Source organism: Gavia stellata, chromosome Z (genome assembly GCF_030936135.1).
Source record: "Gavia stellata isolate bGavSte3 chromosome Z, bGavSte3.hap2, whole genome shotgun sequence".
Taxonomy (NCBI): domain Eukaryota; kingdom Metazoa; phylum Chordata; class Aves; order Gaviiformes; family Gaviidae; genus Gavia; species Gavia stellata.
Genome location: NC_082637.1, coordinates 20161830 through 20223031, shown reverse-complemented (window position 1 = coordinate 20223031; position 61202 = coordinate 20161830). Strand labels below are relative to the sequence as shown.

At 41.1% G+C, this 61202-nt stretch overlaps 3 protein-coding genes across 4 annotated transcripts; 2 read left to right on the top strand and 1 right to left on the bottom strand.

The window, feature by feature from the left end:
* Positions 1-4980: 4980 nt before the first annotated feature.
* Positions 4981-9629, bottom strand: LOC104258207 (granzyme A). Its single transcript, XM_009813206.2, has 5 exons — positions 9545-9629; positions 8675-8822; positions 6887-7025; positions 5922-6194; positions 4981-5139 (listed from the first exon to the last, which is right to left on the bottom strand). Exons 1-5 carry the CDS (start codon positions 9603-9605, stop codon positions 4981-4983), a joined length of 780 nt encoding a protein of 259 aa, XP_009811508.1. The 5' UTR covers positions 9606-9629.
* A 4372-nt stretch (positions 9630-14001) lies between these two features.
* Positions 14002-20339, top strand: LOC104258209 (granzyme A-like). The gene is given in 5 exon segments (XM_009813208.2): positions 14002-14062; positions 14148-14289; positions 16689-16836; positions 19189-19455; positions 20178-20339. Coding segments are annotated over 5 exon segments (780 nt in total).
* A 13935-nt stretch (positions 20340-34274) lies between these two features.
* Positions 34275-42724, top strand: ESM1 (endothelial cell specific molecule 1). Of its 2 annotated transcripts, XM_009808439.2 has the most exons (3): positions 34275-34698; positions 38682-38837; positions 40969-42724. In XM_009808439.2, exons 1-3 carry the CDS (start codon positions 34398-34400, stop codon positions 41067-41069), a joined length of 558 nt encoding a protein of 185 aa, XP_009806741.1. In that variant the 5' UTR covers positions 34275-34397; the 3' UTR covers positions 41070-42724. The 2 variants fall into 2 exon arrangements, with proteins under 2 accessions (XP_009806741.1, XP_009806742.1); XM_009808440.2 differs by lacking the exon at positions 38682-38837.
* Positions 42725-61202: the final 18478 nt, after the last annotated feature.

The following is a 61202-nucleotide window of genomic DNA, read 5'->3' as shown; positions in this document are numbered from 1 at the left end:
GAGACCACTCCAGGGGACTGTATTGTTCTATATATGACATAGGGTATGTGATCATGGTACAGAATCTGTCTAAATATTTCTAGAGATCTAGGTTAAATATATCAGTGTGACTAAATATAAGTGGTTTCTTGGAAATTCTTTATTGTTTTTGTAGTGATAATGATAACTAGCTTAATTAGAAAACTGTCTTTATTGGGTTTTGAATTGTTTCCTTTCCTTAAAACCACTTACTATGTTTGACAATGATTGAAAAGATAAATAATTGCATAATAATTCTATTATTATGCATAATTATGTAATCAACTCTTTAATAAGCCAGATGGACATAGTCAAAGAAGCGTGCTGTTTGGACCAAACACAACAGTTAGTTCATTCATTCCTTAAGGGTACTAGTTTAATTCTGGGTGTCAGCAAACCTGGCAGCTGTCATGTTCTTATGAATTTTATTCAGTGCTCACAAGGACCAAACCTCTTGGACTTTAACAGAATTTTGCCTGTGTGAGACTTGTATACTGTCAACAGCTAAGTAAGGATGTCAGCATTGGTCTTCAGATGCTATTCAGATGCAACTCAATAGTGCTACTCAAAACGTGTTCTATCCACAGACATCTTTGGGGCTTTGCTTTCATTATTAGGAACGAAGAGAGGCAGGGGGCAAGGATTCACTCTTGCATTTGTATATTAAAAGCCCCGTGAGCTCAGAAACTCGTTTGGATTTCTTTTTACTTCTGCTGGAAATTTATTTAGAATATTTCCTGTAGCTAGGGAAGAATGGGAAATGAGGGGAGTAGAGCAGTGTCAGCTGATGAAAAATTAAGCTGTGATCAAGTGCATGAAAAGAGATAGGCAAAGTTAATAGGGGCACAAGTATCTCTGGAAATGAATGTGAAACTGTCATGTCTTTAGTTCTCATAATTTTTAAAACCTCATCTTCTGCTGTTCATAAATCACATGGTTGCTAACTTTAGATCTGGAAGGTTTAGACCACTCATCTTTTTTACCTAATAAGATGTTAATTTACAATAAATCTGCTACTAAACTGCTGGTTTCTGATGTCATCTCGTGTGGTCTTCAAAACAGTTTAGCAGGTGGGAACGTTGATGATCAATTGAGAAATGACTACCAAGAAGCTTATGTGTAAGAATGGGGAATAACTTATACTGTGCCTGTATTCTCATATGAGCATGTTTGTTGTAGCAGATATTATCAAACATTTAGAATCTGATTTAAATAGTCAAATAGTATTTTAAATAATTTAAAAGTTTTTTTAAATGTTAAAAACTTTTTTTCTCTTTTGAATGGGAAAAAAGCAATGGAATTAGTCTCTTTACTCATATATTTTTTGATGCTCCCAGAAATTCTCTCTCTTTCCTTTGATGGTACCTAAATGCTATTGGTTTGCCAAATACAGGAAGAGATGTATAACACAGGATTGGGGGCTGTGGTGGGGAAGGAGCTGGTCAATATTGAAGCTAGGCATATTTTGTTGGATGCCTAACTGTCAAAATAAGAAAATACATTTCTTTCAGACTGAGAAGTGCTCATTTCTTAATTACTTATGCTTGTTCATTATTGAGTGGTCAAGCTGTATTGCCCCAGAAGTATTTTAACATACTATCTAAAAGTGGGAGAAGTCACAGATTTCAGTAGAAAACTAACCAACATCTTGTATATGTGACCTGTAGCTCTATTCTGTGACCATGTCCAAGAAGGCATTTAAGCATTCATTTAAATTCCAAACTGTGACTAATCTGGAGTGAAAGGAAACATATACTGGAGTGCCTTTTTCTGGATGTCCTTCTTTTCTAGATAGGCTCCGTTACTGTCAGTTTCTTTCACATGGCAAATATCTATCTTTCTGTAACAGGGATTTGAGGACCTGAGTAGGCAGCATGATTCTGCTTCGCTAATCTTTCGCAGGTAATGTTGCTGAATACTTGCAGATATAGAGTGTTCAGTTGCTGAAAGTAGATCATTGTTCTTGAATAGCTGTCTCATTCTGCCAGTGCAGAGGTCTTAACATACAAAGTCTTGGGCAAAATATGAAATCCTGACTTCCCCCCTGTAGAATATGGGATATTTTTAGCTCATTGCCTGTTATATGCCTGGTATATTGTTCAGGCCCAGACTGAGACAGACGTCAGAACCCATTTCTAAGAGGTCAGCTTGTTCTGCATCTGAGGTCTGTATGCACTAAAGGCTGAGTCTCCAGAGGTGGCACAGAGTATTAAGTAAAATTTAAGTTGCCTGAACTCAGGCCTTCATCCCCACAGTCCTGTCCAAGGTGGAGCACTGTACAACATATGGAATCAAAAACTTCAGGACAAAAATAATTTTTACAAGAGGGAAAACTTCATTGCCCATACAGGGCATGTTTCTTTCCAGGTATACCAATATGACAAAGTGATTGTCTGCAATGCAATGAAATGGGCTGCAGGGGCACAGCCTGCCTCACCATGGTCTTCACCACTGGCTGCAGGGGAACCTCTGCTCCAGCACCTGGAGCACCTCCTCCCCCTCCTTCTTCACTGACTTTGGTGTCTGCAGAGCTGTTTCTCTCACATACTCTCACTGCTCTCTTCTCCGGCTGCTGTTGTGCAGTTGTTTTTCCCCTTCTTAAATATGTTATCACAGAGGCTTTACCACCATCGCTGATGGGCTCGGCCTTGGCCAGCAGCAGGTCTGTCTTGGAGCCAGCTGACATCGGTTCTATTGGACATAGAGGAAGCTTCTAGCAGCTTCTCACAGAAGCCACCGCTGTAGCTCCCCCACTACCCAAACCTTGCCACACAAACCCAATACACACTTGCATAAAAAAATAAGTTTTTAAAGTATTTTGGGGTAGATCCTAAATTTCAAGCTAGAGGAGGAAGGCTGCACATTTTTTCTTGCACATTTCTTCATGCATCGTAAACTTCTCCTTGGTCAGAACCTCTCCTTCCTGGTCTCTAAGGTTCTGCAACCCTTGGGTCAGAACTACTGTCTGAAAAATGGAGAAATACTGAATGGTAGGCTTTGAGCAGTATTTTCCACTGACAAGGATGCTGCCTGTGACTTCCAGGGAGGAGGAAGGAGCAGACAAAAGAGGAAGCAGTAAGATGGAAAAATGCTATAGCAGGATGAAAGAAAGTGAAAAAAAATAGCTAAGAGGAAAGAAATGAAGTAAGACTAAAGTATGGGAAGAGTGAAATAGCCTTATGTGATCAATTGTCTTGAAGATCAGCTACAGATTTTTCACTAGATTGATAAGGATATTTTTGTTTTCTGAAGGTTTTTAGAATCAGTTCTTTCCTAAGCAAGGGTTTAGTAGTTTGCAAGAATAGAAGAAGTCTGGACTTGTTTTAATTATTTCCTGTGTGTTTAAAGACAGAATCAAAGTCACCACTTTGGGTGTCAGTACCAGTTAGTGGGGCAAATTCTCTCAGTTTCACTGATGCAGTTTTACTTGGCTGGGAATCCTTCTCTCTGCTCCTGCTTTGCTTCTGTGTTTCTGTGTGCCTCTGTGTCTGTGTTTGTGTGCTTGTTTGTGTGTTCAGCCCAAGAGTCAGAACAAACGTTTTAGGAATAAGAATAGGGAACGTGAAAAGTTCTGTCTGTGTAATGTTTGTAATGGACAGAAAACATAAAAGATGTTCAGCATCAAAACTTCCAGTAAAGATCCCTGTGGTTTAGGTCTTCTCCTTCCTTCACCCTTCATTATTCCTCTATGACAAAACTACCATTTCTTCTCAACAAGATCAGGTGAAGGCAGTTGTGTAAAAAAGTTTCAGTTTATTTTCTCATGTTGCATTTATAAGTGATGTTTAATTGCTCATGATGAACTGACCAATCTTTTTTTAATTAAAATAAATACAAGATTTCTCCAGCCTTTGAATGTCCTCTGCTTTCTCTTAGCTAATGCCTACTTCCAAGTAAAAAAAAACCCAAAGCAACACAAAATAAAACCAAGCCCTTTTTGAGGTGTTCATGGCATTGAAAGTGCCCAAGACTGTTAATACAGAGAAAGGCAGAAGCATTTTTCACAATAGGTCTGTTTGCTGTTTGGCAAGTGGTTGTAGAAGCACTTAAAAATTTCACTGCATATCTGAAACAGCAGTAGTGGCATCATAAAACAAAGATTGGTTTTATGTTATAAACAGCGCTTTATCATGTTGATACTCCAGCTGAGACATGTTCTGTCATTTCTCTGGAGGATGGGTTTTCAGCTGATTTTTTAACATAATGTTACTGATCTTGGTGCATTCTGCAAACATACTGCACATCCAAAACATGTACACAGACTATCTGTGCTGCAACAGACAGAGCTTTCCACAGAAATTCACAGCTGCAAGCAGTAGATTTTTATTGCCATTTCTTTATTAAATGCAAAGTACATAAAGGAATGAAATCTAGAGGTTTCAAATACAAGACAGCTAGGAAATGCACACTTATTATGTCCCACAATGCAGTTGCTGAAACTTAATCTTCTGAAGCTTAGCAGTCCCGTACACCTGTGAAATCAGGAGCTCTGCTGTGGAGAAACTACCAAGTTTTTCAGGTGTCTAGAATTGTTCCTAGCATCTCACTAATTTTCAGGGTTATTTGCAGAAGTCCAGTGTATACTCAGCATGCAGGGAGGACACAAACAGCTGGATTAGATTCTTGGTCAGGAATACTCATCCATGTAGAGCTCAGTCTGAATGTGCAACGCAAGAATGTTGGAAGCCTGAATCACAACTACCTGTTGAATGACTCCATGGCTGACAGTGTAAGCTACAAATGCTGTTGTAGCAGAGCACTATATTCTGGCCCTGTTAAGATTACATCTGACCTGAAAACACACATATGTATTTTCATCTATAACGACATCAGGCTGCTAAAATTCCATGTGGGAATACCTCTTTTACCAGTATAATGAAGCTATTTTTAAAAGCGTATTTCAAAACTAGATATGGTTACACAAGTACAAAGTAGGAAATCACTTGGTCAAAACCCAACCTGTTAGGCTCCTCCTATGGTTTTCCTTATCCACTGCAGGTATCTCTTTGTGAGTCGAGTGTAGACACCAGGGCCATCAACAGTACCACACTTGTTTGGCTTCCCAAAAGCAGTGATGCCTCTCATCACATTATTGCATCTTAAAGGTCCGCCAGAATCCCCCTGGAAAAAGGGAAAAAAATTGTCATTCAAATTTACAGAAGCTAAAGAATGCTTCCTTTAAATAAAATTTGCACCAGTTGCATGGAGGAAATACAAATGTAGACAGTGCTACTGTGGATTCCTTTTTTTTTCTTCCTTGGAAGGTAAGATTTTCACTAGCAAAAAAGAAAAAAAAGACTTCAATCTAATCTTTCAAGTGTAAGTAATGGAGAATGAATCTAGCTCAGTGCTAAGGAATAGTTAGTCTTTTTGAATATGAAAAGAGAAGCTAGAAACTTTCTTCTTGAAAAGCAGAAAGTCTCTAGAAATTTCAATCTTTTTTGTAACTTCGCTAATTCAATATTTAAATCTTTTAAAATGTGGTAGTTCTTATACAGTTGTTCATTTGACTTGGGGCGCAGTCAAAATCTTTTTATTAGCAAGACCTGTTTCAAAGCCCTCAGACATCAGAGAAGTTGTTCCACTGAGGTTGAGCTGCTTGAGAATGGGCTCATAAGATATTTTGTGGAGATTTTCCTATTAAAATAATTTTATTAAAGAAGATAATAGCTATCTGCCATGACTGGATAAAACCACAATATCCAAAGTCTGTGAAGGTGAATTTATCAATCAGAAGTTTTGATTTTAACGCTTAGAAGAACAAGCCTTGGTAAATTCACTCATTTTTAATAAAATTCTTCATTGAACTGAAGAGAGGCAGAAATTATAAATGTGTAAAAGTTAGTACTTTGTATTTTATTTTTAATATAACCTATGTGCATATAGACAGTAAATATACTTACAGAACATGAGTCCTTTCCTCCATTCTTAGCCCCTGCACATATCATGTTGTCTGTTATAACAGGGTTGTTTTTATAATGATTCTTGTCATTGCAGATTTGCCTACTGAAGACCGTGATATTGACCTCCCTCAGGGTATCAGAATGCTGTCTCACATGATTTTTAGTTTGTCCCCATCCTGCTACTGTGCAAGTTGTTCCTGGTTTGGGATCATCATCTGAGGTAGGCAGGGGAATGAGCTGCACAGCTTTATCAAGTCTTGCTCTTTTGTCAAGCTGTAGAGGATATGGAAAATAGTTACGATGTGGCAGAGTCTAACAGAGGTCCTTGCATGTTAACTGTTTCATCTTTTCCGTTATGGTAATGGGGGATTACTGCAACCCCTTTTTGAGATTCCTCTGTTCTTTGTGACAGGATTTATGTAATCAATGTAAGAATAAGGAAAATGTGTATTCTTTGTCTCATGAAAATCCATTTAGCTTCTGATGAAATATTAGCTCTAAACAATACCCTAATTTACCTCTCTGGCTCTCAGACCATTGGGAGGACAAAATAACAGTAATCACTGAAGCTGGCAAAATTGAGAATCAGAGAAGTCAGAAATTTTTAGTTAGAGCTGTTTTTCAGACAGAACATTAGGGTTTTTAACTGAATTGTTTCTATGTGTGAAATAAGCTTCTTTCTGTGAACAATCTTTATTCTTTCACTGAAAAGCCAGAAATTGAAATATCTTGGTCAAGTTCCAGAATTTTTCTACTTCTAGCATTGGCATGCATTACAGGAATTGCTGATTGCCTTAGTTCCCAGTGCATCTCCAGTTCCCCAGTCTGCTGGATTAGCAGACCAGACTATATCACCCCAGAAGAAAAGTCACCAGAAACTCCCTTGGCTCATCTCCCTCACAAGAAGGAAGAAACTGGTACAATGTAGGAGAAGCATATTCCATAGGTGACGTGTAAGTCTATACCTGCAGCAGCATAATGTCGTTTTCCTTAGAATTGGAACAATACCATGGGTAGCGAATTTGTTTTGCAATCTGAAAAAACTGTTTTTCGCTTTCTTCTGCTTTCTGTGAATGAGCTCCAAGAATAACTTTGCCTTCTTCCCTGAGAAGAGAGACAACATGGTTAGTGGGATTCACTTCCTGTAACTCCATAATTCTTTGCTGTTAAATGTGGTGCTACAGTCTCTTTTCTCATGCCTTAAAAGCAACAGTAATTTAGAAAAATATAAAAAATTGCCCTGTTTTTACAAGTAGTTAAAAAAAATTGACTTAGTGAATCAAAATTCATGCTATCCTATTTTCAGCTTGCAGGAGCATAGACAGCGTTCAGATACTTGACTCTGAACTCCCTTTGGGAACTGAATGAGGGGTGGTTGCATCAGCTTTGCTGTTGGTAGTGGTCTCAGCAACTGTGCTCTCTGCAGTTTGTGCTGAAAATTGAGGAGAACAGCTCACAGCACTGTTAGTTCAGAGATCATCACGACTGGACTGAATTGTACCATTGCATTGCTCTAACACCATTTCAACACCATTTTCTGAGTCCATGTGAGACATTGCTCATTCCCTTTCTCTAACTTGTTCTGCAACTTCATATACTTACTAGATACTGAAGTGGTGACAGAGTTGTTCCTGCTGGGGTTCTCTGGTACAGAAACCAGGAACCTAGCAATCCTTGGTCAAGCAGTCCAAGCAGGCCTTTATATCAGACCATGGGTATAGCTGTTTGTGGGAGAACAATGTACCTTACAGATGAATGGGAGAATATTCTTTAAGCAGATGTGTAGGCTTGCATCTTACTGCAGCAAACACAACCCTGAGCAGGTGATTGCTCCTTTGCTTCAGCTATTAAGAGTAGTATGACTGTTGACTGAGCATCATTAGGTTAATTATTGTATTTTCTCTTAAATGCAATCTCATTTGGAAACACTCTTTACCTTATGTTCATACAACAGCTTTTGGGCTCTATGGTCTCATTGTAGTAGGTCCCATATATCTCCCTGTTTGGACGGGGACAGGAGAGATCGATACATTTCTCTCATGTCTGCAGAGTCTAGTGATTTACTGGTCCTGGGCAGGCCGTTGACAGAGTCTGTGTGAGGTCTGGCTCAGCGGCAGCTCCAGTCCTCCCAACAAAGGCAAGGGGTGAGACGTGTCATTTAAACCTCACATCTTGCCTAGCTGAGTGACTCCGCGAGGCCAAGTAGCCATTTGGATCTTGAGTCAGACAGGAAGAAGAAAGGTTGGCTGACAAGCCAACATATCCAGTAGAGCAGAGATCTCTCAGAGTCTCCTGTCACCCATCTATCTGGAGGATTTTTGCTCCTGTATAACTGCATGCTGTCTCTTTCTGTGGTGGACTGCATATCTGCCATAAAATGGCAAGCATTTATTTCTGTTTTCTGAGCAGCTGTTTAGACTGGTCAGTCCTCTGGCCTTGTGCACTGATTAGCTGACAAAACAGGGATAAACCTTTCCCCCAAATTCAGTACTTCAGTGCTGCTATTCTGTGCTTGCATACACCTAGAAGCTTGTAAAATACCTCTTCAGAAACAGTGAAAATCAGTATACCTTGTTATTTTATTTTTTACTTACTGAAGCACATTTGTCAATACAAATTATAAAGCACAGTAATCAGAACATGATCATGGTCATGCCAAATGCACAAAACCACCAGGGATATTAACTTTCTTTCTTGAACAGAGACACCAGATACTCACTAAGGACAATCTCTGAATCACAGTAAGAACTTACACGTCACAGTGGGCAGCTGTTAACACCCAGTTTTCCTTGATCAAAGCTCCTCCACAAATAAATTTTCTATTTGCTCCATAGATTAGGGCCATAAATGGTCTCGAGTGTGGTGCTACTTCATTTCCTCCAATGATATCCACACACAAACCTAAAAATAAAAATAAGCCACAATACACACAGTTGGGCTAACAAATACTGTAAGAAACTCAAAGTCTCTTAGAAAAAATAGTTAATGTAATTACAAAGTATACAGACACACAAGTATGTACATATGTCACAATGCTCATCTTCAGGGTAGACTTTTAAAATTGCTTGGTGGTACTACTTCTGTGTGCTTCAGTGGAACCAAAATTAAATCAGTGGGGTGAGCTTTGACAAGAAAAACACCAAAGTATTCTTGCTTTTGCACAGATTTCTTTCCTTGAAGTTCGCTGCTATGGTTAATTTCTTAGCTTTCATTGTGAGTAACAACCTCACATCTGCCACCTGATAAATTATGACTTATGTGGACACCTGGAAACTGGGCTATATATAGTGTAAGTCACATTACAAGAACCTGTTTTTCAGAAAAACAGAAAATCAAGAGATTAATGTATGTGTATACCTCCAGAGAAAAAGGTCAGATAATCGTTATGTTAACTCCTCAGAACTCCTCCAAGTAGCCTGTCCTCTGTGCAGCTTTAATTAATACTACCCATTCAGAAACTATTTTTTTTGTACGAAAGATCAAACACATGCAGACAGTGGAAAAGAGCTAATAATAAGAGCTCAAATAATAATTGTGACTGCTTCCTTTACATTAATACATGTTGGCTTAATTGGAACTGTACGTCAGCATTTACCTTCAAAAGGATTGAATTGGGCACTTACCTCCATGAATTACCAGCAGAATGACAGCAGCAGAGGTGGACAAAGTGAGGAAAGCTCCCATTATTTCGATCTGGTGTTCCCCCCTATTCACTGTTTAATATATGTATCTCTAAACGAAAAGGATGTGGGTTTTGTTCTTCCTCTTAAGGATATTTGACATTTGTAACCGTGGTAAAGGCAAAAAACCTCCCCAACAATGTAGCTTACAGCAGAGGTGTTAGTGAGAAATTGCATCATCTGCTGTGGTGTGAAGACAGGATCTGCCCCCCCTTCATGTTCTTTCCGCAGCATTTGCAAACAGCTAATATATGAGTACTGGGGTGAAACTGTGCGAGCCACTACACGTCCAGCTACACAGTGGGACTCAGCCCACATAAATTTAGGCTTGATTCAGTTGCCCGCATGAAGACATATAATTTCATTCTAGACACCTCAGGTGGCCTCGAGGTCAGAGATAAATCCCAGCCCAGTCCCCGTTAGAGAGTTATCTATGCTGTTCAGGAGCCCCTCAGGGCCAAGGAATCTAATGTTTGCTCCTTTCTGTATCTGATCCTACCTCATTAGCTTTGCACTGGATGAGCATGCATATAGCACTGAGTGTGGTTTAGTGGTCTAGAGCTAAGGGTATAATGCCAAAGTATCTTAAGGTGTCTTAGGTCTGCCTCCTGGTGCAGAAGGCATGGGTAGATGCTATGTCATATTTGCCAGCCCTGTGCCCATGTCTGGGAAACCCAGGGTATCTCAAATGTCACTAAATGCCTAGTTTTAGGCAACTGAATTGAGTCCTGAAAACTGAATAAATCTTATTAGAGCCTTTTAAGGGCACAGTTCCTCACTTCCAAATATATACCCAAATAGTAGAAATAACTTCCATCAATATTAAATAATTGGGAATATCAAATATTCTATTAACTAACTAGGTACATTCAGTGAAATGTCACTACCACACAGCCTGGAAGGTTTCTTGAAGACTTGAGCCCCATTAGAGTCAGCCTCCAGAAAGCTTCTGTGTTCTGGATCTGTCACATCTTTGAGCTCAGCTGGCCCAGCCTGATGTGAGTTTTACCTGTAGAAGACCTTGGACAGACAGCTGGTTCAAATTTGCTGTTGCCCTTCCTCCTGGGACAGAGGCTAATTGTTGGTGATTTCTCTGAGGAAGGTAGATGCGGAGCTATTTTTAGAGATCACAGAGCTCTTTTCACTGATGTGGCTCATCAGAGACACTGTCACATATTTGACATGGTGACAACTCCATGCACTGCACAACCACACCAAGCTTTTAATTTTCTTTCATTTTTCTCCTCACTACATGTACATCCCCTGTAACTATCAGCAGTTTGTAGCACTGGCATTCTTTTTTTTTTTTGAAACGTTCTCCTGAACACCATATCACCAGGTATCATAGCTACCGGTCTTTCATTTATCACTTATAAGTAGTTGCCAAGGTCTGATTTAATGACATTTTAATTAGCAGTCTTACCATATTGAAGCTGTTTCCTCTCTGGACCAGGCACAAACATGATCAGGATGAGCACTTGTGAGCAAAAACCCTGTATGCTGAGACCTGCTTAAACTCATAGTACTACAATGATTCATCCTTGGATATTCCTATATGAAGTGCCATGTCTAGTGAAAAGAGGTTTGGTATGTATCATCCTATGCTTACCTGATCTATTTTCAAGAAAAACCTATTTGGGAGACACAGAATAAAACATTAGCAAATGTTCCTAGATGTTTTCCAGGCAACTAAGATAAATCTATGCCTACCATCTGAAAACAAATCTTCTATAGCCTGTTCATATTTTTTTCAATATTAAATACACTCCTATTTACTTCTAAATCCTACTTACTTATGAAGATATTTTTCTGTAACTCCATAGGTATTAGCATACCCATGCCTTTAAAAAAATCCCTTCTAATCCTGAAAGATCCCATTTACACTGATAATTAGAATTAGGAATATACAGTCTAAACTACTGTTTGATAACAACTTATTGCTTTCTGTGCAAGCTCCTTCTGAGCAACAGCTCTGACTATCACATAGTCCTAAGATTGATTGCACAAGTATTAAAGATCTGATTGATACATGCATAATTAGCCTCTAGTTTTGTACCCAAATACTTTTGTCAGAGTGTCTTCTTCAGTTTATAAATTATGTAGATGAGGCTGAAAAATTGTCATCAAATTTTAGGGTGTGCAACAAGTTGGCTGGGCTCTTTTGGTTATGGCAATAATTTAATTTATGGTCAGGTTTAGATGTTATTGGCCTTTTGCATGTAAAGGGAAACCTCAGAGCAAAACTTCCTTCTCTATTTGAGTGCATTGTCAAATTCTTTTTAGCTCCTCTGCTGCATAAGCAATTGGTCTTCAAGAGGACTGATGTATGTAAGCAAAATGCTCCATCCTTTCTGCCCGCAGTGCCCACGAGGCATAGCCGCTCTCCCAGCAGAAGCCACTGCCTGAGTAAAAGAATGAGTCCACCCAGCTTCTATTTCTAGCCTTCCTTTGCCTTAGAGGAAATTTCCCATGGGCATTAAGCCCATGGGTCACTGGATCACTTTCAGCTCTGTCCAGTACTGTGTCGAGCGCTTCTGTCCCTTCTCCCATACATGGTCCTTTTGACCATTTTTCTTCCCCAGTGACTATGCTCCTTTTTCCTTCATGCTGCTTTCTGTGGTGCTAAAGGTGAACATCAGAAGTGCTTTTAGGAGACCAATTCAGGAGACCAATTTAAACTGCAGCTCTAAACCTTCCAGAGCCACTGGGTGCCCGAGCTCAGGCAGCATAGCTCAGCTGCAGGTGCCTGGGGCCGGAGAAGAGAGGGCACAAGAGTGGTGCGGAGCAGGCAGCTGCCGGGAGCACAGTGAGGCAGTGCTGGGTGCCTTCTCCACCTCTTCGCTGGGCTGCCCCATCCCCAACCCCACTCCAGTGTGTTTGTCTGGACACATCCCTCAGTGGTTGGGGGACACACTCCCAGGGACTCGCTGGGGAAGGGACCGGACATATGCTGGGTGTATCTATTTTAATTTCTTCACTGGTACCAGTGTCTCATGATATTTACCTGTTGTCTTTTCCGCCTCAGACATTTGCCCAGCTTCCCTATTTTCATCCATTTACTGTGTGATATCACAGAAAAATGTAGTAGCACAGAAATACAAGTAGATGTAGTTAACTCAGAGAGTCCTCAAAGCCTTGTAGCTAATCAGTGTTACTTCTATGAAGTTGAATGTACTTGGCAGAAAGAATCCAGCATTAGATACTATGCTCTGGAAACACAAGCCTTCTCCTGTGTGGTCAGAACATGGGTTGTTGCCCATTTTGTCTCTTACGCAGCTTTCTAAGCTAGTCACTTAGTGGGAGGGCAAACCCATAAAGGACTCGAACATAATTATGCCTTTAGGACCTTCCTTGCAGAGTTAACCTCCAGTGGGTGAATAATACCAGGATTAGCTGGAGGGTGGAGAGTGATTTTGGGGTAACTAGTTCTTCACACAAGGGCGTGCTGTTTTTTTGTAGTGGTTTACCAGCAAGGCATGCAAAACAAGGGTGCAGACGCAGAGGTTTGCAATACAGAAATGTCTCTCCCACCCCTGTGTCTTTTTGTCTTTTTCTTGTGACCACCGGTTAGATATTTTGTTTGCATTTGATACTTGCATGCTCTAGGGTTTTCTGCATCTGAATCCTGCACCCTCAAAAATTATTGCTGAGAAAATACAAATTGCTCTGCCCTCCATGCATGTAGCTTGTCTTTTGTGTCAGGCATTCCTAAGCTTATCAGACAACAGATGCCTGCCAATTCTCAGTGGCTCTCATAAAATTAATGTATGAATCTTTTTCAGTCTTTCAACTGAAACTGTTACCTAGGCAGTATAATTCTGCAGAGGATTTGCTGGCTGCTGCTATATCTTGGTCCACAGTTTGGGAGTGACTTTTGTACTCTACAGGCCCTGAATTTTCCCTCTCACTGGTGTTCTGTGAAGCCTTTTCAAGTGTATTCATTCTCCCATTTCTTCCCCTGCTTGAAGATGGCCAGTTTCATTCTTCTCACGTATTTCTATTTTTTTTTTTCTTTAAAGTCAAAAGAGCGTTGAATTCTCTGAGACACTTAGCTTTTATTATACATTCATCCCATGTAATGCTCAGGAATTTTCCTACGTGCTTGTTTTCTAATATAATACCTGTGGTGAAGGGCTGCTGAAGTTCCTGTAAGACTTGGACCAATCAATATTGACACATGTTGGGGATTCAAGAAACAGGCAGATTTTAAAGAAACCTGAAGAAAGAACCTAAAGAAACCAAGCTGCAGTTAAATAATACAATATTAATGATGTAAAGGGAAACTTCAAGAGAGGGAGCTATTCATAAAACTTTTCAACTACCATTTCCAGTAGGGGACATTTAAATAGAAAAGACTGTATCGTTATTTACAATGCTCTTGTCAGTAAATAGCAGCAGCTATGACAAGCCACCTGTTAGCTCTCCTGCTCTCTCTAATTGCTGTTATCCTACCCAAGATGTAAGTACTCATTTAAGGATAAAAATATCCAAATTCCCAATTCCTGTGGATAACACGTAACATAATTGCACTTCTGTTGCACTTCAGATGGCTGCATGGACATTATTGGAGGACACGTTGTGCATCCTCATTCCTGGCCTGATATGGCTGCTATCCAGAGAAAGAATTTAACTGAGTGTGGAGGAGCTCTTATGGAAAAGCAATGGGTTTTGACAGCAGCACATTGCAAGTATCTTATACTGGGGCAATTTTAACTCTTCATTGAGGTGGGACATGGTGTGCAAGCCTGTAAGTAAAGAAAGGTGGATATTGATTTTTTAAGAATTGTTAAAAGCTGCAGTTCTCTCACTAAACTAATTTAAGAACTTGTCATTCTGTTGTTTTGTAAACTACTGATGTGCATTGTGTACAGTTACCTTGATTAGGCAGATCTTGCCCATGTTACAGGGTACAGACTGTGCTGATAAAAGACCCAATTCATTATTTATGCATCTGAAACAGCAAGGTCTTAGAGAAGGGGATATCATCCAAAGTGCTTTAAACTAATCTTACCTGTGTGCCTGGGACTGAGCCTCAGAACACTCTGAAAGGTGACGTTGAATTACATGGAAACACAATTCCTCCCATTTTAAGTGACTTGGGCTCACAAGAACTGAATGTCAGTCATGACTGTGACAAGGAACCTTGTCCTTTTGACAAGTCAAATGTGAGCACAAGCCCCCCTTCCCCAGGTGGGATACCCCAAGGCTGGCACAGCTGTTGAATAGCTGGCTCAGGGTAAGGAGGACATCTACTGTTCATATTAGGAAGCAAGATGCCCTGGTTCTGCTAAAATGTTCTCTAAATCATATTTTAGTTCTCCAATTTTCTTCTGTATTTTGAGTAACTAAAAGCAAACCAATTTCAGTAAGCCTGTGCAAACCTGACCTCCTCAAACACCGTGTGGGCAGCTCAGCCAGTCTTCTTCCATCAGTTAGTCTGAAATAGAGGAAGTAGCTTCTTCTTTCTAAGTGAATTTGACTTTCACACTCCTTCAGCTGAATCAGGTTTTGTTGCGTTTTTTCTAAGGGTAGAAATAGTCACACCTAGTATGTGCTGTTTCGGACTTTTACAAACAAAAGCCAAACTTTCCTCTTTGGAATTAAGGGATGTTTTATGGGAGCTGGAGTCTCTCACTCTTCCAGTCAATAGGTCAGAGATATCCAGTCAGTTATGGTTATAAAAAATCAGATTTGGGAGCTATTCAGTGGAAAGGGCACTGGTTGTCTCTGGTCCTGTGGAGACTGTGCTCTGGTCATTGGTTTGGTTTTCTAACAAGCGGATCAGTTTGGGCTGACTTTAAGTCTTTGTCACTGGGGCACACTGAAACAACATCTGTCGGGCCTCCTCCTGAGATCCAGCAACATGAATTTCTGTGTGGCCTGCGAACAACCTGTCAGAGACCTGGATGAGGTGGCAGTGGGGTTTTTTTAATTGTTTTTTTTTTCCCCAAGTGACCGACTGCCTGGGCTTTCTGCAAGTCCAGCAGTTGCACCTCTGTTGGGGATGATACATAAAAGAGTCCCAGGGATGGAATTTTGGATCCAGCACTGCCTTTGCAGCTATTTTCACAAGCAAACATTCACATACAAATAAATGAATTGTATCTTTTAGTGAGAAATGCAGCTGGAATAAAGAAAATAGCTTTTTTTTCTTTGCAATGATAAAGTCTTCATTCTGGCTTGAATAAGTTGTCCTGTGTGTAGCGAGATTGTGTTCTGAAAATGACGCACAGGAAACTAGCAGTATGTCTTCTGGCAATGTCATCTTGCTGGGCTGCATTGAGTTTAGCAGGGCAAAAGGAAGAGAGACAAGCTCTAATAAATACATTTCTGATGATACTCAGGGAGCTTGGGGGAGCGGGAGATTTATGAGTTGCTTAACTTACTGTTTATTAGCAGGAACTGGACATATAACTCTCTTTGAGTTTTGGCAGTCTCCCTTTTTAATATTCCCTATAGGGGTGTCCTGAATTCGGCAACACCCATCCTTCTTCCTTAATGGGCTGAACCCTGTATTTAGTGAATTTAAGGTCAAAACTCTTATTAATATTAAAGATGTCCACTTTAGCAGAGCACTTACCTGTATGCATAATGCTCAGAATGAGTATTGAGTATCGATGTGTATACTGACATCCCATTGAGGTCAGCAAGACAACCTGCATGTTATTAGTCAGGCGTGTTTCAGTCCTTAGGATCCTAATCCTTAGGATTAGGTCGTAAGTCCAAAGGAGACCATTAAAAGATTAATGAAAGGCATCAGTACCAGCAGTCCTTGTGCAAGGGACTCTCCTTAAAAAGCCAGTAGACTTTTTCATGAAATTAATTTCAAACTCTGGAAATCCCTGGAGGTCAGGTATCACATCATTATTTCACAAAACTAGATTTACAATAAAGAAATGCTAATTTGTAGAGGAAAATACAAGCTCATGTCAAAACATCAAAATGAACAATATACTTCCCTATGTTTTAATCATGTTGTTGTTAAATGAAATTGTGAGTATTATGTTTCATGTCTTTTGATTATCTTGAGAGATGTTGCTCAGTTCCAGTAGTGACCTTCTCTCCTTGTACTTTCTTTAAATTGCAGATTAAACAAATCAGAAGTTAGAGTTGTTCTTGGAGACCATCAAGCATCCATAGCTGAAAAAGAACAGCAGATATTTAAGGTTATGCACTACTTTCCTAATCCTCAGTTTGGCAGGTCTTCCAAGGAAAACGATATAATGCTCCTCAAGGTATTGTGTTAATTACTGTTGTATTATTATAAAAGGAATTCTGCTGATGATCATTTTGGCTATTCTTTGATATCGAAGAGTACATTGTTTAGACAGCTTAACGATATCACAGAACACCCTGCTTTTGGTTGTACTAATCCAGATAAGGTTACAGGATCACTGGCACTGTGAGCAGGGATGACATTTCAAGTCCATTCTGTGTTCTAAAACTCCCTTTAACCCACTCACTGCAGCAACCCCTCCAAAACCCCAAAACACATTCTTCAGTAATTTTTCAAAGGGAGTGCTGAAGTGATGTATGCAGTGGAGTCTGGGTCACAGCTGTATCCCAAAGGGATACCTTGTGCTGGACTAAGCAAAAACGGGGATGAAACTTACTGTTAATTATTTGGGGTAACCACATAAAGTAAAAGTACGGATAATACAGGACATAGATGAATTCAGCTCTAGGAGCACAGAGTGGTCACATAGTGAAGAAGGCTTAGGACACTGCAGAATGAAGTATGGAAAGATGTCCTCACCAACATCATCATCCTGGATGCCAAAGTGGGGCAGGGCTGTAAGAGTTTCCTGCGTACCAGCTCCTGCTCAGCCTGACTCATGCCTCACATCTCCTTGCACTGAGAACTCTGTTAATCCAGCACTGAGACTGACATGGAGGCAGCCATGGGTGTTTTGAATAGGAAGAGGGTAGTCTCTATGCAGGAAACCTGTAGAGAGTCAAATGGTTCTGGAGGACTGCCTTCCTGGTACCAGCAGTTTCAGTGCCAATCCAAAGTCTCTGAGAAAGATAAGACTTGTACATCATCTTGCCTGTACATTTAGAAACTTCATGACTTCAGTACAATGCCTAAGAAGTCTTGGGTGGAGCTTTATTCAGGTTATGCTTTAATGTTACACCTGTGATAATCAAGAAATAGTTTTATGTGAAAGATCGGTATGTATATTTTAAAAAATTGACTAGATACAGTATATTATGAATATTACCACACTTCTGAAATAATTGGTGGAATTCTATGAAAAAGGAAGTGATGACTTGAACCTGATTTCTAATATTTAAATGTTATCCCCAGTTTGGTATGACAATGACACAGGGACAAAACTAGCAATGTCCCTTTCTGGAACTAGCTGGAGCATTTACAGACATCTGTGCCCCCCAGCGGCTTAACACTGCCCAAGTGTGAGAAGCTCCATCCCCCAGATGTTAGTGAGCATTCTCCATCTGCTTCGTTGCAAAGGCAGACAGGTTCATTTTACTGGTTTCTCCTGTGGCCACCAGCAACTTATCAGGAGCACCAGGTTATCTGTGAACACAATACCAAAATGGATTGCTAGGAAGTAGTATTTCTAGAGCTGAAAGTTACAACTCTGTTCCAGAATGACATGGACACCATAAAACCCTTTGTCTGAATCCCTGTCTGTCTGAAAGGAGCAGGCATGGCATTGGTACCAGGGCTCACCTCCCATCTCTACAGTTCTGCTGTAATGCAGTACTAAGTGACTTGGAATAAACTTTCCATCTTTGGAAATTCCCACCAGCACTGGTGATAATAAACTGTAATGATTTTTTGGATAAACTTGTGATTTGCTGGAGTGCCTTTTTTAAAAGTTATAAAACCAGAATCCTTTAACTGACAAACATTCAGCAACATGTATAACCACCTGTGAAATGAATCATGGCGTGGTGATCGTGTGTAAAACAGAAAATGTCTGTTCAGTAGCTGTGGGCCCTTTCCAAGCATACTGAGGATATGTGATAGTATTGGGCTATGTTTTAATTTACAGGCTTAAACTGGCTTCTGCTGAAGGATGAATCTGTCAGGTAAAGGCCAACAAACCACAGACAATTTGGATTATTTAAGCCCTTTTGAATCTCTCAGAGAAAAAATGAGGCAGCCTGAAGGGTTCAAGACCTCATTTTTCCCCACTTGTGTTGCTGTTTTCGTATTTAATAGGTTATAGCTTTTGTTTTCATCTTTGTTACTGGGTTCATTGCACTGTGCTTTAAGACTTTCCTGTGTGTCAGTTAAGCACCAGAGTCTGATTTCAGTACAGAAGTTCAATGGGCAGTTAGGTTCTCAAATAGGACAGATCTAACAGCCTAACTCCTGTGCAGGTTTTTAATTTCTTACTGTAATCAATGGGAAGCTGGGCTTGAACTCACTACTGCTGCCATAGATAGGGAATTAATATACAGACACCAGGGACAATTAAGCTCAGTATCAGTTCCTGAATATTGAAAAGTGATTTATGAGAAAGTATTGGTAAAATGAGACTAAATGCCAATTGAAACTATATTATACATTCCTTCTTTTCTGCATGAGAAAGCATTTATTTTGTCCTTTTTTCCAGCTGAATGGTATTGCAAAGCTGAATAAATACGTGCAGCTTTTGCCTCTGCCTGACTCTTTTGAAGATACCAAACCTGGAACAATGTGCAAGGTGGCCGGCTGGGGAGTCACATCTTCAGGAAAGCTGTCAAAATATCTTCGGAAAACAACTCTTAAAATTGTTGGTAGAAAAAGCTGTGAGTGCAAATATGAAAATTACACAAAAATAACCAGCAACATATTGTGTGCTGCAGGGAAAAACAAATTTATGAAGAGAGATGCTTGCCAGGTAAGAAGCAAAGATACAAAGAGGAGGGGATATGATTTTAACAATGGTTCTCTTTTCACTGGGAATGAAGTAGTGCTAGACACTTAATAAGTCTGATCAGATTCACAGTGGTTTTAACCACATTTGTAAGAAACTGTATTGCTGTGAAAAAGAAGTGTTAAAACTTTGAGTAGTTTAGGTCAATGTACGCAACAAGATTGAGAGTTATCTCAGTTAACTTCAGGTGCGTTTCTTTAGCCAAGGTGCTCTTCTTAGGCACCACCTATGGTTATCGGAGAAAAAGAAGAACTTTCAGGGTCTGAATCATCTGATCCTTTCCAGATGTCAACATCTGAATAGTACAGAATTAACTGTACACTCAAAAGTGCTGTTTGGATCCTGCTTTTGATGTCTTTTGTGCTGAGTCCAGAAAGGCCAATTGCTAAAGAAGTAAGAATCCATTTATACCAACAATAACAAAAATACCTTTTGAAATAGAATTATGATAGCACTGTGCTGCTCTACAACATTTACATCAAAGGCTCCCTCAGGCTTGAAGAACAGCCTCTCCTTATACCTCACGCAACTCCCACGAAGTGACGTAAGCCAACTGATCCATTTCATAGGTTGGAACATGTTAGAAGCAACATTTCCAAACATGCTTATGCACTGCAGGTGGCACTGCATGCTCCTCTGGAGACCAACGAACACACACTGATAGTTATTTCTATTTTGTGTTCTAGGGAGATTCAGGTGGGCCGTTAATCTCTGCCGGTTGATACAGTGGGATTGTTTCTTTTAGAAAAGGATGTGGAAGAAGAGGCATGCCTGGAGTTTATACACGGCTGACTGAAAAATATATTGACTGGATAAAAAAAATAATTTCCCTGCACAGATATCCATGAGACAGGCAAGACAGTTTTAATAAATACTGTGCTTTGCATTAGAACTAGATGCTGCTGCTTTAGGGCACCACCTTTAAAAAGTACCTCCCAGCTTTACAGCATTACTAACACCACCACAGCTTTGTAAGAACAGTTCAAAATATTCCCCTTTATACAGATAACATGTTTACTCATCTTTAGTAGGAAACTGCCTCTTAGATAACACAATTTGTATTGGACTTCACCCTACTGCTTAGTGTGATGGGAAAGTACTGCTCACCTTATTCATTGTGCCTGGGATGAGGCAACATTTTTGAATGTGTGCTTAGAGAAAAATTTAGTTTCAGGCTGATAGTAAATGAGATGTCTGCTGAATGAGAAAAAACAGAGCAAAAGCTTTAAGTGTTCAGACATTTCATTGCGATGTTATTCAAAACCAAATACTTCAATTCTCCATTACCAAATATTTATTTAACTAAATTAATTTTCAAAGAGTTAAAGTATTAAACAGATAAACATTTTTCCAATTAATCTTCTGTTATGAGAGAGAAAAAAAATAATTTTCTCTTTTTTTCTTCCTAGATTATTTTCCCTCTATTGTGTTTGGTTTGGTTTTTTTTTTTTTGTTTTTTTTTTTTTTGGTGATCAAATCAACAAAATCATCTCTTCTCACAGGTTGGTTCATGATTTCACCCTTTCAGTGAATGGTCTGTTGAAAAAAGTATAAATACTGATTGTAATAGGAGTAATTATACTTCTCTAACACAGTGCCTATCTAACACCTGTCAAAACAAGCAGGAATTTTGCTTTGGATTTCAACAGACTTCTACTAACAGAAAGACCTGCTGTGTTTCTGAAGAAGCCTGTGGTTAGCTTGGTGTATTCCCATTATCTTCCAAATATTCTTGAGGTCTTCTTTTGCCAATAGTTTGGAAGTGACTATCTGCAGGTTTTCTCTGCTTCTTTGGTTATTGCATTCGTGTGTACCGAATACTGTAAACTTTGTGACATTGGAGAGGCATGAATAAATAACTCCAACACATCAACATACTGGCCTTCATTATTGACCAGCAGCCGTGTCACTGCGCTGAGCAGAGCAAGCCCTGTCTCGTAAAGGCTATGCAGATAAAGGAGCAAACGGAGACCGCAAAGCTGGGTTGGTAGTCAGCCATGGTGCCATAAAACCTGCCGATGTAGTGTATTGGGGCTTGATCCAGTTCTCACTGAAAAGCATAGGAAGATCTTAAGAGATGCCAGTGAGAATTGGCTCAGGCCTGGAACACAGACAGAAGCTGGGAACAACTGGGGAAAAAAAAGGGAAGCGATATAAAAGTGGAAATAATAATATCCCACTGTTAATACTTTTCAGCTGGGGGTCTCAGAGGATGTTGCAAACACAAATTAGTCCCTTTTACCTTTGCAACATAAATGACAGCAAGGATATCCTTCTGCCCATCCCACAGGAGACTTTTCACACTCTGCAGCCCAGTAACAACTAATTGGTGTTTAACCTCTTGGAGGCAAAGATTTTACTCACTCTGTTCATGTGAACACTGGCTGCATCTCAGTCACTGATGAGAAATAATGAATGGTAGCGTCTGGAAACCATAACCCAGCAGGTTAATTCCAATTCAGATACTGGGCTTTGTGTGTGTGTGATCTCCTGTAATGACTTTACTTCATTTACAGCGTCTTTTTTTCTTTTATGGGTGATGTAGCAGGTGGAAGGGCAATGCGGCCAGGACCCCAGGGCACCATCAGGCCCGACTGCCGCTGCAGTGTTGGCTAGCGTTGGTTCAAGGTGCACCAAGTTTAGCACTGCTGCTAAAAGTGTTGGCTAGCGTTGAAATCCCCGTGTCTTGAGAGAGTGCCTGCCTGTCTGCCCCGCTGGGTGAGGGGCAGTCTGGGCCAGGGAGTGTGGTAGGACTTTTGCAGCAGGGCTGCAAAATGCTGCAGTTCTGCATTGTATTAGCACCCGTGAAAGCACACAGTGGAAAGACGACTGGTTCTGCAGCTGGGGGTAGGCAAATGTCCAGGAAAGGGTGCGTGCTGGCTAAACAAGGTGACCACTGGTGTCACTCACTGCTGAAACCACTGCTGGGCTGGTTCTCAGAACTGATCTGAAAACAGGAAAGCCACAGGCGGTAGCTCCAGGTACGTTACAGTTTTACAATAACAGACAACCACAAAGCCTGACAAAATTAAGCTAGAAATGCATTCTTACTAGACTAAGAAGAACTCATATTCAGCAGCTTGTAGCAGAGTTTACTACAGATTCCAGTTGTTTCCAGCGAAGCATTTGCAATTCCACTTTCCTTCAAGTAAGAGAAATCTAGTCTTGTCTCTTTTAACCTGTCACACCTCAACACTAATGTCTAATGCCACTAATGCCTGTGAGGTGTCCCCTTGCACATTACCTCCCAGTTTCCAAATACTGGCTTCTTGTACCAGACCAGCCCTCCCATATTATCTGTTTTTATCTTTACTGGAAATTTCTGAGTGGAGTAAAGGAGTCCTGCCCTGGGAATCCCTCTGCACTTGGCCAGGGCTGGGCTCCTATCTACACTTGGACTTTGCAGCTTGGTCTCTGTTGAGTTGACTTCTCTGTCAGACATTTGCACCTATCTCTGTTTTTACTGAGGTTGCCCATGTAAGCGATATTTCTTAAGGAACATTTGCTGAGAAGTCTGATGTGCTCGTTGCCTGTCACATAGTCATATTTGGGCATAAAGAGCAGCCCCTGAGGTTGACCAGGCCATGCAAAGACATGACATATTGGACTGACATGCAATGTACGGTGCTGAGGTATGGTGCTGACATACGGCTGAAGGCTCTCTATCCAATAGAGGGGGCTGACAACTCATATTCACACACCACACCGGGATGCACATGCCAGTTAGCTTTAGTCTACATGTTTGTTTTGCCCTTGTACTGGGCAGTAGTGGCTGATGTTTTGTATGTGTTTTGGCTGTATGTCTAATGCACTGTATGTTCAATGTGGGAATCTTTTTTTTTTTAAACAAACTTCTAGTCCTTAGTATGGAGAGTGGCATTATCTATTGTCAACAAATGTTGTTTCCTGAAAGTGCGGTGATAAGTTCGGAGCATGGCTGGCCTCCACAGCTCCTAGTCGAAGTCTTTGTTTTATCTTCTCACTACAGAACCGCCTGCCATCTAGCAAGCTGTAAAAGTAACCTTCCTTTGGGCAACCCAATCTGGCATCAGGAAGAAACATTTAGAAAATAGAATTAAAACAAAGAAAGCCATCAGATTTTCAAGATAATTTTCTTGGATACTTGCCAAAGAGAAATAAAGATAAACTCAGAAGACTCTTTCAAAGTCTGAATAGGTCAGTTCACCATAGTCAGACAAATTACAGCAAGTAATTTTAATATGTCTGTTACATCTTTTAATTGTGATTTATTAGTTTCCAAAATTTATCTTCATCTCATTAATGATCTGGCAGATGGTTCAGACATCTTCATCCCAGTATGTTTATATTTATAATCCTACATCATCTCATGAGGCTTTTTTTGGATTGACTAATAATATTTAATAATCAATATCTAGCATATTGCAAGTACGTTAAATTTAACTGTAATTCAAAGTGGCACAGATTGCTTGAAAGCTGTTGAAATCAGCTGTGAAATGTGCATTGGAAGTCAGCCACTAATTTCACAAAAAGTTATTGAGTCTAAAAGCTGTACCAAGACCCACATCCTTGTCATGACAAAGAGGAAACCACAGAGAGATGAGCAAAAAAGCACTTATTTTAATGAAAAATAGAACAGAAACTTGCTACTAGCTACTTCTAAAGGCACAAATTAGATTCAATGTATAAACAATGGAGTTTCACACGGTTCATTCTTATGCATGTTTGTTTGTAAAAAGCAAGAAACTTTGCCCTATTATCATATTCTCACAAAACCTTTATTGAGATAAATATCAAACCTCTCTGCAGCCACACAGAAAATTAAGGTAAGCAACAGGAAATGAAAAAAAAATATGTTACTTTAATCACTCAATCACTGCTGTCATAAAAAAATACTGGTTGTGAATATTTAATTAACCATTTCCATTTAAATGAATAAAGGGCACGTGGTTATTGGTTTAGGTTATCTTGAAACCGTGTAGAGGATGTTACCTATCAAGATGTAGCATCCAGGTTTCTTGGAATATCCCTATCTCAAGCTGTCATAACCAAAGCTGCTTCACACATCTTTTCAGCCCCCTTGGTACCAGCTGCATGAAAAGAAGGGGGAGCCCTGGGCTAGTGTGTTTGCAAAACCCCTGACATTTTCAAATGGCAATGGACCACACTGACAGTGATGTGGCTTTCACTGATTAAACATCTGTGCCAAAAGCCACAGTCCTCGCCTAGCACCGGTCTTAGCAGAGTTCAAGTAACAAATGGTCACACAGAGCACACAATTATTCTCTGAACTGAGGCTTTGGGCATGCTGATGGAGCACTGTGGAGAAACTTTCACTGCTTCCTTTCACTGGGGATCATCAGAGGCCCCATCTTCCAAGGTGGTCCAGCCAGATCTTGTCAACGAATTCCTACTATGTACAATCCATCATAATGAAAAGAATAATGTGGAGGCAGCAACTATACCTGCAGCACTAAAGATCTCACACACATGGAGACAGAAGATAAACTTGCTGATACTGCTGCATAGTTCATTTTCTTCCTGCAATATTTCAAATGGATGGGCTCTAACTGCAAGTTTTCTTGGGGATGCCTCTACACTAAAACATGAGTACTTGAGAACATGAGTGTGCTTAAAGGTGTGATACAGGGGGCTACGGTGCTCATGATTCAAGGTGCACCAACTTCAGAAGCTATCACCTCTGTCGATGGAGGGGAGTGGTGTTTGTGCTTTTCCAGGAGTGGAAATGGGTGGTTTGAGTTAACTTGCTGCCCTGTGAATTAGTCTGTGGAGCTGTGAAATGAGACTCTGCTGCAGCAGCAATCAGCCAGGGAGCGCCACAGTGAGATTTGACAGGAACTGCACATCAGAGCCCTGAATTATTAAACAAAGTCAATTTTGTGTATTCTGTCTTATGAACAATGATGTTAATCTTATCAGGTGGTCTCGGACTCATTATGCAGAAATATTGAGAGTATCTGCATGAGGTAAGAGCACAGCTGGTGATAAGATAATGCAAGATATAGACTGAGTTCTAATGGGATATTTAAAGTGTTTCTCTTCCAGGCCTCTTTCCCTCCCCTTGTTTGTCCTGCACCCAGTTACTGAAGTCAGGGACACGGTAACGGTTACCAGTCTTGATATTCATATTTGGGACAGTGGTTTTCAGAAGGGTTTGTTAATCCACCAGCTGTGTTGGGCAGGGTTTTTCCCTTCTCATGATGCTTGATTCCAGCTTAGCCATCCCGAGCAGTATTCATCTGCCTAGCCAAACACTGCTGGTGACTCTGGGTGGATTTCAATGGGCACAGCCAGTGATTCATATGTCCTGTTTCAGGCACTTATCTTAAGCAATAGACAAACAAAAAAATCCTTTCCTTCTGTGTTGGTTGTAGAAAACAAACTTATTTGTTTACTACCAGTGCTTTATAAAATGAAAAAACATTTCTTATTTTATAAAACAGAAAAAGCCACTAAAGCCAGAACTGAAGATACTATTGCACAATTCTGGCCCAACTGGCCTCATGGGATCCACATGGGCGAGTATCTCGTGTACCACAGCTTTGGGGGCTGTTTCTTACTGTCAACCACCATCTGTAGCTGACCTTCCTCTTGGTCCCCTTTGCAGCTTCTCGACAGGCAGGATGAGATACTCACCCAGCGACCGGCCAGAATTCATAGTCTAGAATATTATAGGACAACTCCTGGCACAGTGAAGAGGATCCATAATACAGCACTGGGGGCAATTAGAACATAGGATTGGGGGCTAAGCAGTAACTGTCTGGTTTTAGTTAAATCATCTAAGAAAGTATATCTGATTGTGAACTATTTCAGAAATTCTGCTTGCTTAAATAGTTTATTCTATCAGGGACAGGAAACATCTAAAATAACCCATGGTCAGACTAAGATAGTTGAGAAGATAAAGCAAAAGAGAATAAGAATATGCCAGTATGCAGAAATCACATATTCAGTCAGTCAGATTCATTATTTGGGAAAATAGTTGCAGCTTTGAATAATTGACTCAATTTTTTTTTTTCAGGCATTTGCCTTAAAGGATTAAGCTTCTGGGCATTTGATTAAATGACTGAAAATTAACATCAAGTTTTTCATCAAATAATAAAGGTTGATCTATGAATAAAATAAAAAAGCAATACAACTCACCGGATTTTATTTCATTCTCTCAAATATGATGAATGGATTTAAATATGTATAAATTATCAAATTTCTGAGTAAGAATACAAGGTTGTGCTCTGCACTTGTAACACCTGTTACTTATAAGACCTCTTTTCTCTTAGCAATATATTAAAGTTGAAAATAATGAGATATGAGCTAAAATATATTTGGAAGTGGTTAGGCTGTTTTTAGGTTTATGGCTTATAATTCTAAGCTTTCTGGCAGTTTTGTCACTTAATGAAACACAAACTTATCACAGGCAATATGCAGCTGTTACCCCTCATTGCTTTCTAATTAGAGCTTGTTTGCAAACATTCCATTCCTTACTTTGAGTAAAAAACACACACAACAAGCTTTGAACTGGCTTTGGTTTCTTTACAGCAGATAGGATCATAACACACTGAAAATATTCCATGAAATCCTGGCCCCAGTGAAATGAGTGGCAATCTATTTATGTCATTCGGGTCAGCGTTCACCCACGATACGTTTAGCCCAGGAAAAAAAAAAAAAATATTTGAAAATACAGCCATGTGATTGATGAGGCAAAGGACAAAGGATGTAGGAAGCATGTGCATGCATGAAAATCCTGTTGACACCCTGGGGAAACAAATGGACCTATGCTAGATCCCTCTAAGTGCATTGTTCTGGGAGACCTTGACTGGTGTATCTTTTCATAGAAGCCAAGATATTAATTCAACTCATGTCCAAATCTGTTCACTGAAGTCGATACCAATTGCATATAGCATGGAAATGCCTGAAGACCAACTGTCAAAGGTCTCCTTGAAGAAGACTCTACACTAGTTAGCCTAAAGTCTCAAAGAGGTTTCAGTCTGGATAGACGAGATGGACAGAGTGGGGGGACTGTGAACAAGAGAAAGGAATAAAGATGGGCTGAAGGGATCCTGTTCCACTTTTATTTTTAGGGTGCGTTTTGTGTGTGGCAAAAGTAGACTTGTGAAGAATAAAGCTGCATACAAATCAGAGAGAGAGAAGACTTTTAAATAAAGAGATGAAAATGTCAGCAGTGAAGAAAACCAGCATAATGAGGACTAAGGGTAAGCTGGAGAGATTGTGTGGCAGAGAGAAGCCAGGATAAAACAGCCACTCATCGTAAGGTAAGAAAGTGTGTGTAACACTGCGGAAAATTCTTTAACAGTTCCCATTGGTGTCCTTACTCCTTTCAGCCTTTGTCTGGCTCTTCCCTGAAGTTTTATTACCTAGGAGATGCCAAAGTCCTCTTATAGCCTTTCTGGGATCATCTAATTATTCTGGAAAGTGTTTATGCTTCAAAGATGGGTACTTATGAAAAGGAAGAGATTTCTTCTTGAGGAAAAATGATGATTGATACAAATTTGATCATCTTGCTTATCTAAATTAATTAGTTCAAATTGTTTTTTCCCTGCCAATGGAAAGTTTATTATCCTGGCGATATTGCAAAGAATACGTGGAAATATTAGCTCATAAGGACACCTAACCCAAACTCAAACAACTCAACATTTTACACATATGACCACAGATTTTCTTGTTAGCAACCCATGGAGTACAAGAGCTGAGCTCTTAATAGCTTTGTCGTTCATTACAGGAAATAGCTACTTAGTCAAGTCTAAACTATAAATAAAGCACAGCTAAAACTTTTGCAGAAATGTTGTAAGACAATAGCACTGCTGAATTGCAACAAGGTTTTCAAAACCACGTTTTAGTACAGAAAACTAGAAATCGCATTAATACTTAAGATATGGCTCTATTCGCATGTGTCTATAGAGATGTCACCTTTTTTCCCCTAAAGAGCAGAGTTCAAAATCAGCTTGAGTTGCAAGTAAAAGGATACTCCCCACCAATCCTAAAGTATTTGATTCTAAAATCTATACCTAGGATTTGAAAACCAAATGGTGCACTTTGAGATTCTGCACAGGTACCAAGAACAAGCATTTCTCAAATGGGAATTCGGCTTAGTTATCAGGGGCTGATGGAGTCAGAGTACAATTATCATTCGCATTGAGTAGGGAAAGGATGAAATTCACAATATTTGTCCTTTTATTGACTGTTGTGTTATTGTTTATGTCATGACAAAACTACTGAAAATGCTTGTTCTGGTCTAATATGTTTTATTCTAGTTCTGCAGAGAACTACTGAGAGCATAGGCTGCATGGCAATAGAGAAATGAGTGTGTATACCTACATCAGTTAATTATGTCAAGTAGTGAGAGACACGACATCTTTCACATTATCTCATCATTAAAGCTGCGTACCGTATGGGCAGAGTATATGCACCTGAGCACCTAAGTAGAACGTGCAAAGAACCATCATTCACATCTTGTTTTCTTTTATTGATAAAGAAACGGAACATTTGAAGATCATTCCCAAAGGAGTCTTTTTTTTTTTATTATTTCAAATGGTTGAAAATCAATAATTGTGAAAAACAGTGCAGATGTTTTTCTATGTGGAAAGGCTTTTTTTCCTACCTGGACATACGGCTTCATCAGGTTGATTTAGATTCCTAGGACCAAGAGGTCTCACAAAAGAAACACCTACTGACAAAACTACTGATAAGGTGGGGGTGTGTGAAGGCAGAACATTGTTCTGGGCTGTGAGTGATCAGTCAAGTTTAGCACTGTATTCAGAAAAGTACATTTTCTGAAGTACAGAGGAGGTATGTGACTTTCTCAAACTTTTGAGAAACTCTCTAATATAGATCTTAGAGGTCTTGGGCACTGAAACTCCTTTCTTCCTCTGGAAATGTAGATGATATGAAAGTAGTAAAAAAAAGACTTCAGCATAACAGAATCACAACCTATTTTTTCATCTTTTTTCCCCACTGATATCAACTACCTATTTATTGTGTGTGACAAACCCAAACTTGCCTGCCTTGGAGACAATTGTCCCCTGTTGCCATGTAGTAGAGCTTTTCCACCACTCTGTGATGTTTTTTGTCTCTTGAGCACGTTCTCCAAGCACAGTGGAATTATTTGACTTGATTCATGAACTAATTGAGGGAAAGCCAGTGATTTCTGCTACGCAGATCATTGCAGTGGTAGCAGAATCACTGGGAATAGCCACGCTGTGTATGGACGACACAGTGCAGAGATCCTTCAGTCAGAGCCAGGCCATGACCATAACCTGTGAAGGAACAGGACTGTGCCACGTGGACTCAGTAGCACAGACCTGACAGGTGCCCAGTTCTGTCTGTACGGCCATAGGTCTGGGGGAGGAAACTCAGAGCTGAAGTTATGTGCACTCAGTTTGACTTCCAGCTCCCAGGCTGGACATGCCACACATTTGTATGCGGAGTTATGGGCAAGTATATTTTTAATATGCTCCGATCAAGCTATGGCTCTAGTTCCTGGGGCTCTCTGCAGATAACCCCACCATATCCAGTCATTTATATAGTAGCTCCTGAAGTCTGTGCATAGGTAGCCAGCCTACCAAGTTCTCTGCATAGCACCTGGTCTGCCTGGGGAAAGGATGTAAACACCTCTTGCCTTCAGCAAGTAGGAAATGTCCCAAAGCATCTATTTTTACCAGAGTGAAGTTGAGTTGCCATGTTACCGTTGAAACAAAGAGTAATTAGCAATTCATTGAAAAGATACAAGAAAAGAAATCATACAAAGGGGAGTCCTTGCCGCTATCTCGTTTTCCTGATTCTTATCTCTTACTTCCTATTTCTGGCTTTTCATTTTGGACTTTGCAGCTCTGCTTCCTTTCGGTGTTTCCCTTTGAATCTTTGCTTCTTGTATATCATTGTGCTTACGGCTTTTTGTAAAGGAAGCCTGGGAAAAGGTTGGATCGTTCAGGAATGTACGGTAACATATTTTTAGTTTAGGGACTGCCTTTTGGAAATGAGCAACAAGGGTCATGCATTAAACCTTTTCCTACATTTAAAGAGATATTAATGCTTCCTGCTTACCCTGACTATACATGTTCAAAAGACTGGATAACGACAGTGGCTGGAATGCTTAAGTCCAAAAGAATTGAAGTGAATGATACTCTCTCTATATAAAGAGTAAAATGAACAAAGCCTTAGAGTATTGGCCTAATGAATAGACTGCTCCTGTGTATCAGCACAGATTAATCATGTATCATTTCATGGGGACCTCTAACAGGTGGGGTCAAACTTTTCAGAGGGCAGAAATACAACCTCAAGACCCCCACACAAGCTGCTTTTGCTTGAGAAATGGATTATTTGCAGAAGAACTAGAAAATCTGTGCTCTGAAGTATTCAGCTGGAAACACAGTTCACAGCTCGCTGATACTAAACCAGTGATTGCTCAATTCCCTGTAAAGTGTTGAACCTAAGGGTTGAAACCTTTCCTGCTTCCAGAAGGCATGCCAAACATTATATATAGTGATGTAATTATGATGTAAACTGGCACCAAGACAATTTATACTGAAAATTTGGAAAATAAATAATTAGCACTGATCTGATCTGATCCAGAAAATCTTCCACATTTAAAGTATATTTATACCACAAGGTAAATAATGGTGCCAAATTTTCTGCTGTTGATAGCTGGGGAAGCTTCATTAATTCCCATTGCACCAGTATTCAGGGGAGAACTTAGTTCAGGGCTTTACAGCATCAAGCTGTTCATTGGAAAGAAAAGCTTAATGGATTCAACAGGTAAAACAAACAAAGAAACATTAAAACCAGAGGGAATGACATTGGATTTATTTCACTCCTTAATCAGCGGACAGTGTGGAAGAGCATAGTATCATTATTTCCTCCATGATACTCATGTATAAGCCAGGCCTCTATCTGTTCATATTGTTTTCTTCCATTACATGTATTTTTTGATCCATTGTAATAATTTACTTTGGCTTCTAGCTCCAAGCACAGAATACAGTTTCCATCTTATTCCAAATAATATTGGCTAGTTGCTAGGGGAGTGTGCTGATTTCTTTTACGATTTCTTTTCCTCACCACATCTGTGTGTAATTTTTTTATTTATCATCTCCCTAGGACATTTTCCCCGTGAGAAACCCAAACGTGAAATGCAGCCCTTTCAGATCTTGTCTGGTGTTTTATACAAGGAGCATTTCCTAAATATTTTTACAGAACAGGATTTTACCAGCTGGTGTTTACTACCAGGCATAAATGCCTGGGTCTGCACACTCCTCTGTTATCTCCTCTGAGTGAGCAAGCAGGTATGAAATTAAGGGCAGGTGTGAATTAACTCAAGGGAGTCTTAAGGAAGGGACTTAAGTGAGAGCCTTCCTGCTCCTTACTGCTGCAGACCTGTAAAGTCTCATGCACTAAGTATGCAACCTGTGCCTTTGGGCTATTTCACCCTTGTGAGCAGATTTGGTCGGGGGACCGAAATGGTTACTGCCCTCAGCTGTGCTCCCTGGCCTTCTGATCGAATTTAGCCTCTCGCTCCCACTGAGGGACTACTCAGTGGGATTTACATAGGCTCCTCAGCCCACAGGCTACAGCCTGACCTATTAATATAAACCAATGTCAATTTTAGTTGATGCTAATGCCAGCAGAAATGGGCAGTGGTTTACATTACTCTGCTGACCTGTGAACTATGGGGGAGATATTGCGTTGCTTTTTTCTTTAAAACAGGCTTTTGCCATGTTGTAGTTGTGATGGGGTCAGGGGTAGCACATCCATTTCTAATTTGTCTGCTCGTTATAACCTTGCACTTCTGTTCCTCCTTAATTTTTACCTGCAATCTTCACTTCCACGTTTGAAGTATTCCTTTCACTTCCCAGAGGATAGCTGCATTGGATTTTGTAGATGAAGTTGTCTGCTACTGCTAATTGCTGTCACCTCATGGCTACCAATAGCACTTTGTAAGTTTATAGGAGACTTCAACCTAATGCTTTAATTTTTACACTTTAAATGCACTGATTGGTCCAAGATTACATGTGAAAACATGCATGAGCTAGTGCATATAAACATCTGCCAGCAAGCAACTGCGATTAGAAGAACTGTATTTCGAGTAATTATATACTATGTAAGATGGGTGCCTGCAAATATTTGCCTGAGTGTAGTCTCCCTTTGACATGTGTTAAACATATTAGGTCCTCTCCTCTCCCTCCCCTCCCCTCCCCTCCCCTCCCCTCCCCTCCCCTCCCCTCCCCTCTCCTCTCCTCTCCTCTCCTCTCCTCTCCTCTCCTCTCCTCTCCTCTCCTCTCCTCTCCTCTCCTCTCCTCTCCTCTCCTCTCCTCTCCTCTCCTCTCCTCTCCTCTCCTCTCCTCGTGCTTCTCTTCTCTTTCTCTTATGCTATGCTGTGCTATGCTATGCTATCCTATCCAAGTTCTTATATCCACATATACCAGAAGTATATGAACAATGTACCCAAATGCAACATACAGGAGGTTGGTTTTCTCATCTTCTTCACTAGAGAGAAGAGTTAAACATTTTGCTTTGGATCTATCAACTCACATTTGCATTCATGAAGAAAAGGCTTTCCTGCTCTCCTGTATTTCCAGCATAACCCTTCATTTTATTTGACAGTCTACTGGCAGTGGCCTCAGCCCACTTGAGACACAGGATTCCCAAATGGCAAGCTGGTCACATACAAGTTTGGATTGATTTGGTTCCCACTAACTTCAGTGGCAGCAACTTTTGGTATTCAGAGATTTATGGCTAGCTTTATTCCTTTTTTCCTTTCCTGTAGATCTTTCTTTAGAGCAGAATTGTCCATCTCTCTGGTGGCTCATCTGTTACACTGAACTCTTTGGTTGTTTGCTGTTTCTTGTCAAGGCTCTGGCAGCATGAATAAAGTCAAAACGGGGGGATGGTGGAATTGAGACTTATTTTCTGTTTATTTACACTGATTTCATTGAAAAGCAACATCAGGGCATCACACAGATTTTGATCAGGATAGAAATGGTGTAAAGGGGATCAGCCCCGCCGGATGCACATTAAGGCTGTGCAGACAGTGCTGGTGATGGATGGGGATTTCCCCCTTTGGTTGTGAGGTCGGGGCAGCTCATTGATCATTCTCCTGAACTTCCTGTGGAAGATCCCACAAAATGATGGTTTCTGTCTGACCTGTTTTTAGTTCTAGCAGTAATCTTTGAGTGAAATGTTTAATTCATCTCCACCTAAATACTGATTAAAAAGTACCATTTCGATGCACTGAAACATCTGAGCTCGGCTGTTAAATGGCATGATCTCACTTTGTTTCTTAAAGTAACTGTCCACCTCCCCTTGAAGGAGAAGGCAAAGATTTATTCTTTTAAAGATTATTCTTTCAGCAGTGAGATGATTCAGTCTGATTTTCTTCTGGCCGCATCAGCTGTGTTAGTGAGGCAGAGCTGTCCTGCCAGCAGCGTGCCCAGTGTCAGAGCAATCCTTGTCCTGCAGGAAAGTATGCAACCTACTCAGGGTTGGGGTTTTTTTTTTTGGTTGTGTGTGTTGGTTTTTTTTTCTTTTGGCAGACGTCCTTGAGCATTTGAGACGGATGTGAGAGAGTTTTTAGTCTTCATGCAAAACAACCAACTAAACATAACAGATTACATCAGCTCAGGCTTTTCAATTCCTGGATGGCAGCAGAGTGCTAATCCAACCTTCATCCTGGATTTCATGAACTGAAACAAGGGAGGCTGGCAGCAGCAGCGCTGCCGGATTGAGGAAGCTGACGACGGTGCAGCATGTGGGCAACACACTGTATAAAGCTCATAAACTTGTAGGCTGATGTGTGCAGCTACCACTTTGGATTCTGTACCGCTGCTTCCCTCGGCACAAGGCACCAGCAGGCTGAGCATTAAAGCCTGCTCTTTGGGACGGAGCATTTACCCCTGCAAGACATGAAGGGCTTCCTGTTTCTCACACTCCTCCTGATGCCCGTGCACGCTGGAACTGCTTGGAGTGCGAAATATGCAGTAGATTGTCCTGAGCCCTGTGACAGTAACGCATGTAAAAGTACCTTGCGCTGTAAGCGAACAGTGCTGGATGACTGTGGCTGTTGCAGAGTGTGTGCAGCTGCTCTGGGGGAGACTTGCTATCGTACCGTCTCTGGTATGGATGGTGTCAAGTGTGGTCCTGGGCTGAAGTGCCAGTTTTACACTGAGGAGGATGACTTTGGTGATGAATTTGGTATCTGCAAAGGTAACAATATTCACTTTGCATGCACCCACTGTGGCAGTTTGACAGCAACCTACATGTAGAGCTTGCCTCCTGCTTGAAAGGTCTAAAATGGGATTTTTCCAGCTCAGCCCTTAGCCAAGAAGAAAGTGAAAAATACCTGCTGGTATTGAAAGTTGTTACATGTAGGCGGGACAGAGTTATTAATGTGAGAATACTGTTTAGACTTGGGGACATGTGTGAGGAAATACGGATGGGGTGTGCTCGGTGATGAGATTTTTGATTGGGACTGGCAAGACCCAGGCACTAGTCCTGATCCTTCCGCTGATTTGGTGGGTGGCTTTCTATAAATTGCAAAGACTTTAATCCTGTAAGTGCAACCTTGTCACAGGGTCCCTGCCCCTGCCGGGATCTCCCTGGGGTAAGGTTCCCTCCGGCACTGCCGGCTGCCTGCCTAGGGACCAGCTGCTCTCTCTGGGGTCTGGGCGATGGAGATAACAGCAGTGCCTGAGCGCCTGGCGACCTTGTTGTGTTTAATTCAGTCCTGCCTTTGAGGTGCTCAGCTACCCTAGGGATGTGGTCAGGGGAGGCAAACAGAGACCCTCCTGCCTGAAAGATGGGAATAACAGAACAGGAGCTGACTGTGAGATGAGCAGCCAGCCACTGCTCTCAGCTTATTCCAGGTATGCTGCATGTTGATTTCTTTAGTCATAGACTATAATGGCATTTTTCATTTAAGAGCTATCCTCACTCCATGCAAAAAGTAGAGTCTTTAAAAGGAGAGGAGGTATTAAATTACTAAGAAGTAGGATGAAAGTTTTTAAAATAAATTGTTTTAAAACAAGGCTTTGCAAAGTATGAATGCAGTGAGTTTTCCTGTGTTTGTGTACCACTTCAGTAAGTAGATACATGTATGCCTTTGAATAACTTCCTTGAAAATGGAGATGTCTTGGCAGTTAAACATCAGGAGTGTTAATAGCCTCAATTAAAGTAATGACTTAGGACCAGATGCTGCAAAAATCACTCAGGCTGACTCACATACAGCACACACTTATTCACATTGGTATTTAAAACCAAATTCATGTGCATGTTTGAGGGTGAAACCCAAAATACTACTTTTATTTCTAAAGACTAGAATTTATGCATAAAGATAATATCTTTGGTGCATCCCCCAGAAAAGTATTTTACTGAGATAGTTGACTGATCTTCAGTTTATTAAAAATTACTGCACTGCAAGATACCAGCTATAATTCTTTTAACCGTTCTTTTGAATGATTATATACTTTTCACTGTCCTCATAGGAATTTCTTTGCAATAGCACACTTCAAATGGGAAAAAAGAAACATTGAGGGACATGAGATCCAAATCCCTGCAGCTGAATCTTGGAAGCTCTGTAGAAAATGTAAAGTAAAATGTTTTTTTTTCCAGTGAGTCAGTGGAAAAACTCTCATTAATTTCAATAAAGCCATATCTTGACTTAGAGTTGTAAATTGTTATTTAAGGCTTATATTGCCCATATATTTATTTGCATTAAATATTATAGATGTAATTTCTAATTATTTTTCTTTTTTAATCTCAGCTCTGAGATAGTACAATCTCTTTCTGTATGTATGTGAATTTTATCAAGCAAAGTATGAGGCCAAGTATTGTTATTTTATACATTCGTTTATAGCTATGATACCAGATCACTCACTCATTTTAAGAACTTCTATGTTTGTAATAATTCACAGAGTCAGGATGGCTAAATTCTCTCTGGTTGCCTGCGACTGGTTTACTTTGAAGTTGTGGAAAAATGACCTGAACTCTCTGTTCTTCAATTTCTTATTTCTAAAATGGGTAAAACATGGAAAATATATGTTTCAGAGCAATTTTTTTAATACTTTTAGTATTATAAGAGTGCCTCATACTATTATTACTGGCAATGTCATTATGGTTGAAAACAGATAAGGAATACTGGTGCTCTACACTTCTATTAGTAAATACCCTCTAAACCTAAGGTATAACTGTGACAGTAAAGAACCTGCTCTTGCTGCCCTTAGACCACTGGGAGCTATTTGCAATTTAGGAGCAGGCTCCTGGTGAACAAAATCTTCTAACAGCAAAATTGACTCAGATCTCAGTTTTGTCAAATCTGAAGAGCAGCATCAATGCCAGGATTATTCCACATGGAGCCAAGTGCTTTGGGCTCAGACTTGTTTCCATGCTGTTGTGCACAGCTTTGCATCCCACCTCTCTGGGCTGAGCAGCTGAGCACCTGCAGCGGGCAGATTGATGCTCCATGTGGTGTGTGCTCTCAGCTTGTCCCTCAGGGAGGATTGTGCACACAAAAACTGTTTTACTTTGGCAGGATTTTGTTTTGTTTTATGTGGACAAACAGCAGATCAAAGAGTGTGCTTGCTTGGGAAGGGGAGTATGGTGAAGCTCAGTGAGGTCCTCCAGGCTGGAGGAATTCACTGTGCAGTCCCTAGCAGGGAATTGGTTGATTTTCCCGTGCTTTTCATTTACAAAAGCATACCCATTGGTCATGCAGCAAATTGTAAAATGTTGGTTTCATTTTGGGGCATTAGTCTGATTTTCAGATAGCCTGGGCTGTATGGCAAAACTAAGTATTTGCATTGCTTCAAGAGGAGACTGGGCAAACTGAAAAGGATAACCCTGTTGTGGGGTGTTACATGCACAGAAACCATGTCTGGCTCAGGAGGTACCAGAGCTGAAAATGGGGGAGAATATGAAGGGGAAGGTATCATTTGTGCTTACCATGGTCATCTTCTTTCTTAAGCGTTTTGTGGGAGCCTGGGCTGGATGGATCCTTGGTCCAGCCCTGAATTGTCATTCATCTGCCCTTGGGAGTTGAATTGGAAAATCTCTAGGACTTGCCATTTAAGATGACCATACACCCTGGGTTGACAAGGACAGTCTGAGCATAAAGACCTTTCTCCTGGGACGTCCCAAACTTCTCTTGGGATGACCTCTTGTTTGGCGGTTTGGAAAGGGGATGTTGGAGCTGGATTTTCCTTGTCTCCATCTCTTGAGCTATGGTCCTGGAAAGGTACTCTGTTCAACAGCAAGGCAGAGAAGAAAAGGGCTGTGACCCTACGTTTAAACCCTCTGGGAAGTTACGCGATCCAATATGTGATATGTGTCAGCTATGGAATGGGGCAAATCCTCTGCACCTGGCAATTTTTTTGAAAAGCATTTGGTCCCATCCTGACAGCTGGCCTTTGGTGCTCCTCGATGGACCGGCTCAGGGATGGGAGATTTGAATCGGGGCAGTACGTGCCCAGATGCAGTATAACCAGGCAGCCACCTTGGCACCAGTGATTCCTTTAGAACTTACTCACTCTTTAGGCTGGAGGTGTAGGTGAGCTCTTTGCTGTCTGCCATGGGCCTGCAGACGTTTGCTGTCTGAGAAGCTGTCATGCAGGGGAAGGCTATTCCCCAAGAGCCGGGAGCGTCTCCAGGTGGAGGATGTGTTTGCTGGATAGCTCCTCAGGGTTGGGGCAGCTGCCTCCACCGAGCCTATGAGCAGTGGCCCTGGCCACAAGCAGCCCGGTGCCAGCAATAGATTGCAGCTCTAAATCATGAGAGTCATGTAAGTCAGAGAATATCATGCCCAAATAGTGAATTCAGGAACTTTCTGAAGTCTTCTTCTTTTCTAAATCCAATACTAATCCTTTAACTACATCCTCTATGATTACATACTTACACATTCATATTGCCTTTAATTTGCATTTTAATACTATGAGTATTTCATAGAAGGAGTACCAATAGCACATTGTAAATAAGTTATAGGAAAAGAAATTATGTATATAATGTGTGTCAAGGTTTGTTAAAACTGGAAAATACTTGTAACAAGCAGTCGGCATGCTGAAATCCTCTAGTTAAGATTTAGCTGATCTCCACTCAAAGGTTTTCCACTTTTAAGGATATAAGCAGACCAACTACTAAGAGTGCTGGCAGCTGACTTGGATCACTGAGGACTGCTTTGCTATATTACTATTTTTCAGAGTGTCCCTATGGTACCTATGGAATGGAATGCAGGAAAACCTGCAACTGTCCCTCTGGCATCTGTGACAGAGTAACGGGGAAGTGTTTGAAGTTCCCATTTTTTCAGCTGTCTGCTTCAAAGCCTCCAAATCACCGAAAAATAGTTTCACACACAGGTAAGACTTCGTGGGGCAGTTGATTTTAGCAGAAACCACCTTGTACATGATCTATTACCATGCTGTGTACGCTGCCTGTGAGTAAAGCGTACTTTGGTGGAGCTGTGCAAACAGCTAACAACACAAGGTACGTTTATTTTTCTTATCGGCAGCTCCCTTAACATAAGGCAAGGAATTAGGTAAGCTGTGACACATGGTAAAAACATTTTGAAATCCTAACAAGGGCTAAATACTTCACAGCTGTTGCATGTGCTAGCAGTACAACATCACCTGTGCAATGGGAAGATATGCTAGGATTTGCATTAGTCATTTCAGATGTGATGCATGTAGCTACTTTGTGTAGAATAGGATTTCACTAGGTTGCATTTACTACTGTTAGCTAATACATGGTAAAAATAATGTCTTTTTCCATGAAGACAGAGCTTTATACATTGCAGTGAACTGTTTTCTGAAATGTTTTATTGTAGTCACTTATCACAGTATCTCTGGAATAAGTTCTTACCATTGAGATTATGTTTGAAGCCTGTAACAGATCTTTCCGGAATTAAAAAACAGGTGTGTGAGAAATGGGAGTGTTTTTGAGGCAGGAAGGAGAGATCACTGAAGTTTTTAAAGCTGGGATTAAAATTTTTTCCCCTTCTATTTTCTACCTGATGATGCCGAGGTATATTTGACTGAACAATGTTTACTCTAAATTTAAACATCAATAAAAATCAATACGAATGTAAAGATTTTAAATAAATATGAGATATTTAATCCTAGACCTACTGGGAGCTTTTCTAGGATTTCCCCCAAAAGTCTCTGAATTTTATTTCTCCTCCAGCTGCAGTTTGTATGCCTTATTTTCTCCTGTTATATTAAGCTATCTGGAGTTTGTTGCCTTAATACATGCATTATCTTTCCCCCCTCTCTGTTTAGAGAAGGTTAGACAGAAGCAAACTTCTTCAGCTTATGCTCATACCACATTTAAAATGATCTTTAAAAAAACTGCGAGATGTATCAGTCCTTATCCTTTTGTATTTTACTACATGATTTTGCTCTTTTGCCTTTCCAGGTTTTGTTTATTACCAAGGGTGATGAAATAACATGAAAAAAATATTCCTGTCTTGCTTTTTTCTGTATCTAGCCTATATACAAAACCTTCCCAGGTAGCCTGTTTTCATCAGCTCCTCCTCCCCTTTCCTCTCCCTCCCTTGCCTTTGGTCCCAAACCTTCTGCTGCCTCAATGTTCATCAGTTTGTCTGATCCCAGCCAGGATGCAATCCTGACCACATAGAAACAAATGCTGTTTTTTACCCATGCAAAGGTTTCACACTAATTTCTGTCCTCAGAGGTCCGTCACTGGAAATAGAGCAGGGACACCGTGGGTAGTACTGCATGGGATGGTCACACAGGGTTTCATTTAATGGTGGTCTTCAGAGGTAGCTATAGCATCTCGGACAGATCCTCAGTGAATTAAAACACCTGTGAATGCTTCTGTATTTTAAACAGGCGAGTTTCTGGCCTGTATATTTTATAAAGACATTATGGCCACATATACCCTAGTAAATTTAACGATGCAAGGGCATGTTCCTGTGTATTGCAATTTGACCGCCTTCATGGTCAAACAGTAGGGCAGTGGCTGGCATGCTTTGTCCCAGCCTAGCTAGCCATGCCAAACTACCTCAGCCACAGCTCAGGAACCAGTGTCAGCCAGGGACCATTTCCAGTAGACAAACGGGATATCTTTTACCTTTTTTTGGAGAGTAAGAGAGTTTAGTGGCATGCACCAGGCTATTGCACGCCAGCTGGCCTCAGTCAGAGAATAGCTCCAGGCACGTTTAATTTACTGCTGTAGCTATTGAGGATGTGCTGCTTGGTCCCGTGTCACACTGGAGTCTTACAGTGAGAACTGGAAACTGAACTCAAATCACCTGCCTTATGCTTAAACTATTTGAAAATACATCTGGCTTATGACATAATTTGGCAGAAATTTTGCAACTAGATAATCAGAGGCATTCAGGGAGATTCCTGCAAGATTTGTCAGCTGAGGTTTTTCTGAAACGTTCCCAAATCCAGGGACGTTGCTGCATGACAATATTTTAATTCTCTCATTTTCATGAAATCCACCTTTATTTTTGTATATTTTCAGAGAACGACATGGCATCAGGGGATGGCAATTCTGTAAAAGAGGAATTCGTTAAGGAGAAAGCTATTCGCTCTCCGGTAATGAAATGGCTAAATCCTCGCTGATATTTACTTACACTCATAAGACTTTCAAGTGAATGCATTTCTCACAGATTATTGAATATGCAACAACACACTTTAAGAACAAAGTAGATCTATAGCATATGAAAATGTAACCTCTGAAGGCCAATTGTGATTCTGTTTTTCATGAGAAAAATGTTTACTTAAAAATAGACTGTACAGTGTATATGATTTTTGATATTTGTTTTGATAAGTATTTGAACAGAGAAATGTATTGTGGATTCCTGAATGTATAGTAATATTAAAAAACCAACACGATTCCACCGTCCTCATTTAAAGAATGCCAAAGGCTGACTCTTGCAGCCTAGGGCCAGGAAAGCTTGCACTGAATTCAGTGGACAGTTTGGGTGAGTGAAACTATTGGTGTGGAGCCAACATGAAAGAAATACACATCAACAAATCCCAGGATAGAAAGCAAAACCCCTGAATCACTATAATAATAATAATGTAGGAGCACAACAGTGTGAATTAAATAAACCAACATGAGTAATTTTCTTGTTTTTGGAAGTTTGGTGACAATTCCTCAGAGATAAATACGCCTTTCTTCAGTGAGAATACACCTAGCATTTCCATTTATACATTGTGAATGACTTAGCCAAGACACTGCAGACATATATTGTATCGAGGTGTTAAAAAAGTTAAATTCTCTACAGAGAAACAGCAGCTTGGTAAATTATACAGATTTGTAGAGGGGGACCTGAAACGAAAGAAGCTGCTTAGCATTATTTAATATATATGTTTCTATAAAGCAGCTACCTTGGTGTGATTAAGGTGACGTCTGCATTTCTTGGGGAAGAGCGGGTCCAAGGCCAGAGGCCAGCAAATGGACCTTTGTACTTTCCATCTTCATCGCTGGCTGTGGCCCAGCTGCGACTCACAGGGAGCTCATCTGATCCAACGTAGGGAAGACTTGGACCCTCAGTGAGTGGTAGTGCAGCCACATCCTACACTGCTTTGGTGCCCAGTCCTTCACTTCTTACTTGCATGAGTAAGTGGTCCCATTTCAACGAGGAGAATAACTACGTAGGTTAGAGTGTTGTAGGAACTGGCAGTCCCTCATTCAGTCCAGAATGGACAATATATTTGTAACATAAAAATCCACACTGAGATGGGTTTGCTAATATGTCTGGAAACAACCAGATGCTCAGATAATGGAAACTGATGTAGCTGTGTCAGAGTGAACCTGTATTGCATGAGTTTACAAACTGCCTTGTAACACAGAGCACTCTCATTGGAAATGTGGTTTGGATTGAATATTTCCTTTGAAAGCAATGTGAGCTTTGACAGTGACTTCAGTGAAAGAAGGAACACACAGTACCACAGCCAAAGTTTGGTGCAGGATCTGAAAACATACTTTTAAAACTATGAACAACAGAAACTCCAAAGCCTTTATAGGGTCCAAATCCTGATCCAAAGCCAATGTTGGTGGAAGCAGGCTGCTTTCACCTGGGAAAGCAGCGCTGAACCATGCTGCTCTAGAACAAAAGGACGATGAGAGCAGTAGGCATCCAAATGTCATACGGCAGTACAGGCTCTCTTGCCATGATAACTGGAGACACAAAAACATAAATATCAAAACTAGCATATACCACATTTTAACCTGTGTTGAGGGAGCAATATTATCTTGGGCTATTTACAAGCAAGCGTATTGATTCTCATCTACTGATATCAAAAGCAATTTTTTCTTGACTTCAGTGACAGCAAGATCAAACCCACGGTCATTCAGCAGACCGAAGAGAATTATTTAAAGAATGTAGTAAATATTCGCATACATTATTGCTATTTTGCAACAGTGTCATAAATGACATTAAGAGTTCTTGAATGTAAATCTAGTAAGCTGGTTGGTTTCAAAAAGTATATGATTATTATTGTTCAATTAAAAAAACAACTGAATGCATCACTGTCTATTGTCTATCCATTGGTGACAGAGTAAGACTGCTGGTGATGGCACAGCCACAGTGTATGCAAACTAGGCACAGTTTTGCTACCAAATCCACAGAAAGAGTTTCACAATGGCTACATCTATTTAAGCGAATTTGCTGAGGACCGTTCTCCATTGCCGAAGCTGAGTGGTGGCCCATATCCAGAATGGTTTGTGTCCATACCATTCAACCGCCTTCACCTCCAAAACAAGGCGGCTGGATCCAGATTATCTACTGGGGACAGCCCCTCCCTGGCCAACGCCAGTGCAGGAAGGGTTTGGGAGTCCTCTTGCTGGCCAGGCCACTACCATGCCAGGGATCATTTAGCCCTGGGGCAGCAACTGCAACTCCTTGGCACTGTTTGATTTACCATGTAGGAGTAACCTGCGGATACACACCTGGCAAGTCAGGATAACGGAGAAGAAAGAGAGGGACGCCTGCAAACTTTTTTGGGATGTTTTCTTCTGTCTTCCATAAAATTTATAAAATGCTTTTGCATTTCCTCAGCTGCTCCAGTAACAGATTGCTCCACACAGGATAGGTTCCAGGATGAAATTATAGCATAAGCAAATTTTATCCATTATCCTTTGACATGTCTACCTGTTGCTACTAGTGGCAATGGGACTACACCGGTAAAAGAAATAATGCAAATCATCCTAGAATCATAGAATCATTTAGGTTGGAAAAGACTTTTAAGATCAAGTCCAACCGTAAACCTAACCCTGCTAAGTCCACCACTAAACCATGTCCCTAACCACCTCATCCACATGTCTTAAATACCTCCAGGGATGGTGACTCAACCACCTCCCTGGGCAGCCTGTTCCAATGCTTGACAACCCTTTCAGTGGAGAACTTTTTCTTAATACCCAACCTAACCCCCACCCCCGGCGTAACTTTAGCCATTTCCTCTTGTCCTGTCGCTAGTCACTTGGGAGAAGAGACCAACACCCACCTCTCTGCAACCCCCTTTCAGGTAGTTGTAGAGAGCGATAAGGTCTCCCCTCAGCCTCCTCTCCTCCAGACTGAACAACCCCAGTTCCCTCAGCCGCTCCTCATAAGACTTGTGCTCCAGACCCCTCACCAGCTTCGTCGCCCTTCTCTGGACATGCTCCAGCACCTCAATGTCCTTCTTGTAGTGAGGGGCCCAAAACTGAACACAGTATTCGAGGTGCGGCCTCACCAGTGCCGAGTACAGGGGCACGATCACCTCCCTACTCCTGCTGGCCACACTGTTTCTGATAGAGGCCAGGATGCCGTTGGCCTTCTTGGCCACCTGGGCACACTGCTGGCTCATATTCAGCCGGCTGTCAATCAACACCCCCAGGTCCTTTTCTGCAGGGCAGCTTTCCAGCCACTCTTCCCCAAGCCTGTAGCATTGCATGGGGTTGTTGTGACCCAAGTGCAGGACCCGGCACTTGGCCTTGTTGAACCTCATCCAGTTGGCCTTGTCCCATCGATCCAGCCTGTCCAGATCCCTCTGCAGAGCCTTCCGACCCTCCAGCAGATCAACACTCCTGCCCAACTTAGTGTTGCCTGCAAACTTACTGAGGGTGCACTCGATTTCTTCATCTAGATCATTGATAAGGGTATTAAACAGAACTGGCCCCAGTACTAAGCCCTGGGGAACACCACTTTTCACTTGACCAGCCACTGATCACATATAACTGGAGTTAAATCCATTCACCACAACTTTTTGGGCCCGGTCATCCAGCCAGTTTTTTACCCAGTGAAGAGAACGCCCACCCAAGCCATGAGCAGCCAGCTTCTCCAGGAGAATGCTGTGGGAAAGGGTGTCAAAGGTTTTACTAAAGTCCAGGTAAGCAACATCCACAGCCTTTCCCTCACCCACTGGGTGGGTCACCTGGTCACAGAAGGAGATGAGGTCAGTCAAGCAGGACCTGCCTTTCCTAAACCCATGCTGACTAGGCCTGATCACCTGGTTGTCCTGTACCGTGCCGCATGATGGCACTCAAGAAGATCTGCTCCATAACCTTCCCTGGCACCGAGGTCAGGCTGACAGGCCTGTAGTTCCCCAGATCCTCCTTCCAGCCCTTCTTGAAGATGGGCATCACATCTGCTAACCTCCAGTCTGCTGGGACCTCCCCAGTTAGCCAGGACTGCTGGTAGATGATGGGAAGTAGCTCGGTGAGCACTTCCGCCAGCTCCCTCAGTAGCCTTGGGGGGATCCCATCCAGCCCCATAGATTTGTGTCTGTCTATGTGGTGTAGCAGGTTGTTAACCATTTCCCCTTGGATTATGGGGTGCTTCATTCTGCTCCCCATCCCTGTCTTCCAGCTCAGGAGGCTGGGTACCCTGAGAACAACTGGTCTTACTCTTAAAGACTGAAGCAAGGAAGGCATTAAGTACCTCAGCCTTTTCCTCATCCTTTGTCATTATGTTTCCCCTCACGTCCAGTAAGGGATGGAGATTCTCCTTAGCCCTCCTTTTGTTGTTAATATATTTATAGAAACATTTTTTAATTGTCTTTCACTGTAGTAGCCAGGTTAAGTTCTAGTTGGGCTTTGGCTCTTCTAATTTTCTCCCTGCATAACCTCGCAACATCCTTGTAGTCCTCCTGAGTTGCCTGCCCCTTCTTCCAAAGGTCATAAACTCTGTTTTTGTTCCTGAATTCCAGCCAAAGCTCTGTTCAGCCAGGCTGGTCTTCTTCCCCTCCAGCTCATCTTTCAGCACATGGGGACGGATTGCTACTGCACCTTTAAGATTTCCTTCTTGAAGAATGTCCACCCTTCCTGGATGCCTTTGCCCTTCAGGACTGCTTCCCAAGTCCGTGTTCCATGCATCCTCTTTTCACCCGACCTTTCCTCCCCACACAAGCCTGAAGTTAGCTACAGATAACTCTTCTCTCATGGAGTAAAAGTCGTGAGATGGTTCATCACACAATGCGTCATCTAGTTTCTAGATTTGTTTTTAGTGGGGTCATATATTATATCCAGTATGAATATGTTTGGCAAACAGGCCTTATTTCTAGTAGGTAGACTTTATTTTCTCAACTGCTAAACAGTAAGCTAGTAATATATGCACCGTCTCTTATTTTATATTTAATGTGCAACGACACTGATAAGAAGTATGGTGTGATGCAATTATAGTTTCTATTACAGCCTGTATTACAGGATGTTGCAGACACCATTACAGTTCAAACAATATATCATCATATGTTTTCGAGTGATGTTTGAAATACACAGAATAGAAAAGCCTGAAATACATTCAGATGTATTCCATCCATGATTCAAATAATATATAACACATATATTTCCAGTGTAGACCAACTTTTAATGAAAACAAGCATTATCAGCTTCAACTGTGCGAAACATCTCTAACATACCGTCATGTACAATTTCGTTATATAAATACATTCACACAAGTATTGTGAGACGTATCACTGCCTAATCACCATAATGTGATTAACAACATAAATTTGCCACTCTGATCTGCCCGGACATACATATTAGAGCAAATGCACCGAAGTATATATTTTAAATGAAAATATATTTATTATCACCTCTATACATGCTTGCTATCTATTTAAACGGACTATCATGTTACAGCAGTGCTTTTAATGTATTTCCTGACACCTGCAAAGTTGGTACATATTTCCTGTTTTTGTTGTGTCTGCTGAAAATAGGAATTTTACAAGTTGGACTGATAACTTGACAGGCACCACGATCTCCAATTTGGCAGGTCTTAATGTGGTTTCCACTGCGGTTTGTGACTGTCCAAGGGAACTTGGGCTGACAAACTAGCACCTTCCAGCTTTCTTGCTCTCCCAAAATAGGCACCAGCACTATTCAAGCATAGTCACTTGTCCATCTATATTCTGGGTGGCCACAGACCATGCACAACCCAGCCACGTGACTTAATTTTTGCAGAATGGGTAAGTATAGTAATTAAATAGGTGTTAATACAGCAAGACCTCTGAATGCTGACACATTCCTTCCCGTGTCCTTATGCAGCAGCTGCCAGTGACCCCTGTGTATGTGCTGGGTGCTTCGGTCGTGGCTGGGGTGGTTGTGTTGCACCCACGCCTGGAGAGCCTGGTTTTTCTGCAAGCGCCGGCTGGAATCCGGCCGCAGCCCCGCAGCCCCGTATCCCCCGTGCTGTCTTCCTGCGGGATTTTCAGGGCAGACAAAATGCTCTATGTAAACAAACAAACCTGTGTTTGGATGAAGAAAAAGACAGAGATTTCCTTAACTTTATTAGTACACTACGCTTCTGATCCTCCCTGATCCCCTCCTATCCACTGTGCTTCCAAAGTAGCTGCAACTCAGATTCATGTGCTAGCTCCCTTCCTACTTGTGAAAGCTATCAAGTAAATATTCAACTGAAATTAAGGGCAACAGTTGATTATACATGAGCTGATCTTCAGCATTCTAATGAGACACAGATTATTTTTTCTTGAGATGACATAATTGATGCAGTCTTTCTGCTCTGCAAACGCCAAACCTATTAAAAGTGTTATTTGATAAACTGGGACAACTGAAATCATATGAACATTACTTGAAAATATCTTTCTTCCTCACAAGAGAAGCATCTATTTTTGAAGAACAAATAATGGATTGGAATGCCATTGAAATCCAAACACAATATTAGTATGTTCCTGAAAAAAAATGGTACAATGCTGGGGGAGAATGCACCAGAGCTCTTGCAGCTGTGTCACACTTTCCTGTTTGTTATTTTTAGTTTTCCATTCCCGCTTTTTATTTTGGGCTTTGCTTTGCTTCCTATGCAGCTTCCCTTTAACTCCTGTATAGCTCCATCTTACATATTTCAGGCATTTGGCTCTTTTTTTTCCTTCTCTCCCTTTTTTTTTTTCTTCAAAGGAAACCCAAGCAATGCTATCCAGTTTCAGGAACTCATGTTTCTCTTGGCAGTGGTTGAGTTCTTGGTTTTCTAAGGGCATTTAGGAAATTTACATTGCGAGTTTTCAGCTTTGAACATGCTCAGGCTTTATAAGCATAAGAAAACAGCAGCGCACAAGGAGAGCCCTAGTCTGCTTTTCAGTATGTTCTGGTCTTTGTACCTGGGAAACCGCCAGTATCCAGTCCCACATTAAAGTTCCAGGATGACATTTAATAAAAAAAGGAACAAAATGCGCTCTGGTGAAACACTGTATTATAAAGAAGGTTTTTTTTTCCTCTTGTTTATATACTGAAGTATTTGTAATCTTGTACAGCCATATAGCTGATCGATAGAACAGGAAATGTTATCACCTCCTAAAACTGTACCACAAATTACATGTTCCTGAATACTTTGCTAGCAGCCTAGGACATATCTGCACAAAATTAGTTAGTAACCTCAGCTGATGTCTAAAAAAATAGAAAGCTTTTTGGGGAAAAGTTTTATTTCCTCCACAATTACTGTCATTGCAAGACTCAGAAATCAGCAGCCACATGCCCAGTCCAAAAGGTATTGTTAAAAAACCCAAACCAAACCCCTTAAGATTTTGAAACTGATGCCATGATTTCTTGGGACTTGGCTCCCAACTGAGACTGAAAGCTTGGGACTGGCAATATTGATACTGCCCAACATTAAGTACAAAACCAGAGCACACAACAAAGAGGGGTGAACAGTGAAAGCATCTGTTTCCTTCCCCTAATTCTCTCATCTCCCTACTTTAAAAAGCCTCCTCAAGCTGCTGAAATTTGGCTGCTACCATGACAAGCAACAATGGCTGGCTCCCTCCAACCAGCATGAGGGCAGGCATACCCAGTGCTGCCAACAACAGCACCTTTCCACCACCACACCCGGCTTAACACTGATAAAGTGATGTTTGATGAAACTATGCACAAATGCCCTGGGCACAAGATTAAATAATTACCAAGTCAGCATAGGCTATACCTCTGTCCAGACCTTAGCCAGGTCCTCATGGTGTTCAAGTCTATAGCTAGCTTGTCTCTGTCTCAGATAAGTAGATGATGTAGTGTGAGGTTGTCTTCTATCTATCGCCAAGATGGACATAAAGTAGAAGGTGAGATCAGTCTCAGCCGACTCAAAGGGGCAAATACTGGGACACCAGAAACCTGATGACTTCACATGGGAAGTACATGGTAGCTGTTCTCAACTCTAACACTTGGTAAGGTAAAGCCGTTTTCCAGTGCTGCTGCTCACCTCAGTGAAGAATGTAACATAAGGAGGGAGTAAGAATGGTCACATTAGGTCAGACTGAAGATCCTTCTAGCCCAATATCCTCTTCATAATGACCCTTAGTTCCCTAACAGCCATCCAAACTGACAATCTTTGCCTCAGGACCTCCCCAGGATCTATCAGCTCTTTCCAGTGACCAGGTCTATTATAACCAACAAGTCAGCGGACTGTCCTGGGAAGCACTGACCAGTGCAGGTGGCAGAGATACTTGTGCTGTGTGGCTGAATAGTCCTGAAAGACTCAGCTGTGAATGGAGGGGTTGGGCAGACCCCAGTCTAGTCACTTCATGAACCAGTGGCCCATGTGCAGCTTCTCACACCTTTTAGTCCAAGATAGGATGACTTCCTTGAAACTCTTTGTTTTCTGTTATCTCAAGTGACTCTTGAAGGAGCACCATCCAACCTTAGTCCCTGGCCCCATGGTATTGATGCTCCGACGTGAGGTACGTGAGCCTCCCAGCTGCCCACAGCACATTAGCAAATTCAGCTGCGGGGTTTGCATCTCCTATTTTCCCCCTTACCATATGTCTGGCCAGAGCTCAGCTGAGCAGTAACCCCCATACAGCTCCCTGGTTGCCTTCACAGGGTGGTGGGTACTCAAAAGCCCTTTCCAGTTACTTAATTTTAAATTTGGTTTTGTGTTTTTTTTAAATTTTAATTCTTTTCCTTAGGTTTTTAACTTTTCAGTAGTCTCAGTAATGGAAAGAAAAGACCAGGCTTAAAGGCTGTTGAAAGGCTGCATTTCAGGGGCAGGCTGTACTGCTGCAACTGCATGACGTGGCAGCGGCTGGAATTAACAGGAGAGGAGAGGCTAAAGAACTTAATTTTCCAGTTAAGTCTGAGCCTATAATCAGCTCACTGGCCACACACTGGACTCTTTTACCGTACACTGGATAAGAATTCTTCCTCAGGACACTTAATTTCCTAGGATCAAAATAAAATGCCAAAAATAGCTCTCTTGACTGATCGATGTGAACTACCTCGTTCCAAGTGGAAGAGTTTCTGCCTGCTCCATGTGCTTCTGTCCTGCAAACTACTACATTATCAAAGTCCTGAAATGGCACGTTTTCTTTATTTATGTCTTTAAATGTTGTAATGGAGAGAGTAGTTCTTATCTTTGTGATATTTTCCCCCTGTGTTCTATTAAGGTGAGGAGGTGCTGAAGAACTAGAAAACAGCAGAGAAAGGAGAGAACCATATCATGTCATATTCAGGGACTCTTTTATTCCACCAGGACACAAAGTACTTCTATATTACATGGGGAATTTGGTGGGAAAAAAATAGACAATACATAATGGATCCACATAAACTGACATTTTACTTTATACAGCATCTGCCATTTTCCTTTTCTCTTTGGGTTTGCAGATCCCCAAAACTTTTGACCCAATCCTGCTTCCAATAAAGGAAATAGGAAAATTTCTGTGACTGGAAAAAAAATAATGGGAACAGTAGCACTGACTGAGGAGTTCGAAATTGTGCAGGACTTCATATGCTGTTTACTAGCAGGGCAGGAGTTGCTGCAAGAAATACAAACATAAACCTGTGTTAAACATTCAATGGAGATAAATGCCTCTGCATTTATCTGTATTTATCTGTGTTTATTACTTGGATGTTCTTTACTTTCCTGCATGCATGTGAATACCCTCACTGTACTTTTCCAAATTTTCAGCCATCTCCGCTCTCTGGAACTCCTTAGATTTGCAGCCAGGCCTCTGTTGTGAGTGAGAAGTAAGATCTGTCCATTATGTTGTGCGGGGAAAAGAGGGTGGTTTTTTATGAATCAAAAAATGTGCTCTCTATTTAGAAAAACACAATATATCCTCACTCCACGTAAACAATCTGACCTTCAGGTGGAATGCAGCCAGAAGGGCTATAAATAGGACCCTTAATAAGGAAGGAGAGAGAAGCATTTAGAGTTCAGCTGGCAGTGTTCACATACGGAGAAATAGTAAATGAGCTACCTGTAGCTCTTGTGCTCCAAAAAGCTCAGATGCAATTTATATAGGAACTCAGCTGAATCTGCGCTGAGCAGGTAGGATTATTTTTCTTCTGAAAACAACAACAGGGAGTCCTGTGTATTACCTAAACCTTTCATCACCTTGTGGCGCTTCCTCCACCATTTCACGAGCATCTCGCAGTCCTTAGTGTGTTCCCCATTGCTGCACTCATAGACAGAAAGGCACTACAGCTTGCAGATGGCAACTGAGGAAAGAGGCGGCCAAATGTCCCAGCCAGGACCCCATGGGTACTCCAGGCCAAGGCAAGGGCTCCAGCCATCTGTGGCAGGTACCAGGTTAGTGACCTACACATTGGATCATCCTCTTTCATGAAATGTTTTCAAAACGTTTGCACGGCAAACCTTGAGGCATCCAGTGGCTTAATAAGAAGGATGTCTACTAGTTTGACTTCTGGTTGCTATGATTTTGTACGGGTGGGACTTGATTACAGTGTAGGGTGTGCACTTTCTCTGTGTCCTAGTACCTTATAATTTTAATGAAGAAACTCTGAGCATGAGATGGCTACTGCTGCATTTTGATTTGTAACAGCTCAGTAAGTTTGCACAACAGTTATGAATGTTTCCTCCGGCTCTGGACAGATGTTTGTTTCTAGCAGGCTTGTGCATCTTCACAACTGTTTCTCCAGGAAAACTCATGTGAAAATATTTTTGTTCACACAGATATTTTGGGAACCAGTATTTTTTCACACAAGTGTATTTGTATGTAAGAGAGAGGGTGCACATGAATTATGCTGACTGACTGTCATCTGCAATTAAATTTTATTGATTTCTCAGGGAACATAATCTAAATCACAGGAGGATCCTCTCCACAGCCCCTGCCCACATGTATCTCTGAAGCTGCTGGGACTGTAGAAGCAGAAATGTCCAGAAGGACAGATAATAACACCAATATCAGTTCCTGTTGTATTCCTCTGACATGCTGTAAAAAACATTGTATGTCCTAGGTTTTATTTTATTTCCCAAACTCATTTCAGTGACATGGAAACCTGGAAGTCCTGCTTCCCTCCTCAAAACCAGGCGTGCTTCTCCTACAATGCAAACAACATCCTCCACATCAGAACAAAAACTGAATAGACAGACCATCAAAGCCATGTAAAAGCACCAGCTGCCCGGACACATGCCAGGACAGCAAAGCTATTTACCCGAGGAGCCTTTCAGATGATTCAGGTCAATTCTATTGTACATGGAGTTGACTCACGTAACTTTGAGACTTCATTGTCCCTTTCCCTCTGCTTCCCTCCTTTTGATTCATGCCATTGTTTCTAGGTAGACATTAAAATGCTTTGGGACAAAGACCAGGTCTTCCTGTGAGCTTACACAGAGTGAAGTACGAAGTCCCAGTCCTGTGCCGCGCTGTGCAAACCCATGCTGCTCTGAGAAAAGCACACGTGTATAAAAACCCCAGGAGCTAAGCATGCACATATGCAAATACGTATGCTTGAAATGTGGGCGAAAATTAACATGCATAGTGGTGTATCACAGCTGTAACTCATAATTGTGGTTCAATATCCCTGATATTCCTTGTATGACCCTATAGCATGAGTTACACACAATGATAATCAGACTAGCAGTATGTCCTCACATATGGACAACGCATTATATATTACTGCTGTCTGCATTAGAGCAGCAATTTGAGCTCTTACTTAATGTTCTCTTCTTGCATCTTGCTGTGCTGAAGTAAATTCAGCCTCCCTACTATGCTAATTTGTTTCTTCCTGTCTGCATTTTTTCTAATTCTTGTTATAAAAAGTGCTTTTATATATATTTTTATCACCACAGATGTTTTGCCAGGGTGCAGTGAAAGTTATTTCGGCAGACAAACCATGTCTCATTCTCCTCCAATTCTGTAAGAAAGAAAGAACGATATCTTGTTCTAAAACTGATTATCTATCTCCTCTCCCACACCACAGGTTTAAATTATTTTCTTTAATTAAATTTAAAATGTTTACTTCTTTATACTATTTCTGTCCAGTTCTTCCTGGTAAGGTTAAGTTTCCTTCCATGATCTGGAACATGCAATAAAGAAAACAGAAAAAAATAGAAGAAACATTAAGCCAGTGTTTGAAGCTTTGAAGCTTTTAACATTATAGTACAATGACTATGTATGCTCTACACTTGTAATAAAAAATAATATCCATATTTACCTCTTGTATAATGATTGCATCTTTATCTTTAAAGCACATTTCCCTTTCCTGTTTAAGGAGGAAGAAAGTGAGACCCAAAGTACTGATGTAACATAGCCGGGTTTACCCACCAGCTGGGGGAGAGCTGGAAACAGACGCAGGTTCCCTGCTAATCCTTGAGATGTTGAAAATAATTTGTCACTTTTTAAAACCTAAGCCTGTGCCTTAGGATTTTTCTCCTTGAGAATGAATGGGTCTGTTTCTACAGTGCTTCCCCAGTAAGTGCTTACAGAAAAGCAAGTGGGGTTTTGTATAAGAGGCATAGAGACTGCAAGAATAAGTCCCTTGGCTATGGTGCCAAGTTTCCAAGCAGCAGCTAAAATGTCTCCAGAATCTTTTCCTTGCCATCATGCCTTCATGAAAGGTAAATATTTTTCTTTCTGATCTGTACACTTAGCACTTTCAAATGTTTTCATCAGCCACAGGATGCTGTCCTCTTGTTTGAAATAAATGATTCAGTGAGAAGTTATATTTAAGAAATAGTCTTATTACTGTTACAGAACATCACTAATAAAGTACATTTCAAAAAAAGCCAGAAATCTCATTTAAACTCAGACACTCATTACCAGCTGATCAGCAAATCTCCTTATGCTTGAGATTTTAATTTACTACTTGGTTTGTTAAAATGAGGCATCATCTTGGGAAAAGAACTTTCTTTGTGCCTTGCAAGTTGGAAGTATAAATCCCAAATCCAGTAGAGTATTTCTGAGTTTGGGAGAAGAGGCATTGCCATTGAATGCATGCCCACACTCGAACTTCTGCAGAGAAATAAAAACAAGCAAACATATAAATCAAAAGCAAAGACAAACCCAAAAAGCAAAAAACCCCAGCAATGCTGACTGGGGAGAAGTGGCTCATCTTTGCCTACCAAGCTGTGCCCTGGCCTGGTCCTGTCTGTCACATTACTTCCCTCCACCTTGATTTCCTTTTTTCCTGTCATTCCCCAAGGTGTGCCTGCTCTGCTAGTGTTTTGATCCTCTCCCCAGCTGTGCCTCCCTCCTCCCAGGCACGCTGCTTGCTGAGCACCACATGCTTCCCTGTCCAGACTCCCCCTCTTGCATCTCATTCACAGCCCTCCTGAAAATGTTTTGGGTAGAGCTACTTGGGCTGTGCGGAGGTTACCCTCCAGAACTGGCAACGTGAACCTGCAGTCGTGGCCCTTGCTGGGGTGGAGATACCACCTCTGCAGGGTGACATGAACATAATACTCTTGTGTGCGTGGGTTAAGGGATCGAGGACCCACGGAAGCAGCCTGGCAGGGAGCTGACAAGTGGGTCCTTCTGAAGTCTGTTCCTCTTGCTGCCAATCTGAAACCACCTCTTTAGGCGAAACAGGCACTGGGGGACCGGCAGGGCCATGTGCATCCCCCAGGGCTCAACCATCACCTCTGCAGCCATGCAGCACTGAGCACTGGCAGCACATGCTGCACACACACTGTCGGGCTGTCTGCATATAAAAGGCTTTCTGTTTTAGCAATACTGGCAACATCTCTTCACCTGAGCAAGAGAGTACTTTCGTTGGCGTGGCTCAAGCTGATTCAGAGTGGAATAAGCTTTGCTGACAGGAGACTCTTTTTCCGGAATAACTGCATACCCACTATGGCTTTTGTTGGCAATGTTTTCTTCAGGCTCACAGCCAACGTTAGCATGATGCACTAGTGCACTGCTAGGTGGCAATTCATTCAAATCATAATGCCAAAGAACTCCATTTCCAAAGGAAAGAGCCAAGTGCTCTGCTCCTTTCTTGTCATTAAGAATGAAATAATTTCGCTACCTGTGCAACCTTTCCTGGGATTGTACTTGTGTCCCACCACCTCGGCTGAAAAGGTGTTGCTTAGCTCATGCTGATTTAAATCTCTTATTTAAATTGGACTTTTACTGGATGGAATCTGGGGACTTGAAAGTGAAATGGAAGAAAGCAGGTGGGATCAAATAAAGAATCGACAAGCGATGCAACCTGGACATTTTGAAGAATGATTGCATTATATTTTCTTAAAAGCAGCAGCAAAGTGCTCTGGGAACATTGCAGGTTTCGATTCTGCTGAACATTTTTTCAATTGCAGCTTGCTGAATTTTATGAGAAATCCAGAGAAAAAATAATGAAAAACGTTTATCTTTGTATAATGACATAATTCACTATAAGTGCAAATAGGCATTTTGTACTTTAAAGTGAAGTACTATAAATAAAATCAGTGCATATTGCTATGATAACATATTAATTTTTTTTTTAACCAAGAACTTGTTAGTGGCATCTATATTGTTCTTAGTTTTCCCTAGAATGTTGTTGGTAACATTCATGAGTGATTTGTGGTTATCATAACAATGGGTAACTATTTACTTTTTTTAGGGGAAAAAAAAAGACAACAGATAAAGGATTTTCTGTTTCTCTTTTCATTTGTTTGTTTTGTATGGAGAGGAAGAGTTTAATATATTGTACTCTGAGCCAAAATCTTGTAAAATGACATTGGCACCAATATCTGAAAAATGTTGGAGAAAAACAAAGCTTAGGAAAAGCAAGAATAAATATTTTGCAAGAGAAAAGATAGTGGGGTTTTATGTTTAAAAATGTACTCTCTGTGGTAGACCTCAATGGCTGGGAGCTCAGTTCTCCAGTGGGATCAGCTTTCTGACTGGTGTGTTTAGATCTAAGCATGTAAGTAATATCGTAAGCTCTATTCACATGTGCAACTGTAAAAGTACTGGGAAATTTCCCTGCATGAGATGACAGTGCTCTGCATCTCACAGGTGTGGGACACCGTAAACACCTCTGGAATAAAAGGAGAGGGTGTCTGCACCCAAACACTACCATTTGTGTGTTAGTCTCCTGATTGCTGTGACTCAGCTCTCATTAGCTAAATAAGTCAGCAGAGGACATCACCACAGCTGAAATGTCCTCAGGACCTGGCGTGGACTAGGCCTGTGTTACCCTTTCCCAGCTAAAACAAAAGCTGTTTGGAACTGCTGGATTTGAACATTCAAACTGGCTGGGTTTCCTGGAGACTTTTTTTGGGACCTGTGATCCTGCCACTGCAATTCTTAAACAGAGTGGATTGATTTTATATTCACTTTCCCTCTTTCTGTGTTGGGTTTGAAGAGTGGCTCAATAAGACCAGGCTGCCTGCAGGGAAACATTTGCCAACAGCTTTGAGAGCCTTGGTCAGCAAGATGGTAACTCTGGGATTTACAGTTGGCTTTCAGGTCCAACTTCAGCCTACATTTACCTTCAAATCAGCCAGATTTACATACTAAGGGACACTGCTCTCTTTGCAAACAAAACAGCAGATAAGAAGGCTGTACATTTCACCCATGCACATTTGCATGTCTAAAATCCCACCTGTGTAATTGCCCTCTCAGGTAGACGATACGCTTTTTAATTGCAAAACTGAGACCTTATTTAGGAATCTAAGAGTGCACAGGCTCGCCTAGGCTGACCTGCTGTTTGCACCCTGCATCTCAAAGGCAGAATATGTCTGCAGTTCCTTATAACCGTGGCTGAGCCTTCAGAGCATTCACAGAATCACAGAATCATTACGGTTGGAAAAGACCTGTAAGATCATCAAGTCCAACCATCAACCCAACACCACTGTGCCCATTAAACCATGTCGCACAATGCCGCTTCCACACATTCCTTGAACACCTCCAGTGAGGGTGACTCAACCACTTCCCTGGGCAGCCTGTTCCAGTGTCTCACCACTCATTTCATAACCCAGTGAAAATCTGCAGAGACAGCACTCCATTTGCACTGCCTATTGCATGCTGGGTACTTCTGCATGCTTGAGTTCAGGGCTAAATCAGACTTACGCAATGAGCAATGCCAAAAACCCCAGCAACGATGAAGAACTGCCAAGGCGAGAAGGGGATGCACATGCAGTGCTAGGCTCTTGAGTGGAGTTTACCACACTAAACAGAGATATGCTGCAGAGACCAAGAGACTAGACTAACAGAACTTAATAGTGTGGCCAGTTAGTGTGTGTTAGTCCCAGGGCTACATGGGGCTACAAGAAGCTATGGCTGAGCTGATCCAGTGATGGTGAGTCTTGCTTGGAGGAGCAGGTTGGACTCAAGCCCTCCAGGTGTCCCCTCCAACCACCACTTCCACAATTCTGTGTTTAAAGTGTTTGTACAGCTGTAGCTGCAGTGTCATTTGCTTTTCTGCTAAACCTCTATGCTCCTAAACCCCAGTCAGTCGCAACAACTGCACACACTCATCTGACCTACGCTTGGTGTCCTCTAGAGGGTGAGAGGAATTCACTCAAAGAACTTATTTTTCTCTGTAGATTATACAGGGGAACTAGGAAAAATAGATTAGTGGTAGGTGTCTGCACTGCAGTTGTCTGAGTTAGGTCAGGTGAATACTAACTCACACTTTCAACTGGGATAAATACTTCTGGCCCCTGTGTTAAAATAGCATTTATAGCTATATAGAGATTAGAAATAGTGAACCAATATAATGAGGATAACACAGTGCCTGAACTCATTGAGGGAATACATTACCCTGCAATTGGTGAATGGAAGTTAGAATAGAACAGAACAGATTATTTCAGTTGGAAGAGACTGACAACAATCACCTAGTCCAACTGCCTGACCAGTTAAATATCATGCAAAGCTAAAATGCAGTGGCAAGAAAATTAAAGGCCTTTTTAGTGTTATTTGGCCAGTAGGAAGTAATAAGAACATAACAAAATCGTCATTATGGAAGAAGAGGAATATGTAAAATATCTGCTGATCTAATAGATAAGTGCGCATCCTGGGTGAAATCCTGAAGCTTTTTCAACAAGATGTTGAACTGTGGAAACAGGAGAGACTTGTGAGCTTTTAAGAAAGTTTAGGTTTCCAGAACTTGCATATTTCTGAAAATGGGACAGAGTTTGTGAATAAGCATTTTATCTAACATTGACCTCCGAACATCTATCCTTTGTCTGTTATCTTGAACATTTGTCCTCCTAAGTGTGACAAATATGAAAGCAATCAGTTAGTCAAACATAAAACCAACCAAAGTGGCCATGAGCATCCATACAGAGGGAAAAGGCATCCCGATTTGATGTCAGGATTCTGTAATGATCATGGCTGATGTCTCTGCTTTCCAAAGGCACCTAACAACAATAGAAATAACTTTTTACCATGGCACAAAAGAATAATAATAAAAATTATCCAGAGAGATACTAAAAGTATCAAAATCACTAACCAAGGTTTCAGAGCAATATAACAAAGTACAAGCTGGTCTCACCACCCTTGTGCAAATGGCTCCTGAGGTGCTTAGCAGAGAGCAAGAACTACCCAGGAAAAACAGCAACAAAAAGCTTAAGGACTCAGAGAAATGACAGACCCTTTCTCTTCCTCTCTGCTGAGGACTGATCCCAAACACCAAACCAGAAGGAATGAAAAACCTGAAACATCTTGGATGAAATGTAATTCTGACTTCCTTCCATCCTGTCTGGTACTTAAATAGAAGATCCAGATCCCTATCTTAAACCCTTACCAAGGAAGGAAGAACTGTGTTAAAACTCTGTGCGTTCAGAGGGTGAGTAACTGCGGATATGACAAGGGAATTAGGCATTTCATTCATCCTAAAACATTTTAACTGAGTCCATCTTCACCAGGTCATTCAGCTCTGGTAGCAGGTGAAAGGATACATCAGCTGTATGAATGAAACACTAAGCCACAGTTCCGTTCAGAGCACACAATTGCTCAAGCATAGCCAAGGCACAGTGCACGGGTACACAACTCGAAGCTGACATCCCAACAGGTGCTGATAAAAAGGCTGTGGGTTGGGAAAAAAGTAATAGGAGACCCTAATCTAGATGTCTACTTGCTGGGAGAAAACCCAGCACCCAATGTCTTCAAGAGTGATATCAGAGAGTGGGAGGTGAGCTTGCTGGTGTGCTGGGGACTTCATCTGTCAGTCTTGAGCTTCACTTGGAATGGAAAGAACTTGATTTGGGGGAATGCACACTTTTATGGTTTGAGGGATGAATGTGCTTAGAGAACAAAATCAAATAGGAAGCTTTGTTATGGTCTGCTTAATAAAACATCTGAGTTTTTTTTGTTTCCTTTTTTCCAGTGTGTTTTCCAGAAAGAAGAAGCTGTTTTGCTCAGGTTGTGAAATCTTAAACTGATGCGGTTGGGAAGGAATATATCTGATTCAGTAATGGAACCAACAAATTGTTTTCAAGGCCTGGAAGTCCAGAGGATGAAGTGTCACAACTAGAACAAGCTAATAACCTTAGATTTCTTAGAATTTTCTCATCTGAAAAGCAGCCAGATCTCACTTGGCTGAGCTTACAGGTGAGGACAAATTCACAGTAATCTGGTGGGAGCAGGACTGTGCATGGCCATAGATAAACTTTAACAGAGTCTTTTGGATTACATAGCCTGCTAGAAAGAGAACAATTGTGTATTTTAAGAATTCAAATAAAATCTACAGGTTGTCCAGAAGTTAAATACTCCAAAACGAGAAAATAAGGTAATTAAAACCCTCTGTATGATGTCACATAACATGGATTTTTCTTCATAGTACATCACATCATACAACTTTTTTTGTTTTTTTGTTGGCCTGTTCTTAGTAGTCCTTGATGCTAGCAGCACTAGTGAAGGAACACAATTGTGTCACACACTCAAAGCAGAACACTACATACCAAATACAACAAATCTGCAGCCACTAATAGGATGTGGACACCTAGTTTTGACTCTGAGATTTTGCCCTAAATCTTACAACCTAGTTTCTCAGAAAGATGCTACTTAGCAATACATGAAATAAAAATATTAAACCCTGAGAATTTGATAGTGAACCTGAATAGCTACTACATTACTTGTGAGCTTAATTTAATGGCTTGCTTTAGCCAACAGATCTATCCCTCGGTGGTCTTCCTGGTGTGGGTTCTCTGGGACATGCTGCCATTTTGCCTTTTACCACAATATTTCTACAATGAATTGGAAGAAAAAAATCTAAACCTCCCAAAATCCTTATTGCAAAATCAAGATACTATGCAAAGGTCACTGGCTAGGAGTGTACCACATGTCCAGAGAGACAGAAATAAAAGTAGGATAGCCAAAGACAGTGAAAAAGATTGAAGAAGATCTACGTGTTAGATGTGTTAGGTAACTATCCTGGTAGTTATGCTGGTGGCTCTTGACACACTAGTGAATATAATTCATACACTATCTTTCTGCAGAAGGAATATAGGCTTCATTTACTTATAAAGAAAAGAAGATGGCAAACCATCTTTAAGAAAACACTTTTGGCCATGTTTGTCAGTATTTGCTGAAAGGACTCTGAATTTTTGAATTAACTCTGTATCTCTATGTGATCCATGTTTTGTCTCAAATGGAAACTTAGCCCAATTATGCAAATCTACACAGAAACTGTTCAAGGTTGTCTTCATAAACTTTTGAACCCTTCTGGCTTATAAAGAGGAACACAATCACAAAAGAATTTTTAAGAATTATTGGAATAATTTAATAGAATAGGAGATTAAGTACTAATAAACAATGATCTGTCATGGGTGTTTTTGAAAGATCCAAACCTAGTTCACAATTCCACATCGAAAGTATTTGTGAGGCCTCCAATACGATACCCGAGGACTGTGATTAATGTCATGTGCCTGTTTATTTTTCCCCTGAGAACCTGAAAGGGTAAAAAAAAGATCACAACTAAACAAAAGCATATCAATAACAGGAAACTGTTGGTGAGAAATACCCCGATCTTCCTGTAAATTCACGTCACCACATTCCCCAGGGACAAAGGTGCGTGAACAGCATGGTAAATAATTATGATTTAATATGAGGCCTTGCAATGCTGTTTACAGTTTAACAACAAAAAGGAATTGTTTCTCAAGG

Bases quoted from the DNA above. Each gene is read 5' to 3' on its own strand.
- ESM1 (XM_009808439.2), top strand. From the start codon at position 34,398: ATGAAGGGCTTCCTGTTTCTCACACTCCTCCTGATGCCCGTGCACGCT. The intron at 34,699-38,681 runs GTAACAATATTC...ACTATTTTTCAG, and splicing joins TGAATTTGGTATCTGCAAAG to AGTGTCCCTATGGTACCTAT. The intron at 38,838-40,968 runs GTAAGACTTCGT...GTATATTTTCAG, and splicing joins AAAAATAGTTTCACACACAG to AGAACGACATGGCATCAGGG.
- LOC104258207 (XM_009813206.2), bottom strand. From the start codon at position 9,605: ATGGGAGCTTTCCTCACTTTGTCCACCTCTGCTGCTGTCATTCTGCTG. The intron at 7,026-8,674 runs GTAAGTTCTTAC...CTCTCTTCTCAG, and splicing joins ACAGCTGCCCACTGTGACGT to GGAAGAAGGCAAAGTTATTC. The intron at 5,140-5,921 runs GTAAGTATATTT...CCCTTTTTCCAG, and splicing joins GAGGAAAGGACTCATGTTCT to GGGGATTCTGGCGGACCTTT.